The 60,948-nt window shown below is 42.7% G+C and overlaps 1 protein-coding gene and 1 long non-coding RNA gene across 2 annotated transcripts; both read right to left on the bottom strand.

Moving 5' to 3' along the window:
- Positions 1–3,767: 3,767 nt before the first annotated feature.
- LOC115569749 (uncharacterized) lies at positions 3,768–16,362 on the bottom strand. Its single transcript, XR_003981620.1, has 3 exons — positions 16,051–16,362; positions 4,519–4,587; positions 3,768–4,163 (listed from the first exon to the last, which is right to left on the bottom strand). It is a non-coding gene; the product is annotated as an uncharacterized LOC115569749 (long non-coding RNA).
- Positions 16,363–51,216: 34,854 nt separating this feature from the next.
- Positions 51,217–59,245, bottom strand: dselb (dermatan sulfate epimerase like b). The gene has a single exon (XM_030398796.1). It carries the CDS (start codon positions 58,007–58,009, stop codon positions 54,365–54,367), a length of 3,645 nt encoding a protein of 1,214 aa, XP_030254656.1. The 5' UTR covers positions 58,010–59,245; the 3' UTR covers positions 51,217–54,364.
- Between the last annotated feature and the right edge of the window lie 1,703 nt (positions 59,246–60,948).

The raw sequence follows: 60,948 nt of genomic DNA, 5'->3' as shown, positions 1-60,948 counted from the left end.
GATCATATGGAGGCATCAGCGTTAAATTCAAACTGTTTTATGACCAGTTAAAAGCTCCTTGTCGTACATTTAAAAGGTGCTATTTGTAAGAAAATTCGATTTTTGAGTTCCAGCCCCAACTCACAAAGTTGACGCTTTGGGATGGCGGTCGATAGATAGCTGTCATTTGATACCCTCTGCATTTATCGAAAGTATTTTAAAATCACTTCTGTAAATGTCAGCGATCAGCAGTCATTTATAAATGTCCTCAGTTGGTCTTCGTCTTCCGACAGGACCTAAACCAGCCCATCAAGCTCCCTAAAAATGGAGGAGCAGACCGCAGTCACTATTATTGATATCATCCTGGATCGCTGAGCTCATCGTCCTGTCTGGAAGACTAAACCCAGCAGGGGAAAACCATCATCCTCATCATCATCATGATCAACATCATCATCATTATCATCATTTGATCCCTAAATATACCCATAATCAGACAAGAATTGACTGTTCAATCAAGAGCTTTGCAGTGTTGCACCGCTCTATTCATCACCGCACTCTGAAATTACATTACCACGCCGCCACTGCTCCAAACAATCGCGGATGCAGTACATCTTACAATTTCACCCTGCGAGGTGGAGAGGACCCCAGGACATGTGAACTCCTCACAGCGGGCAGCCGCTCATTCATCCTCTGAGTCCCTTTTTTTTTTCTATCTCCTGACACAGATGTATATCCTTATCCTGACAGCATCACACTGAACAGGAGACCACACACCGAACGAGCCAAAATAATGCAATTCTCTGAAGATGTACTGCCTTAATATCACGGCACAGTAGATGCCTGGATCCTCTCCAGATCTCCGGATATCCCTGGCATGAATGTGGAAAAAATACCAATCAGTAGGACAATGTGTGTCTTTGCTGGAGACTAACCTCTGCCTTGGATGAACAAGAATGTGGACATGGTGTATCTGTCAATCTGCGTGAGAGCTCTATCGTGTTCGTGAGAGTGATTGATTTGGAGCACCAGCTGCAGCCCTAGCTCTTCAATGCAAATTCTAATTGGATCCCTCGGGGAATATATATATATATATATATATATATATATACCACTTCTGGATGAGGGGATGAATCTGTAGTGTTGGTCGTCCTTTACAGCTTCTTTCAATCTTGTCATTCTAGACGTTTTTTTTTTTTGGCAATGTGCACCACCGCCCAGGCCTCCGGTCTAACGTCACTGTTCCTGAAATCTCACTGTCATCTGATCGACGTATCAACCGCGACACCCCGATATCAGAGCCCTCATTACTTCAGCACAGATCTTGTCCACCCCTGGCACCTTCCCACTGTGGAGACCTACGCCGTGACCTCTGCCAAAGAGATGAGCAAGCAAGGACTCTCTTACGAATACTTAAGAGAGGGTGTTTCTTCCACCTTTTGACAACATTTCAAGTTAGTTATCAGTCATTCGTGTCGAGAACATCGTGAACCACCGGCCTTTCAAGAGACGGTTTGCCTGAATCTTTAGATGGTTTCCTCTAAGTAGGTTTTCTAAGGATGAAGGGGTCAGTATGACTCATCATGTCTGATGGTCAGTTTATGTCCAATACCCTCTCCACCCACACCGCTCTGATGTTGGAATAATGGTGGGGACTGCGTTCAATAGCATTTTAAACGTCCCCAAACCAACAATCGGATAAAAAAAAACCACCCACTTGCAGCATCAATTTGTGAGATGTGCGGTTGTGAGAAAGAAGCAAGGGTTCAAGCATCTCTTGTTTCTGCTCTTTTTTTAACGTCTTCCATGAACAAACAAGCCGGTCCACTTCAGGAAAATGGCCATATAGGATGAAAACTCAAGAAGGGCAATACAACCCATGTTTACGTTGGTTGTTAGGCAGAGCCCTCTTCCAGGTTTAGTGGTTATTATAGCTGTAGTTGAGTAAAGTACTATATGAGCAATAAGTCAATATAGGGATGGGATCAGGGATGGTAGACGGATTAAATGCACACCAGAGATCCTGAGATGGCGGTCATTTTGACTGACACTCATTGGTGCAGATAATAGGGTCTATGCCCACCCTAGACCCTACAACATCTACACCCTACTATGATATAAGTTTATATCAGTCAACCTTTGAATTGTGCAAGCTTATGTAATTTTATGCATTTTGCAGGCAGTTTTTCCACCCAAGAATTTGATTTTGACTATTTTGTATGCAAAAAGTTAAGGTGAAATAGTGAAATAATGAGTTTCTGCCCATGTTATTCTCTGGCAGGGACAAGATGACAATATTCTGCCAGCAGCATGGATATTTTCCTAGTACCTGTTGTGTTTTCTAGCTAATAAGGCTTATATTTCATTAAAAAGTTTCACTGATAAAACTAAATAAAATGTGAAGTGTCAAACTCCTATAGACTGATGCCAGAGGCACTTATAGATATTCTGACAGCTTGGGGGGGGAAACAACCTTTCAAATGGCTCAATGACAGCCTTGAATTTTGGATAATTTCACATTAATTTACAGGAAAGGCAACAGATTTAATCAAATACTCTTCTCAGCCAAACTTACCCAAAGGTCGGTTGTGTGTTTTACTGTTATGCTGCTTATGTTGGTTTGAGTAACCCAGACAATCGACCTATTCAGTCGTTTTGGTGTGAGGATGGGTTGAAACAAGCATTCTTGTCTCTAGGATGGTATTTGTTCTTGCCCTGCCTTTTGAATTTTAAGATTCTGAACACACACAACTTTTTCCATCAGACTTGGTCAGACAACAGGTCTGCGAGCTTGATGTTCATTAGATTGTTCCTGGGCTGCCTCCGTGGTAACTACTCACAAACTTTTCTCTCAGCTCAGAGCAGCTATCCCGAACAACAGTCGCTCCTTAACTCGGTGTGTCACATCTTTCCTTGCCATTATTTATTCACAGCCATGAAAGATCTCTCTCCTTTTTTAATGACACATGGCTCAGTGACAAGCCAGTGGCGTACAGTGCAGCGAGGGATGTAGATGGCCAGAACTGGGTAATTGCTCGGGTATCGGGGGAAACGAGACCAAATTGGAATGAGTCTTGGAGGCTGGAGCCGCGTTGATTGAGAAGCAGCCGCGGTGGCGAGAAGGGGCAGACTTCCTCCATGGGAGCACAGATAAGGAGGACACAGACAAAAAGAGAGGGGAGACCCAGGCATCCATTAGAGGTGTGTGTGTGTGTGTGTGTGTGTGTGTGTGTGTGTGTGTGTGTGTGGGCTGCACGAGCACACAAGTAAGCAGGGGAGTCGGAAAAAGCACTGGTTTGCTCTGTAATGAGCTGAATGAGTGTAATATTCTTTGGCGGCATAAGTCTGGTTTGGCCTCGGCGTGGGAGGTTTCCTCCACCTCACCTTGGGCCCTGCCATTGTTTCATCAAAGCTTAATGATCCTGCATGCACTGTGACAAGCACAGGGGTATATTAGTGACACTGTGCATTCATACGAGGCATCATTATAATGAATATGCTGCACAGGCCAGGACGATATATTAGAAAGCATTTTGACAGTGGTGTAAATCTAAGTCAAGGAAAGAGCAAGTGATAGTCTCGCGTCAGTTTCAGCAAAGCGGTCAAAAGGTGTTCCCATTGAGGGTTTCCTCCGTTATATAATTAGCACCAGTTCTGTTTTAACTTTAAGTTCTTTGTTGTACCGTGGTAAAAAAACTGAAGATATCGTTCATTACCATCATAATACCTTGGTACTTTTTTTAAGTATTAAGTCCAAGAGTTTCTCTCACCGTGGCCAGCTGCCAACGCTTTGTCTGCTCGGGCACTTTGTGGAAAAGTTTGAGATTTATTCGCTAGCACTGCTGAGTGGCAGCTGTGTAACCATTAAGCTAATTTTTTTTTTTTTCTTCCTTGAGATAAAGCTGAATAAGAGGGTATTTTGCACGGAGGCACATTCTCCCGAAGACCCCAAGATAATTAAAGGGAAGTGGGGGATTGGGGGTGATCTTTGGATCCTGATGCACGGCCATGGAGCTCACCATTCAAGCACCACTTGTGATCTCCGCGGGCCTCCATCGGGGGACAGGAGGGGTCATGACACGGCCAAGCCTGATCAAGGATTCCTCTGTCTTTTGTTCCCCGCGGTTTCCCTCTCTGGTGTGCTCTCTCTCTTGCAGTTGGCAGTCCCCGCTATGTTGTGTACCCACCTTTTAATGACACAAAATTAAAATAATTCCTTGTCAGGGAAAATTGGCAACACAAGTTAGTATGATAATTAATATCTGCGGCATTTTTAATCACAGATTCTCTGTGTTTTAAAATTCTGCACTATTACGACTCTCCAAAGCACACGCAGGGACACACAGATGTCAGGGTCTCTATGATGCATGGTAGCCAGCCGGTTTTCTTTATCAGCGCAGTGTACTGTACTGTTCGGCTCGCTCCCAGCAACATACCTCCCCTGACTCTGAGATAAAACATGGGGTCTGTCACACAGACTTGTGCTGAGGCCCGGCAGGGGAGCCCTAATGATTGCAATAAAAAACAAATGCAAATGATTACCTAGGGGTTCCCTCTTGTGTGGAATCTGTCGCTCAGCCTCTGGCTGTCAGGATGGATCACTGCCATCGTCTGTGGACACGGAGTGTTAGGAAAATAAACACCAACTGGGCCAACGCAGGCAGCGACAATGCAATAACAATAATACTATTATCTGTTACATTGTGGGGTGGCAAGCTAAGACCATTTTTGGTGAAGAATGATGGGTAACGGGCTGAGCAGAATCACACGCTGCCAAACTGAGCGATCAAATTAGCCGCTGTTTTATTTGTAAGTTCTGATGTTGCACCATTTTTACAGCCGAACAAGCAGCCTGAATTTTTTGTTTTGTTTTTTAGCCTGTGTGAATTGATGATACTCTTTATTATGTTTTATATTTATGTTGTCGTTTCAAACCATGTATCTCAGCGGCGTTAAGGTTCAGTGAGCAGCTATGTTTACAAGTGTGAAAATGTATTTTCAAGTGTGGAATGCATTAATCAAGTATTACACTTGGAGAAGAAGAGCCCGACCAATACTTCAGCCTTAGATTATCACAGCCGTTTGTGTTGTCTGATTTACACCTATTTAACAATAGACAATATAGTTTTATAGTTTAACTTGAATATATCCTGCTGCTTTTACATATCTTACTTCATAACTCTGCTGAACTATAGTTTTTTTTTGCATGCAAAACATACAAACAGCCAGAAAATGTTGTATTGTTGTTGATTAAACCAGGTGGTCCAAACCTTGATCCTTGAGGGACCCCTTTTCTGTCATTGAGTAAACTTATGACCTCCTCCTCACAGATATAAATGAACTGCTGAGGCCTATTGTATATTTCTTTTTAAACGTTTCTGTGCGTCCCTTAAAATCCAGAGGACCTTTTCACCCCAGTTAAACTTTGGCGACCCCTTGTGGAAACCAGGACCTTGATGTTGGGAGCAACTGGATTCAACGATCCAACAGCAGCTTTGAAGAAGCAATTAAAATATTTTAGTTTGTAAGAAACATCTTAAATGCAGGATGTTTACTAGTTTTGATGTTGTGGTATAGATGATCTGGCATTTTCGTCACATTTTCTGTGACAAGGCATCTGTTTGATTCTCGTCATCTCAACAAACAAAAAAGAAAGTGTCTTTTTATCCGGCAAACTCAGAATCAGCTACTTTTTTTAGACATGTTTTCCACCCAAATAGAGTAAATATCCACTTACACATTCTGCAAGGACTAAAACCAACTATTATCAAACTCTTCAGACTAATAGCACCAATCACGTATTTCCTTCCTCAAACTGACAATAGACACGTTTTGTTTGTTGCATTACCTCATCCTGAAGTAAATACTGATACACAGTTTAATGGCTTTAGAAAGTCCAATTACGGCACAAAGAAGTGAGTCTGACAAACTGTGCAGCCAAAACAGGAAGAGGAATTGGTTTTGTCTGTTTCGTTGTTGTCACGGTTTAAGTCTGTGGTTCTTTTTAAGTCCTGTTTTATTCAGAAGTAACATCCTCGTCTTCCACTCTTTCTTTGTCAGTTTGTCCTGTTTTGTGTTTCTGGCTTTTTCCTCCCTGGTTCCTCGCGTTACTCCTGGTTTGTATTTAGCTTTTTCCGGCTTGTGCTTTGTTTAGCTTTTGTTTTTTTTTGTACTTGGTATTTTGTTTGTTGCTTTTTATGAATTTGGATTTTCAGCTTTTGTAATTAAGCTGGATTTTTGTTTGGTTACTTGCCTGTGTGTCATGCCTTTGGGTCCCTCTTGTTTAACCCTAACAGTTTTGCTGCATTTTATGAATTTGGATTTGCAGCTTTTGTTATCAAAGCTAACTCTTTCTAAGTTCCAACTCTCTAAGTTTGGCTACTTACTGTCTTGCTTCTGGGTCCCTCTTGTAACAGTTGTATTATTTTGACTGTGAATTTGGAGCAAACTCTTCAGACTAAATTCAAATTATGCCAAACACTGTTTAATACAACCCTTTAGCCTCAAGATTAAGATCGAGATGTTCCTTTATTGATCCCCTTTTGGGAGAAATTTGAAGGTAACACAGCAGTACAGAGGGAAATAAGTAGCAGCACAAGAGCAAGTCTCAAATAATAGAGAAAAAGATACACATATAATATACAGTAGCAGTCCTTGTGTGTACATGACATGTGCAATATATAATAAATGTGCCTGTGTGGGGTTTGATCATGTGGTTGTTGGGTAATCTGTACAGTTCCCAATGACATACATTGCTCTTGACATTTTATATGTTTTCTGGGTATGCACTGCATCTATAACAGAGGATATTTTTAACATTCTTGTCAAGCTGCCAAACATTACAGCAACGTAGCTTTCTTTTGTGTATGTGTTGCATCTCATTCCCAGGTCATGCTCAGAAACAAAACAGTTGCATCCTCGTCCATCCACTTCGTCAACTTGAGGATCATCAGCAGCAGTTATGTTATTTTTCTTTTCTTTTTTTCCAACTGCAGGCAGAGGAGAAAATGGAAATGAGTCCCGTGCCTGCTGTTGAATGGCCGGAGTTCAATTTGAAAAATGTTTTGGCTCTAGTAGGTCATAACTAAAGAGTTGAGTCAACACAAAATAAGAGGCTTCACATAAAAAGGATTTTATGAATTATGTCTCAAAGTGTGTCGGCTTTTTTTGGGGGGGGGGGATTTGGAGGACGAGAGAGGTCAAACTATAACAAGAGCTCGCAGATGCACAGGACAGTATAACACTCTGTAATATAATAAAAAAAAAAAAAAGTCATGGCGCTCTGAAATTAGGCCTCCGGGGCTGCATGTTCCACATGAAATCTCCTTCGTTGGGCCTTGGTGAATGGAGCGGAGATGTGATGCTCGGACTCGGGTGGGTAAAATCTGCCTCCAGCCCGGCGCCAACAGGTGAATTGAGACTTGTGTTTATAGCGAATGTGAGATTAAGTCCAGGGAAGGGCGAGGCGGAGACTTTCTCTGCGGACTGATGGATCCTGCATTGTCTCTGGTGAGCATTCCACGGTGTGAGCCGGGGCTAATCCTAAAAGGCGGGACAGTTTTTGCAGCGAAGGGGGGGGACGCCACCAATACTTAAATAATAACACGCGGAGATTCAGTATACATTTATTCAAGGTCAACAGGAGCCTCCACTGATGTTATGAAATATAAAATAGTAAGATTACAAGCTTGAGATCACATTACGGCGATGAAATTCAAACAGCCGTATTGCTACAGCCTCGGGAAAAAAAAAAAAACACACCTGCTTTTTCTATTTCAGCTATTTTTAAGGGGTGTGTTGTAGTTATTTGGTTGTTTGGGCCCTCCGGGGCTCAAGGTGCCCATCGGTCAAAACAATCTGAGCAACAATTTTATGATTGATTTGTCATGCAGTTATATAAGAGGCCGACACAGAGCAAGCACACGGCGGCGGTGGTGTCCTGGAAGACCTGAGAAGGAGATGGTATTTGGGAGTAATGATGATTAATTTGTTGTTCGGGGTGGAGAAAACAATATCAGGGCTCCTTTTTCGCATTTTGCTCATTTTGTTAACGATCACTTTCATCATTAAGAGCTCGAAAAAAATGACCGAGAAAGACACAGGAAGTGCGTCTTGAAATATTAGAAACTCCTTCTTTATGAACACAGAATGCATAGAGAAGAGATTTAACTTCACCTGCCTCCTTCTTTTTTTTTTGTAATTTGGATAATGTAGGCCTACACGTCGTTATGAATCATTCTCAGTGACTACAATGTCGCCAGCGCAGGGAGCGGAGAATTACAATGGAACCTGGTGTCATTAAGGCCGCTCTCCAACTTTTAGGTGGACTTAACTGTCGGCTGAAATGACTTTTCTAATGAACCAAATTTGAATAATGCATTGGCGGACAGATTTGGAGCGCTGATACGGTGATGATTAGGATATATGACTAAAGACCAGATGTGGCAAACCACCTCTTGTGAGATGCATGACACATTCACATGATTAATGGCGACTTCTGACGTTCGGCGCGAGGTTACTCAAACGGGCGACTCGTCGTCACCGAGACAGCTCCTCTCACAGAGATAAACCGCAGAGTGTTCTGTGAGAGGGAGGATCTTTATCCAGCTCGTAGATCCTGCCGGCCGCTGGGAAGCTGGCAAAGACAAATTAAAGGCCCACGGTGCTCTAGATATTTTTTTTTTTTTTTTTTTTGCTTACTGATAAACAATTGTGTGCGATATCAAAGCATGCAAGATTCCTCATTCAAGAAACATCAGCATACATATGTATGGGGTCGGTTTGATGCCGCGCGACGGATGCATGTGTTGAATCAACAGAGAAATTGCAGATTTGTGTAGCCAAAGTCAAAATACAGCGTTTAGAAGGCGTTTCTTTTTGGGGGGGGGGGGGGGGATCTTTTAGAAGTTGCACCTCGGAGGAAAGGAGGTCGAATCTCCGCTCAGCATCTCAGACGCTCCTCCTGCCTAATCAGTTATGGAGCGGCGAGGTATGAGGAGCACACAAATCAGGCGTCTTTCATTGCTGATAATGTCCTTGAGGAGTGAGCGGCGACTATAGACAGCAGGAGATTAACCCCGCCTCACTCAGCCACCTGCAGTGACACACGCTCCGCACGGGGGCTTCTCAGTTCCCCCCCTAATCTTGAGATGTGGCTCACACTCCCTTCCAGCAACCAATTAAGAAAGGCCATTACACTTGGACCCGGTGTTGGGTTGTATTTTCGGCTTCTGAGACAGAGAGAGAGAGCGCGTGCACACACACACACACACACACACACATACACAAGATGGAGATCAATATGATTTGGCATTCAACGAAGCGCTTGTTTAATAATGGAGGATTTGTTTGTGTTACAGAGACACCTACTGGTTCGGATCTCCTTGGGGTTTTGGCAGCACAGAGGGAGAGGAAGGACTTGTAGGCTGACAACTTTTTTTTCTTTTTCCACGCAGTTCAAGAATTGTGTCCTCAGTTGTCCAGAGTGTGTGCTTTTTTTTCTTCTCCTGTGTGCTAGCGCGGCTCGTTTGTGCCTTTTTCTCCCCGCAAACAAAGGCAGATGTGTGTAGATTGGGATTTCAGATTCTGATTTAATTAGCTTTGACTCTTGGGGCTGCCTCTAAGGTAGTTGCTCCTACATGCTGCAAAACTCATTATGGATGAATTAATGAAGTGGGACGTACACTTGGCATCATCCATGTGGCATGCACTGATGCATTATGTATTATTATTATTATTATTATTTTAGGGCACAGGCAAATCAAGTTTGTTTGTCGGCTGTGCAGCAGGGATGGCTGCGGAGAGGCGTATTGATTCTGAAGCCCGAATCGCGTCATATCGCGCTTAAGTGTTGTGTACATTCGCGCCGCACGCTCTTTCTTTCATGTTCCAGATCGTTTTATGAGATACTTATGTGCCGGATACTTCTGATAATGACTGCTTTTGGATTTGCATAACAATACCAGCTCTTTCACCACTCACGTCCTTCCAGCGGTCGCGTTACGTGAAATAATATTCACTTCAGATTCCTCGTATTCAGCCGAGGAAGGTGCTTTACAGCCCATTTCCATCGCCTTTGAATGGATGTGTTTCAACATGACAGAATGAAAGGACTTGAGATGTCTGAAGGAGGATGTTTTGTGCCATCCTTTATTTATATAAAAAAAAAAACTTTTAGATGACATTTTCAGCTTGTTAAATTAAGAGGTGTCTTTGTTGTTCTGGAGCACTTGAAGGTGCCGCGAGTGATTCTGCAGAAGGATAGTTTCATTCTCTTGCAGCAATATTGCGTTAATATTTTTATGTCAACAGTGAATCAAATGGTGATAAATAGCTTGAAACAAAACCCAAAGAGAGATAACGTGACTCAGCATGATTACTTGAATATGAAGCGTTTTAGCTACTTTCAGCTCGTTGTTTTGGTTTTCAGCCGTTTTATTGTTTTAATTCAGTCTGGGTCAAAAGTTGTAGCTTTACTGTCTTTTTTTGTTGATCAACTTATTATTGGACAGTCTAAAGACTAAAATAGATCTACGGATAATGAGTGTTGGACTGATCCACCATGTTGTCAGAGACATGAATTGCAGTGAATGTTAATCCAATACGCTGGGTGAGTAAGCGCACAACTCTTTGCTAGCATTGTCACTATAACAGCTTTGTGACGTGAATATAGGCTTATATAAATTTATATATAAGCTAAACAAGGACATACCAACAATATAAATCCCTGCTCTGTTGAATTTCTTTCAATAAACCCACTTTTTACTATCTGCTAAACCCAAAAAATGACTAGCTGGTGAACACAATGGAGCATTAAAGAGCAAAATGTTTGCCTTTGCCGTTGATGTAGCTCGTAAGGTGATAATACATCAAAGTTTTGTTCACTGCAGCGTGAAGTTGCTTTCATAAAACTCTCAGTAAACCCACTTTGAACTACCTGCCCAACACCAAGTAGTAGACAAACAAAGTAAGCGATTAGCAGTGGAGCATTTAGCAGCTAAAGGGCGATATGTTTGCCTTCCGAGTTGGTGAAAAGGAAGACGAAGCTTAAAAAAGACTGTCCAGTCAGTCTTCTTCAAGCGTTGTCCTTTGTCCTTGTCTTTTGATGTGCGCCTGTTTACTAGCATGTTTGCTACAACCACTTTATGAGGTGATAATACATCAAATTTGCGTTTACAGCTTCTTCTGCTGCCCAAAGCCCACGCAACGTAAAACATTACAGCTTAAAGTGACTTTTAAATCATCTAAAACTCTGATGAACCCACTTTTCACAACCTGCCCGGCACCAGATTGTCAGACAGACGCGATTAGCGACTAGCTGGTGAACACAGTGGGGCTTTCAGCAACTTTGGGGTTAGCGAAGAAGCAAAACAGAGAGTGAAAATTGGACTTGGCAGGTTGCTCGCACAAATGCAAATGAATGCTAATTCGCCTGCATGTCAGTTGGACGTGTAAATCGGCAACTACGTGCCAACAACAAGGGATAATGTCATGAAATCCATTACTACAACAACAGTGTACGTACAGAGACTAAGTATGTGATGGTGGTCTTTGGAATCGGCTCCGTGCGAGGCCTGCATGGTGAAAAAACGTAACGTGCCGTACCTGTAATGTGTATATGAACGCTGTGCAGATGACATGAACTCCACTGCAGGTGATAAACCTCACCTCGGCGCCATAAATATCCGCGGCTTGTTTATTGCATCTTACGGCACAGCGTGGTCGACAATGCGTCATTAATTTAAGAACCTCTCTAATGAATGTGAAATGAAAGACTCTCAAGCAGGCAATTTCTCTGCACTTGTACGAGGGGGGAGACTGTAGTGGCTGTATTTTCACAGTCCTTACCTGAGGTGCTTGTGAAACTAGTGAGCTCTGGCGTCGCGCTTTGCCAGCCTCTCATCTTTCACCCGTGACAGAAATTACATGATTCAATGGTCCCGCGGAAGGACTGATGGACAGCCGGCCCTAAAATGTTAATAAACACACTGTTTTATATAGAAGCCTTTCATTTTTCACCAACAAATACGGCTTTAACCTTGTCCGTCCGTCCCCCCTCCCCGTCCTTCCTCCTCCTTCTTCTTTCTCTGCAGAGGTTATGGCTACACCTGACATCTGCAATTCAATTCCCCCACCACCACCACCACCTCCACCACCCTTACCCCATCAAGAGTGGGGGGGGGAAAAAAGACAGACAAAATAATTCAAAATGAGATTCAAACACTGTGAGTTCTCGTCCTTGTCACTTCTGATCTCATCGAAAGAAGCATACTAGAGTATGAAAGCAAATAAAAGGGATTGGTAATGGTTTTTTGGGGGCGCTGCGCTCGACCTTCCCACTGTGGTCATCCACAAGGAATCGTTCGAGCGCCCCCCGCCTGAGGCTAAGTCCACGGGGCAAAACTCTCTCATGAAGAGCTCATTTTCAGCACTTTGACAAAAAAAAAAAAAAAAAAAAACGATGCGCGCTCACGTGGCAGGGAGACGGAGGATCCATCGATCGACGCCGGATAACGATTTCGTCTGCAGAAATGCAAAACTGCAATACTGAACTTTTACGGCCTCTCTATTATCTCAAATAATGATATTATACTAAGTTTTTTTTGCAAGGCGGGGCTTGTTCAGATCGATGAATGATGTGCAGCCGGCTCTTCAATATGCTCCACGCCACCGCATCGGATGACAAATTTGTTGTGAATATTGTGATGGGTCTTTTCATACTGTATTGACCTTTCACTATGATGGATGCTCCTAAGTACTGTAATAAGACTTTCGCACCATCTGGGAGATGAGTCAGAGCTTCTTCTTTTATTTTTTTCCCTCTTAAGGTAAAAGCAGTTTTGACGGCGGACAGACGTTCTGTAGCACTTTAGGTTATTGTGAATTATGGATTAATCTCATCAAAGTCCCCCTCAACATATTACAGTACTTCTTTTTTTTTTTTTACTCTGTCAACACAAATTAATAAGACATGAAACAATTATATTTACAGTACATAATGGAATATACTGCTTTTCATTGCTGCCATAACACAGAGAGGGAGAGAGAGAGGAGGAGGAATGATTAGTGAGTATATGTTGCAGTGTATGTATTGCTTTAATTAATGGGCAGTGAAAGCACGACGTCATTAAACTTGCTTTATTCGTCAGATTGAAATGGGGAACAAATGCACAAACCAGGCAACCTATTTGAAGGCAGTGCCATCTAGTGGAACTCATGTGCAAGTACAACAAAAACAGAAGCGTGAACCATCATTTACATCCCAGAAACTATATTTTAATGATCAAACTTGATTTATAGAGCTCATTTAATACAAATCAAAATGCAGCTCATAGAAAAAGACATGAACATTACAGCAATAAAATATGTGTAGTTTAAACTATACATGATAATGCAAGCAAGACAAATTATGACAAAAATACAATTATGAAATACTATTAAGAATGAATTCTTTAAAAATGTAAATAAGAAAAAGAAGAAGACGTGATAAAATGTAGCAGACTACATAGTTCAAATAAATGAATAAATAAATAAATAATACAACTTTTAAATGAACAACCAATTGCTTAATAAAATAAAATAATAATAATCATAATAACAATACACAATAAAATGTTGATAAAAAGCACTGTATAGTTCAAATAAATGAATATTTAAAAAAAACAACAACACATGAATAAATTAAATAAATGAATAATAAAACAGGTAATTAAAACATTATTATGTCATACATGAAAAAAGCTCTGTGTATCACTGCTGAATGTATTGGTGTTGTGATGGGCTGCACCTGCCTGTGTAAAATGTACATATGACTGAAGGCATTAACTAATTAAGAAATAAAGACGTAATTGTCTTGAGTATCATCTTTGTATTTTTCTTATGGGTCTGGTTTATTACATCATATATATTTGAAGGGTTGTACTAATGATAACATTTGAAATACAAAAAAAGTTTAGATTCCCAACATTTTTTGTTGCTGTCAGATTATTTATAACATAATGGAGATGAGTGCTGGTTGGTTGAGCCCCAACAGACTATATAACTGCAACTTTTCCTTTACAAAATGTGGAAAATAGGATCTAAATACATCAATCTTTACATATTCTGTGTATCTGGGGCTTACAGCCACTAGGTGGAGCTCACCCTCTTTTACATTCTTCTGATTTACTTGCACAATAATCTGACTCACTCTTGAATCAGGCTTCATTTTCTCACCGGTGCTTTAATTAAAGGTCCCACGCGCTGTGATTGGACCTCAGGGCTTCGCAGGATATTACACAATGTCACCGATCTCCATGCATAATAAATAATGATGGAGTGTGGGTCGGCCCCACGCTGACAAGTTCGACAAAGCTGACAGGAAATTGAGGCAGATTTCAAACGTAGTCTCTTTGCACATGCTCACACGGAACGGAGACGAGGTCGAATGATGCAAAATAAGTCAAAACAGGGGTGTTACATGTACATCAAGCTTTAACCCGTTATCTCTGATGCTGCTCACACCATCGAACCAGCAAACCTGATGTGTATGTGATTATTTTACATCATTTGTTAATTTCTGATACGACTGTGAGGGGCAAGCTTCACTTACTAAGCATACAAAGAGACAATAAGAACATTTGTAATTACGTTTCTTAGTTGGATCCGACAGTTTCCAGCACGATAGCCCGTCAGTTCATTAAGTATACGCTGTAAGCATGATGCGAAATGATAATAAGTGGAAACCAAACAAAATCACTGGTTTTCTCAGCTAATAAAACACAGCGTTTACAGTAATTTGAGGTAAAATTGAATAGAAAAATGATTTGCTCCGTAAAGTTTAATTGATGTACACATCAGGGCGGTTAACTGTGGGTTATTTTCAGCCGCTTTGAATGATTTCCTTGTCATCCATTTTAATGGGGTTTATAAGAAACGAGTGAAACAAATTGCCGTGAATGATCAGAAGGTTTTAATGATGAATCCCAATCAGCGAGTGGAAGGGTACAGCATGTTGGTCTCACTGAGATGGTTCTGATCTGAGCGAGGGAACAAACATAGTTTGCATAATAAGCTGTATTTTAACACCATCGCAGTGGAGCTTATTATGTCTGACATTTAAAATCTGCCTGAAAATGCAAATGAGGTGACTAAGTGGTTCCATGCCACAATTTCACGTTACCAATCAGAAAGTACATTTGCAAGGCGAAGACAAATGGGACAAACAGCTGAGCAGCTGGAATTAATCTTCAAGGCGTCGGAGGAGGAGAAACACAAACTCTTTCACGTATTTCGCGTCAGATTTTCATACACATTGTTAAACATCTTGTACAAAACGTCCGACTCTAGCTCTAATTTTTGTGTTAAGGATGAAGAATCGTTGAAAAGCGACACGCGAAAGAACATTTTGAACGTTTGATTTAAATGTATTTTCCACACTTCTCAAAATAAATAGATTTTACATGGCTAGCATAGCGTAGCTCAATTTCTTTCGGACTATATAACTAATTAACTTAGCATAGCATAGCTTAGCGTAAATTCTGGAAACAGTGGTTAGCAGCTAGCTTCTGTTCATGTGTGAAAAAAATCTACCTTTACCTCTATTTGATGCACTATTTCTAGTTTGTTAAACATAGAATTTGAATTTAAAAGATGAGAGACTCTAGGAAGTCACTGCCTCCCGCCAAGAAGTAGTCCCCCACATGACGCTACCTAAAGTTTCTGCTCTCGCGCCTGTGTTTTTGTACAGGTGAAACAAACGAAAGTTTTCATCAAAGAATTTTCTGAAGTGCTTGTAGTTGCATTTTTTATCTTTGGACAAAAGCCAGGGAAGCTTTTTTCACACCACCTCCATTCTTTATGTTATGCTAGGTTAGGCTAACCGTCTCCTGCTCCAGCTGCGCAGTAAACGGCTTATGAATAGTATCAATCTTTTCATCTAACTGTCAGGAAGAAAGAAAAAGAAAAAGATGACAAAGTGGAACCAAAACTTCTGGGCTCTGATCCAGAAGCAGGAAAAACGTCACCCAAACTCCCACAGATGTTTGTAATAGCACTCATCACCAAAAATCCAACATGGAAGATAAAATTACTCACCAGTATCCAGTTCACTCCTGTTCACTCCTCTTCCTGAGGAAAGCATGCTTTTGAAAAACAATCTTAAGTAACTGTTACTCAATAGTTGTGTTTTCAAAAGCCAACACTTCCCAGAAGCCCTGACGTCGCAGGTAAACATAATAAGTGAGGACATGGATGAGTCATGAGGTCACAGTTAGTTTAGACTAGTGTGCCAGAGCTGAACTGTGTGTTTAGACAGAAACGATTACAGCTAAATGTTATAAAAATGACTTAGGAAGAGAGGAATGGTCAATATTATGGATATGAATAAAACCATGTTAAATCACAGAAACCTGCCATGTTAAGTTTCCATGGCAGCAGTTTTTGTTTGTAAAAAAACAATCAAAAGTCAGATTAAATTGAATCAAAAGCACACGCCGTTGCCATCACTCTCAGAGTGGAGGGCTCAAATGTAGGATTAATTGCATTTACATTTAACCATTAGCTTCTGTTAGGCGACAGCTAACGTTAGCTTTCAACCACTTCTTAACTAACTTACTGTTTGATAGGGTTAAACAATATGATAGGAAAAGCACCAATGACTTAAATGCACTGGATTTTATTAAAGGAGTCATCACCTGGTTTTTTACATATCCAGTCCCTCTTGGATCGCTTTGGATTAATTCTTAAAACTTATTAGAATTAAAAAAATAAATAAATAAATCAAACATAGAGCTTGTTCTGACACTATTTCATACCGCGACTTTCTCACGCGAGATTACGCGAAAGGTTTTGACCGGTCCGGATGTGCATTGTATTAATATGTAATCTCCTCATCACTAAATGAACGCAGTAGGTCAGAAAGTGAAATCATGGTCACTCTGTGGTAAACGATCGTAGAGTTCAGTGTTAGCAGTAACTAGCTAACATGAAATTCGCGGGTTTGGTAAACATTTCCATGGTAACAGCGAGCTCCACCAATCAGAGACGTCGCTGTTACACTATAGGATTGTGGGTAGTGTAGTACTTATCCATGACATCGCGAATAAAACATGTTTTTCTCAAAACAAGATTGATATCATACGGACTTGTGGCTTCTACAGGATCATATATCATCGTTTGACAATCTGATAGCTCGTGGTAATCTACTTTGGATGGTTACGACATTATGGCCAATAATCAAAATCTATATGCAGAATATGAATGGCATTTTCACTTCCGGAACCTCACTGTTGAGCTCTATGGGGTGCCTGCATGCACACACAGACTCCAAAACATAAACAGCCCCCTGTCATGGTGCACACACTAAATGACGAACCTTACGGAATTCAGGCATTTGTGTACGAGCTGGAGTCGGAACCAGAACAGGAGAGTGAAGAGGCAGAGACGGTGGAAGAGACACGTTTACAGCAGGATGTCTCTAAATGGTGAATTCTTTTTTTTTTCCTTCTTAATTTTTCATTTCGGGTTATGCAAGTAGCCTCCTGTGGTAACGTCACCACAAGAGCAGAGTCAAAATCTCGTGCTTTAGGAATGCGCACCCTTGTGCGCTATTCCTGTTCGGAAAAAGAGCCAAAGCGAAAAAACTGAGCTACTTTGAAACTCCAGTTTTTCAGGCAAGTTTCAACTGAGGTCCAACACCAATATGCATGTTTTAACAAAAGAAATTGCGATTTCCGGGTGATGACTCCTTTAAACGTTAAAGTTAGCTTGGAAGTGGTTGAACGCTAACTTTTGCTAATGGGTTTTCAAATATGTTGTTTTACTTTCAAATGTGGCACGATGTCCCTCAAGAATTGTAATATTCATCATCTTTTCAGTTGCTGATCAATCAAGAAGTAGTGAAATGATAACCTGATTCACAGCAGCACAACGTTATCCCAGCATTTAAGCGTCCCATCCTGCGCGTGACGCCAAAAAAAATGTTCACTGCAGCCAAAAGATGGGTGATACTAAAATAATATATAGAAAAGCATAATTAAAAATAAAAGTAATATACATATTTGGTAGATTTCCTTTACTTGGCTACTAAGTGCTGTATTGGATTCAGATTTGTCTTTAATATGGACACTAAACTCCGGGATCGCGCTTTATTATTTCAGAAACACGGATGAGAGAAATGTGGAACGAGGGATTGCACTGAGTTACAGAAGCCGGTGGAACAGAGGCTCAGACGTGATATCAGCACCTCGACTCTCCAGGAGCTTATTTCCCAGAATGTTGAACTCTTCCTGTAACATAATGATAAACTTCTTCAGATCCTGCGGGATCGCGCTCTCTCATTCTTGTGAAACCGGCCCACTTCATCATTTACTATTTATCTGCATGGCCTGCCATAGGTAGGTTTTTTTTTTTTTTTTGTAATACATTAGTCAGTTAGGCTGAAATTGCCAGTGGTATAAATCAGCTGTGGCTTCTGAAATACAGACTGAGTGTAGTAGGTTGCTGCGTGCGTGTGTGTGTGGTCTCCTTGGAGATAAACGGCGAAGCGCTTGTAATGGATACTTAGCCTCGAATGAGTTATTGGCTGTTTGTTATTCTCTGTTGAGAGCACCAATCTGAGGGCTGCAGAGCAATTAGCTATTTATGCACAGTGCCCGGAAGAAAAGAAGTACGTAGACACCTAAGTGGGACCATCCAAGATTACAAAAGCCCCACATACACCCCTCTACTGCCAAAGAAATCCTCTTGTCTTTGGCTGTAAAGGATCACCAGTGGATTAATTGGTGTAAGAGCTTCATATTACGATAATAACATAGAATATTACCCCTCCACTTAAAGAGCTACCATTAAAACTCTAGCCAGGTTATGTTATGGCGCCATGGGGGGAAATGGCTCGGTCCAACTTCCCATAAAGTATCGAACCGAGTGTCATGATGAATATTCATAAATGGCTTTAATGAAGACCTCACATTGATTAAGCCTTTTCTAATGGGCTGTATCGCAGCGAATGCCTGAATATAATTGGATTACGGTGACTTTGGGAAGTACTTTGAGACAGTGCCCACATTGGAAATGAAGATGTGCAGCCCGCTAACGGCATAATTGACAAGGATGAAGATGGATGGATCCGGGCGACTCCCAAGCTCTTCCTGCCCAAAGCAGAGGAGCCCTACAGCTGCGCCCCACGCGCCGAGGCAGGATTTAATTAAATCAAAGGCCTTTTTTAGAAAAACCTGTACCAGAGTTGATTCAGTGGAGAAGGAGAGGGTTTGTGTCGCGGTTTATCTTGGAACGTTGAAAGAGCTGGCACCATTTTAGGGATGCAATTCAAAAGCAATCTTATAAATCACTAATTAGGGAGCCAGTTTTTCGACATAACTGAAACCCCATCTATTCATCAACTGAAGGATTCAGGGGCTGGAATGCAGTTTGATGTTCATAATAATGTTTTCATTGGTGCATGATCACCTGAAACGCAGAATTGTGCTGTTCTACAGAGGGAGCGGGTCCAGAATCTGCCATGTTGAAGGGACAAAACCAAACACTGGGTCTGGAGAAAGCCTTGTGCATTTATAGCAGCTACCATTGGGCAACAGCGACTGTTCAGTTGGTTGTAATCTGCAGTCGCGCCATTTAATGCCAATAAATCCTGGACACTGGGCCTGTAAGAGAGATCCAGACGTCTCTTTAATTGAGGAGATTCTTTACAGCTGCACTTCAGAAACACTGATGAACAAACACTTTCTGAGACCTGGAACTGAAAACGTGAACAACGCTCGTGTTAGTTTTGTTTGTTGCACGTGACAGTGTGGAACTCAATCTCTTTTCTCTGCCTCGCCTCATCTGCCAACAGCAGAATTTCTTTATTTCCAACTAGTTTATCAATTCTTAAATATTATACATTGCTGCCTCTGCACTCACCTGTTCCCACCTTCCCTCATCAGCACAAATGTGAGCCCGTGGGTGTCCTTTACACTGGGGACGCTGCTCACGTGTCCCCACTACTGTTTCAAACTGGTAGATTTTGTCCCCATCACCTTTTTAAAAGCATCGTTGGCTAAAAATGCTCTGAAAAATATCGGTAAAGGTACGTACCAAATGAAAACGATTGACTGACATGCCCTGGTGATGTCAGATTGGCTTTGTTTAACCGACACTGTTGTCGATGTGGATAACTGTTGCTTCGTCTGTCACCGTTAAGGTTAGGTTTATTTCTGTGTTGTCGACTGTAGTAGCCTAGGATACGCCCTTTTGCAATTTCTCACCGCTGTCGTAATGATCTACTCTGGCTTCATACCTATCCCTCATTACATTGCCCTAGAATCGTGTATGTTGAAGACGTTCCCCTCTTTTCCTCCCGTCAGCCGTCAGATTGTCATCGTTGCGTCTTGCCCTGACATCCCAGCCAGCTGTTACCTGTTCCATGTGTCCTATATCCTGCAGCCTGTTACCTGCCTGCACTTCCCCCACCTTACCTCTGTTTGGGCATGCCAGTAATCCTATGCATGTTTACCTTTAGCTGTTAAGCCCTGAACTGCTGCTGTCAGACTGCTCTTGCCTGGCACTCCCCTCGCTGACAATATTAGGCTGTTGTTGAGTTCTTGTCGTCATGGGTATTGAGTTCCTGCACAAATGAAACGTAGCTTTTAAAATACTTAGAATACATGTATGATAATAAAATATAAAGGTTCAGAATATTTAGGATCCTGTCTTCTGATTGGCTCTCATCCTGCACGTATTTAATCATGGGGTCAGGTTAACGCTCATACAAATCACAGTAAGCAGCAGCAGGCAGCTCGATAACTGCGTCTTAGTGTTCACCCTGACCGAATTCTTCACATTTTGACAACTACAAGGTCTTAAAAAATAATCTGAATTGATTTGTTTTTGTGCTGTCACACAGCTTTGTCTAATTTGTGATACGTTTTCAATCATAAATTTGCTTCTAAAATCCGGAGAATCTGGCTCGAGCGACTTCCTGGCCAACTCTCCGAATGAGATTGAGAGAAAAAGAATTGATCCGTACGCTCTTGATTGAATTCTCTTTCCATTTGAATCATAAACCAGTGCATTCACGACCTCATTTGTATTCCTGGCCGCAGGAGCATTAGCTAATGCCAAAAATCATCCCCGTTCAGATTTCAAAAAAACCTCTTTAGACTAAGCTCATTATGATCTGAGAGCCCCTCCGTGTATTCCCTGAACTTCACATGTATAAAGCACACCAAGGTAGCAAATTATGCAAATCCCCTTTCTTTCTTAATCAAGTCTACAACCCACTGAAACTTGAAAGCCTGCGTTAGTCCTTCAGTGGTGTGTTTACACCGGCCCGTCAAGCAGCATCACAGTCAGCAGAAGACATTGTTGTTGTCGTACACGGACTTCTTTATGCGTCCTTGCGTTGGACTGTGGGGCACCGCTTGTTATTTTGCCGCTGGGAGAGGCTGCAGGAGCACATCTGGAACACGCGGTCGCAGAATCGCTCGCTAATGAAGGAGGTGATGGGCGAGCTGCAGAAGCAAAGCTGACGTCTCCGCGGTCTGATTAGACCGTCGCTTTAATAGGCGTTCTGGCAGGATCGTCAGGAAACGTTTTCCACGTGCTCACGTTTGTGTGGAGACATGTTCGACTCAGACATAGATCGAAGCTTGATACCTTTGCTCTTTGTGTAAGGTAGACATTTTCACTTTTTAAAAACCTTCTTCTGCAGTCGGTCACATCAAACCTCGCCCTGACAGAGATCCCCTCTCCATGTTATCACGGGCGCCTCCCTTCATGAGTGTCTGCTGAGTTACTGTAACTATACACTCAAAGTCTTACCCAAGCTTTGGTAAATTGCAACGTCTTCCATTGAACGGGAGCGTTACGCAATCCTCTGATACCACCGGTGCGTTTCAGGGACGTGCGTAAACATGAATTTTCTCAGGAGAAACAGGTGCTTAAGGGCATTTCATTGAAAAGACTCCTGTGGGAAAGTGCAGAGGTGTGTCAGTCAGCAGTTCTTAATCATCTTATCGTCTGTTATGAAACAAGTCTTCAGTTTTTTTTTACGTTCCGCGTATGAAGCTTGGTCACGTACGGTCAAGTTCATTTCTATGCGTCAAAACACGTTGTTAGTTTAGTCACTGCATACAATATACTGACTCAATGGCTCTATTTGTAAGATAATGAAACCATGACAGCAAATTAACAAAACAAAGTTGCGAAATGTCAAGAAATAAAATGCAACCGTACACCGTCTTAATTCAAGTTTCTCTCTTTAACCAAACTAAGACCGACTTAACTGTCTTAGTAACTCGTCGTGAAACACTCAAGCGTAAAAGTACAAAAGTATCATTAGTGAAATTAACTCAATGTAACCAATCATTAACGTTAAACGTACTTTACAAGTGTACAGTGGTTGAATGTAATTAAGTACATTTACTTTTACTTTGTACATTTTGAGGTATCTATACCTTCCAAGAGTATTTTCATTTTCTGCAACTTTAGACTTCTTCTCCACTACATTTTGGAGGCTAATATTGCATTTTGTACTACATTTATTTGATAACTTAATACTTACCAGTTACTTTGCGGATTACATGCTGCATTAGATTGCATTAATTTGTTGTATCAGCAATCCGATATATGTAAAAAGTAATCCAATAATCAGAAAAATCAGACCTTCAACACAATATTTTGTCTTTTACTCGTGATTGGACTTACCTCTACAACAGTGTAAGTCTGTGTGTATTAAATGTGAGGTATAAATCTGCAAACAAATGTTGTAATATAGAATAGTGCAGTAAAAAGAACATTTCCCTAGAAGCAGAAGAAGAATAAAAAGTTCACGTACTGTATAAAGTAGCAAAAAAATGGAAATACTCAAATAAAGTACAAGCACCTCATAATCCACCGTGTTCATATGGGCATTTTAAATAAATAAATAACAGGTAAATAAAGGTAAGGAGCTGCAGTTACTTCAGTCAGCCAGAAGATGGCAGTCATCACAGCCACAGATCCTAAAGTCTCCTGGAGTCTCACTGCCTTATTGATCGTCTCATATTTATTGATTTGTTTACCCGCAACAGACAGGTACTCTATCAAACTCATATTAGATGCTTCATGAAAACAGATTTTTTGGAAGTGTGAGCTAAGCTGCTCTTGTCCTCGCTATCGACATCTGAGAACATAATCAATCTCCGCACAGAGAAACCTTGAGCGTCATGATGCCACCTGAAAACAAATAACATCTGCCAGAATTTACAACGGTCAAAATCTGTTACTGTCCTGGCAGTCTGAATCATCTGTCCTCCGTTTTGGCTTTCTGTAGAGAATATCCCCCATCATGCACTGTGCTCGTCTCACAAATCCAGCCCTGATCAGCATAATTAAGCGCTCACCCAGTGTGGCTGGAGCGAGCTCAGTCCTGTGTTACAAATCCGCCTCGGGTCACCTCCACGTGTTTTAACTGCGAGATTGCCGAGCGTGACCGAGAAAGGCTAAAGGTGTCCTCACCGCGCTCCTCATTCATCAAAAGTTGCAGCAGCACAGACACGGAGAGAAACATGACAAATGGGTGGGCTCGCTGCTTGTCACCCTCTGCAGGATCCCTTCAGGCCGGAGAGGGGTCATAAACCCTGGAGGTGAGAACATGTAGCCTGGTGGTGTCTTTTAAAGCACGGAGAGGAGGAAACACGCAGCGTGCCCGGAAACTGTGACCTTCTGTCAACTGTGGCTTCTGAGCTATACTTCCTGTGTTACATTCACACACATAATCTCTCCCCTGACTGAGTAATATCAGTGCAGCAGACGATGCCTGAAACACTTTGGTTTGAGTGACACCTGGTGCACTGCAGATTTGCCATAAATCTCTTCACAAAATCCAAGCAAAAGCCTCGAACCAAAGCCAAAAAGCAGCAATTAATTTTTATGTGGAAGTAAAAATGTTAACATGGGTCAGAGTCTCTCTCACGGACGTCAAAATACATGTTTAAAGGTGGCCGTGTTAAAGCGGACCTTTTTCTTCCTTTACTTCAGTGTTTTGTTTAGTTTCTTGTGCATGTAAAAGATCCTGAAAGTCCACACCAGCATAAGCTCATTTTTCCCACAGAAAACACTGCTCCTGAAACGCCTCGTCAGTAGTCCCGCCCTTTAATTCCGTGACTTTGTGACATCACATTACATCAACATGTCACACATTTGCATATTTTATGAAAGTGGCTAGTTTGGCTTGAAGGAATTGATGTAGCACAGCTGATCTGTTGTTGATGTTGTTGTTGGTAGCGGTGCTGGCTCAGGCATGTGTGAGCTGACCAATTAGAGCAGACCTGGTATTCAGGAGGAGGGGCCTTTAAAGAGACAGGAGCTAAAACAGAAAGCAGTAGAAAGCATGTTAACCTATTCGTGTAGTAACCCAAAATTGAATTTGGAACCTGAAAATGAGCATAATGTGTCTCCTTTACACAGCGATGGAATGTAACTAAGTACATTTACTCAAATACTGTACATAAGTACAATTTCAAAGTGTTTGTGTTTTACTTGAGTAATTCCATTTTCTGCTATTACGATTTTTAAGTTGATTATTTCATCGGCATACGGATAGAAACACACCGATTCCTACTCGTATGGGTGACTCTCACTTTTACAAAAGTACTATTTTAATAAGATATCTTGACTTTTACTCACGTATTACTTTCTGGTACTCTACCTAATGCTGCCCTTAAGTCTGTGACATACATATAGAGTCATCTTTAACTTTATGCATGTAGAAACACATCTTGGAAACTTTTGTCAAAACACAGTCCTTGCAAAACCCGTTATTCAGACATATTACCTGAGACAAATACTGTGAAAAAAAGGTGTGTCTGTTTTTCTAAACCACACCACGTCTCCAGAACAGCAAAAACATCTTTCGTGCTCTGCCATTAGAACAAGATAAATAAAGCATAAATGCTCCCTGTCACTTGCTCTTTGTTATTGTCCCTTTCAGAGTCATTTGAAAGCTTTTTGTCACGATGTTTTTTAACGGAGTTGAAGCAGGCTCTGTTTTCACCGCCGCCTCATTATTGTTGGTATTGTGATAACTTCTCTTTTTTGAAGGATGTGAAAGAGAGCAATCAGTGTTGCCTTCGAGAGGAGAGGGGGGCCATGCAATATTAATCCAATCTGCGGAGGTGGTTTGGCTTCCAGGCCGGCCCCTCCCGAGGGGACTTCTCCATTACCTCTCCCAGCTTATCTCCCGTTCCTCGATACTCCATTAAAAATCCGCCTCCGACTCGACCCAAAAGTTACTCTGGTTCTCTGCTTTTGACTCATTCCTTTCTTCCTTTCTCGAAGATCTTCTGTTGTATAATTGATCAATGAGTCGGAAGCTGCTTTAACAATGCATCAAGAATACATTTCATTAGCGTCAGAGGAAAGAATAAAAAATAGAGACACGTCTCCATTATTTTTGAGTCTCTAAGTAACAGTTTCCCAAACTTTGGAGTCTTGCAGCCCTCAGCAAAATCTCCCAGACCCACCCACCATCTCATTTTGTCTTGGACGTGAACACTGACAAGACTGCAAAGTTTGATTGACAGCATGAACTTGTGGAATCCAACAGTCTGATGCAACATGCTTACCTTCAGGGCAAGATTCTGCCGCAATGATGCAATCAGAGCTTTGATTTCTGGCTGAGTGGACATCAGCTTCAGCGGAGATCCGATGCTTGGTCTTTAAAGGCCACAAGCACTTCAAATTCTGTTTCAAAGATATCAGGTAGATGAATGTCTTGTTCGAGTGCTGTGGGTAGCCTTCCTGTAAAAACTTTCAGAGAGCAATCACTAAATAGATCAACAAGGTCGTCCCTCTGCTCGAAGGTACAACCCTCAATTGCATCCTCAGGGTGGTTGACAAAGGGATCCCCGTGGCACTGATCACAGAGGCCAGTGGGGTACTCCCACATCTCTGACATTAACTTTTGCTGCATTGTCAGGAAGCGACTTCTCCTCTTTAGTCACAAACTCTGACACATTTCTGACGGACTCGTAGTTTTGCCGGGGCCATTCTTTTCTCCAACAGGTCAATTTTCTCCACAGTCGCCTCTGTTGTTGTTACGTGGGAGATTGTGACTGCTCTCCCCCTGTAGCGCGGGGTTGAGTCCATTCAACTGGCTGAAAGTAACATCTGTCAAGTAAACCAATTTACAAAGCCAGTCAAAGTCTCAGAGGCGTTCCACGAGTTCGGATCTGGAGTCGATTGGAAAATGTCCTGACCTCGTCACGGCGTCCAAGAGCTGACGTTCTTCCGATCTCTTCGCTTAACGGGTCAAACAGAACATGTTGAATGAGCTGACCTTTCCGACTGCTTCGGCCGGTCTTTAAGTCCATCAGCATTCTTGAAGCAGCTGTAAAAATGATTAGTCACACTCAGGGAAGCACTGCTCTGAGTGAATCTTCACGGACGAGATTAATATCAGTGGTATGTGACGTTTTTTTCAAACATGAAGTCAAGTCGCATTAACTATCATCGTGGTGCAAGCGATATTTATGCCGGCAGGAAGTCCCTGCCACTAAAGCAAAATATAAAACCTTTAAGAGTTTCCCTAAATTAAGGCTTTAGAGAATGTTAAAGATAATAATCATGAAGATAGGCATTCATTACTCACTCACAGTACATCATATCTGTACACTCTCTAGCTCTGCATTACACACTGACTGATGATGAAAATGATAATTAAGCAGTTCTGCAGGAAAATGAAAAAGGATCCAGTCCTTGTGATTATTGCATCTGAAAACCGTCTTATCTGTTGAAATGTGTCAAGTTACTGTCTTTGAATGTGCCCAGAATGTTGAGCCAGACATGAGAAACAGGAAGTGAAGTTACATATTTGAAAGCCGATACCAGTATATTTGTATCAGAGCTGTCGATCAGACTAGCACTGGGTATCTTCCAAAGTCCAAAGATTCATGATGGGACTAAAATGTGAAGTCGTGCTACATGTAACTGTCCGATCAGTTAGAGCTGGTGCCGAACAGATGAGAAGATCAACCCTTGATTTGTTGGAGGAAAAAGAACCATCTACCCTCTCTCATGTTTTTAGATGCTGTCAGTATGCTAACGGTTAGCTGTCACAGCAAAGATAAAGTCATTCTTATCTAAAGAACTCGGCTCACTCCTCCTACAAAACAAACCCAGGGCACATGTAGCTAATGTTCAGTTAGCCTGCTGTAGTTTAGGTCTCAGCTCCATTTCGTAGCAAACGTAACTCACCGTATCAAAATCCTCAATGGTGAAAGCAAACGCTAAAAAGTCAGATTAAGCCCACTCTGCCCTTTTGTAGCACTAAAACTGGGGTTTCAAGATCAAATTGGGATTCTTGTAGTTTTTTTTAGAGTTTATAGTCCATTAACGGTAGCCATGTTGCTAATGCTGTCTTTGCAAAGCCCCAAAGCGGGGCGCCAACAGTAATCAAGGAAACTCTTGGAGGGGGAATTTGATTAGTGTCTGTTTCAGCTTTAAGTAAAAGCAAGATAGACATATGAGCACTTAAGCGTACATTGTTAATTTCAGAAAATACTCTGTCCTGTACATTACTATCTACTATTATAATTCAGGATCATTTGAATTGTCTCATATTGGGTGGGTAGCTTTATTAATACATAATCATTTATTGATTAGAATTTATATTCATAGTTTTTGAATCCGCAGAGAGTAAAGCTGTCAGAATCAATGTGTTGGATACATAATAAATAAGGTGAGTATTTGAAATGTAGTGGATTAGATGTATAAAGTAGCATAAAATGGAAATACTCAAGTAAAGTACCTCCATTTTTAACTTATGTATCATAAAGTACTGAGGTAATATACTAACTTTGATCCTTATAACCCAGAGCACCCCAAAAAACCTTTTCAAGCCATCTATAGATTTAAATAACAAAACATGTCTGCAGGCAACACTAGAAACTGATATTAAAACATGATATCACTCGCAAGAACTTGTTCAATTGCATAAAGTGTCAAAGCTGGACTGAAAATGCCTCTAATACTTTGACAACCAAAAAAAAAAAAAAGTCATCTTCATCCTGGTTAATTAGGCAAATTCATCGCAGACGTGTTTGCTGAGCGATTCCGACGGATGATTAACGGCCATCTGGCCATACATTAACAACCCAATTTCTGTTGTGACACGTTCAAATTAAGACCAACACGACTGGAAAACAAAACTTGAATTTGGGGGATAATTGAATGCACACAAAGGTAGATTCTCTGGGCGTGAAGCTGCGAGAGACGCGGCAGGAGAAAATTAACAGCTCTTGTCCACAAGGCCTCGTTAAAATCGACTGTATCCCAATATCACAGGAACACTCTCCAGTTGCACTATCAACACTTTTAAATATTTAATGCCGTCTGTCACTGGATCTCACTTTTGACTTTGACGTCAACCTCTACACGATGAGCTGCCAAGTGTTTCCATTACATGGCCTCTCAGAGTCCTCGCGCCGACAAGTCTTTCTCAAACACCTCACTTCACATATCAGATGGTGTCGAGCTCGTTGTACAAATAAGAGCCCGACGCGAGTGTCCCCTGGCTAATTTATCCATCTCGCAGAGGTAATCAAAGGCAGAAAATGCTAGGGAGGTACAAAAAAAAAAGCTCTGTAAGGATGCCTAGAGACAGTCTTATGAGCTCTTTGAGGGTGTTTTGCCTTGTTGTCACCTGGACGACCGCCTCTGTGACAAACCTCACGCTGAGCATCAGGGACTCCGGGACCGATCCCAGCGGCAGCAGCTCTGTAAATAGCACGCTTCACTCCCATGTGCCGCATGTTCCTTGTTGTTGGTTCTTCACTTTGAAAAAAAACAAATCAAAAAGGTTGCAAAAACAATCAACAACCCACCAAGCAGATGAAGAAAATAGCAGCTATGTTACACGAAAGCTCACTGGAAGGCATGACACCATTAAAATGCATGGCTCCCTGGAGTTAACCTGTTCGCACTGCTTTCCCTCTTTTTACCCCTTTAAAGCAAAAAAAAATAAAAAATGATGCACATTCAGTTCCGGATTCGTGAACATTTGTTTGGCCTATTTTTCTGCTTGCCATTATTTTTCCAAAGCTTATCATGTTTTATTCATTGGGTCAGATTTTGATTTCAATAATCCCATTGTTTTGCTCCAAAAAGTAATCTACATTGCAAATGAGGAATCCAGTGCGCTCATTTCTTCTTGTCTTTGACAGCCCTGCCAATCCTCCCCTCATACATAGCGGTGCTTAATTCCTGCTCATTTTTTAATTACCACTCCAGCAGTTCAATATCACAGCCTGATTAAAATGTTATAGGACCTGGGTTCAGCAATAATTACAGATTTGCTGGCCGGAATGTGCAGAGTAAATTATTTTATTTGAGGAGCATAATTACATCTAAAAAATGCATCACTGCCAACGATTTAATGGCACCTATCTGTTCTAGAGGGAGGTTTAATGGGTCATTTTAGCAAGGCCTACTGGACATTATATTGACTTGGAATGAGTTAGGATCCTCTAATGATTTCACCAGGAGCGTCGCTTGCGGCTGCTGTTGTCTGAAGGCAGTGGAACAAATCTCTGTCGAATCCTCTGATGCTTTCATGAAATACAGCCTGTGGCCTGTATTTATATTTTGATGAACCCAGAAGTCATAGAAAATACATTTACATATGCGCATGAGAGATTTGTTTATCACATGAAGTCACTTTCAACATGTGCCGGCACACTCTAGCCCAGATGATGTAAGTAAGTGTAAGTGTAAAAAATAAGGAATAGAAAAATGTTGTGCACATGGCATATTGGTTGGCAGGCTATGAGATATAGTCACATCTCAAGTCAGACAATAATGGCTATGAGAAATAAAGCTGAGGTTGGTAAGATTGTAGAAACCACTGAGAGCAAGCTAAATTTAGTACAGTAACCAACTGAAAATAATCCCACTTTCACCGCTTAACTACATCGAGTTCTCTCTAGCTAGCAATGACATGTGTGTTAGCAGCTAGCTCGCAACGTTCAACGAGCTCTCTTATAAGCACCAAGCAAAATAGCTATCAGAAACCTACCTCAGCCCAATAGACTACCTGAAAAAAGACCTAGTCCTAACTGTTGTTGTTGTGTGCTTTGTGCTAATGGTAGCCGCTGAAAGAGTCTGCTGCTGTCTTTGGATTGGGGGCTGTGTGCTTTGTGCCACTTGGTTAGCGATTTAACAACAGTCTGTGGCTGCCAACTACTGCTCCCTAATTGTTTGGCTCAAGGTCTGTGTGCTTTGTGCTACTCTGTTAGCAACTGAACAACAGTCTGTTGCTGCCAATGATGCTCTTTGGTGCTTTGGCTCAGTGGCGGTGTGCTTTGTGTAATGTCAGGCGTTGAACAGGGCTGTTGCCTCTATAGCGGCTCACTCATTCTTTGGATTGGGGGCTGTGTACTTTGTGCTACTTTGTTAGCAACTTAACGACAGTCTGTTGCTGCCAAATACTGCTCCCTAATTGTTTGGCTCAAGGTCTGTGTGCTTTGTGCTACTCTGTTAGCAACTGAACGACAGTCTGTTGCTGCCAATGATGGTCTTTGGTGCTTTGACTCGGTGGCAGTGTGCTTTGTGGTAATGTCAGCTGTTGAACAAGGCCGTTGCCTCTGTAGCGGCTCACTCGTTTTTTGGAACGGGGGCTGTGTGCTTTGTGGAATGAAGTTAGCGAGCTGTTGTTGCCACCAACTTTGGATCAGTTGCATATATGTAGTGTGCAATGTGTCGCCTGCCTTCATGTTAACAACAACTTGAGGACTGAATCAAAAATATCTCGATTGTGCTTCTGGTGATCATAAACTCTATCGGGTAGCATTAAGTATTCTCTCCTCACATATTTCTGCATCTGTCAGTTGAAAATAGAGAGAGCAACTCACTGACTTTAGCAAACACAGTCAACTAATTCATGCAACAACAAAAAAAACTGAGTAGACTGATTAAAATTATGAATTTTTAAATACTAATTTGATCATTCATGTGGTGCGGAACAACTAATTCTGAACTATGATTCATGAGCAGGAGCCGTGCTGTGAAATGAGTGTAGAAAAATCTTCCACAGTTCACGTACAATGTCAGATTTTAAACACACATGTCTAAGCACCGGTGTAAAATGCACTGACACTTCTAATAATGTGAACTGGGGAAAGAGGCGACAGCGTTCATGTTTGGATTCATCACATTATGAAGACATAATCGTCTATATTTCCGTCTGCCAATTCCTTATCTCCGTGGCGCCGCAAAAAAGAAAAAAAAAATGGAGCACAACAAAAGCGGTGGCAACATGAACATACATCATCAAACAGTCAGAGATGAGAGGAGCCGCTTTGATCTCGCTTCTTGGCTCCGCACCTGGAATCACGAAGAGTTGAAGGGTGGAAGAAAAAGAACAAAAAAAAAAAAACAGGACTCTTTCAGATAAACACCACTTACTCTCAGAATCTTTTTAAATGCCTCTAACAAGACCTCTAGCAGCTTTCAATGTATCCCCGGCTCTTCCAACAAGGTCCTCATACGGTATGTAAATATATGGCATTAAATTACCACCGTTCCTTTTAGCAGGATGGCTGTTTTAAAAGACATTTTGAAGTTCAGTCGTCAGTCTGACATCTTGAGGACCAAATAAAAACATGAATCGCTCTGCGTGGTCTCTGTTCCCACGATTGTTTGCCAGTATTCAAACCAGATCTGCAGGTCTCAGGGGCCAACTGCCAGTCGCACCACCTGAATTTCGTTTATGAGCTGCGTGCGCACAACAGTTGGCTCTCCATACACGTTTTGTTGAGACAAGCTTGATTCTGAAGCTGTGGAGGATTAGGTTGCTTCTTAGAAGAAGAGCAAAAACAAAATACAGCAATTGAAACCGGCAGACTCGAGAGGACAAACGGCGAGACCTCACACGCTTAAGGAGTTTGACATTTTGGGGAAATAGCGAGGCTTATATTATTGTTTTGTTTTATTTTGTTTTTCCTGGTGAGAGTCAAATGAGTAAATCGGCACAAATCTCAAATCTATCCAAGACGCTTGAGACAGGAGCCAGTTATCTTAGCTTAGCGTGGCATAAAGACTGAAAGGACGGGGAAATAACTTTGAAAGCCCACTTATCAACATGTCATAGCTCCTTTGTTTCGACCCTTAACATAATCCAAGTTAAAAAAGAATTGCTGTGTTTGAAAGAGTTACTGGATATAACATTTGGCTAATTCTTGGCTGGCGGCTGTGACATTCTCGAGGAACTGCATCCCATTTACTCTCAGACGGAGCTAAAAATGCTGTTTCCCTTCTGTTTTAAGTATTTATGCTAATCTAGTTAGCTAGCTAAGTGGCTGCTGTCCATGATCCTGACAACAAAATTCCATTGCAGAGTTGAAGGGATAACATATTTTCCCTAGCTTCCTCAAGATGGCCAGAAGTAAAAAGCTAACATTACTTCCCCAGACACACTTAGATTACTTTCCTACCTTCCTTACCTATAGACAGACTAATGAGTAGATGAATCTCGTTGTCCGGTGTAATGACATTTTATGTCCCTGTCATCCTCTGTACTCTCATTTAGCTCCTTGTTAGCAACCGCCTTTTTTTAGGCATGTAAACGCTAATGTCGTAGAACAAAACATGAAAATATCTCAAGCTTTAGGACCTTAATTCAGGCTTAGAACTGAAAATCCATTCAGACAACACATCGACTTAAAGACGAGGGAACCGTGAGTGCAAATATGCTAACTTTTTGTGGGGTTTAAGGGCGCATTCTTGTGGGAAAGGATGACGTCAGTTGACCTTCGTTAGGTGGTGTGTGGTTGTAGTTTGGTTGGTTTTAAGACAAGATCATGGCGAGGGTTAAAATAAATTTCTAAGTTATGTCAGTAAGGTGACAATCATCAGTTGTTGATACCACAGCATAGGCCAGTAGAGGTGAAACACCAGATTTTTGGAATAACAGTCGAAACAACGTTACGACACCCTTCCTGAAATAAAGATATAAGAGTGGTGTCGATCTTCTAATCTAACTGTTGGCAAGAAGGTCAATGTGTTTGTTTTTTGTTTTTTTTTAAATGTCAAACTGTAACATCTATATTTATACATGGACAGGAAGGAAACAGAAATCTAAATCCCACCAAATCCATAGAAATCCTAAGTGGCTGACTGACTCACCTGTGTATTAAGCCGTGGAGTCACTCAGCGCAGGTGTCAGCAGTATGATGGCCTTTCTGACAATCTCCTTCAGGGATATTTCAACACACACCCACACACACACACACACACACAACGACCATGTAACAAGATTAGGCAACTGCAGACAGCTGTCACAATAATGTTGGAGAAAGTGCTGCCCTGAAATAGAACTTATTGATTGTTTGTCACCCATTAATGATGGCAAAAGCTCACACAGTGGATACCCTGACAGAAAGATGATAAACCCACTGTACTCTGCAGGGATCAGGCAAAACAAACAGCAGAATATTTATATGAAACATTTTTATAAGAAGTTGTGGGCTGTAAGACTGTGTCTGTATTGAGGTTACAGGCTTGTTTTCTGACTACAAGCCATGATTCCCCCCCACCGTCACAGCAGCGATTTTTATAAGCCAGACGGTTTGTCATCGAGAATGAAGATCAGGTTCCTGAAAAGCTTTTAATATAAAACGCGAGTGATTGGAGGCTATTACGATTCACTATTTATCAGGGTTGTTATGAAAGTTGCTATGATTGTCTTTGATGTTTCACTTTAAAGGCTCTCTGAAGCCCGTCTGGCAATACTAAAAAAAAAATCCAACTCCTGCTGCAGACCTTTGGCCACAATATGCTGCTGGGCGCACCGGGCACATGAATCGAGCTCATCAAGGCAAGATTATTAATTCTGGAACATGGAGCAGAGAAAATTCTAGCATTCTGTCTTGTGGACATATGAGACACGAGCTTAAGTGTTCGCAGTCGTGTGTGTTTGCAAGAATCTGTGTATTTTTGGGTAAATGTTTCGTAGAGGGAAAGTCAATAATGTTTAAAGGTCACATTGATAACATTTTTATGTAGATAAATGATTCACATATTCAGAGCTTGTAGAAAGGCACAGAATAAAAGTGTCTATGATTGTGAATGAATGATTTTAAAATGTTTGTCAGGTCCAAAATTATTCTTTTGTTTATCTCTTTGTAGGAATTCTGACGGTTGGTTCCAGCTTCTAAAAAAAACAATAGCATAATGGTTTTGGTACCATGTGGTGTCCGTGTTTCGTTGGCATCTTGGTGGTTGCCATTTTATGGAAAAACAACATATAAATAAATACTCTACTGCCATAGCTAGCATCAGCAACATTAACATTCTGCGGCTTTCTGATGTAAATGAAATGGAAGGTAGAAGATGGAAGGTAGATTGTTCCTTTGCTCAAATGTCACGCTGTTCCAGGTTGCAGGGTGTATAAACACAGGGAATCTGACAGATTATTATCATTTCAAAGATTCCTGATAAATCAGAAATTGAAAAGACAAGGGAAAGTTAAAATACAGATGGCCAGCAAGCCACATTTCAAAGTAAAACAAAAATGTGTGATAATCGTTAGCCTCCATTAGCCAACAGCTAACATTAGCTTTCAACCACTTCCCAGCTACTGTTTGAGAGTGTTAGATACGCATCGACTGTGAATTAATTCTGAAATATCAACGCACATCTTGGACATGTTTATTTATGGTTGGGAGTGACGTAATCAAACACTCATGTTAGCTAGGAAGTGGCTGAATGCTAACAGTAGCTAATGGCTTATCAAATATTTTGTTTTACCCTCTAGATTTTTTTTCCATCATCTTGCAGTTGCTGATCAACTAAAAAAAAGCAATTAAATTATAAGAATTTGTCAGATTCCCTGCATTTAAACAACTTACAATCTGGAACACATCATCATCCCGGCATTCAAGCTTTCCACCCCGAGCCTCACATCAGGGGCAGGGTTACATTTAGTGGCTGAATGCCTTCAATAACACCTGTAAGTGATTGCAATTATTTTATCGTTACATAAATGCAGTGAGGAACAGGTTTGCCCCCTGTGAAAAGCACAGGGCCGCTGCATTGATTTATTTTTTTTTTGACTGTGACTTGAAGGGAATCACAAAACCTGCAGACGGCTATCAAGAGATTGTAAAGCGTCTCTTTCAGACTCAAGGACGTGGCACAACAAGAGCAACACAAGTGGACAGTGCATGCTGTAGGTGTGAAAGAGGATCTCTTTAGAGCATTGATGTAGTCTTTAAGAAGATCAGCGAGTCAACACATAAGGTTGTGAATTAAAGGTCTGGTTTCTTTGTAAAGGCTGCTGACGTAAAACTAGGTTGTGTGTTGCTTGACATCGATTATTCAATACGTTGCTCGTCCATCACAAATATTGGATTCTGCTTAAGAGAACTTTCTTGTAAACAGCAAATGACCTGCTTTATTTTTTCTTCTTCTCCCCATCAAATATTAACCCAGCACCCTTGCCAATAACCCTGATGAAAGTCTATAATAAATTGGCATGGAAACCAAGGAAAACACGGCTAACCGGGTTGATATTGACATTTCGTCTGCCAAATGTTGGCACTGCAATCAGCCCGCGCTGAGAAACCTTGATGAAAAATGACATCAAATCAAGAAATCTAATTTTCAGTCCTTCAAGCTTCTACATTGGCTGTGAGTGAAGGAGCGTATCATCAGACGAGCGGTGGAGGAAATGTTCAAATGAATTTCTGAATTGTAGACCTCTAGGTTACAACAACTTGGAAAGATTCTAATTTATTATAGCGGGTTATTATTTTACAATTACTTGGATCCCTTTCAAGGCAACGTCATCCCGGCTCGGCTGAAAATGGACAATGTTTTCCACCTTTCTGTTCCCATCAAGTCATCCCTGTGAGAAAATACACTGAATGCCAAGACGAGAATACACATGAATGGCCTTTATCCAACTACCTGATGATCAAAGGTTAGTAAATTAAATTCAGGGAGTTTTCAGTCCAGGGGATTCTCATTTAATATGACCACACACTGTGCAGAGCAAACACCATTGCGAGCAGCAAACCAACACGCGGGCCGGCAATCTTTAAAGAGAATCTGATTGATTTTCTCACGAATAAGCTATTATCTACAATCAGTGGGCTTCAGATGAGAGAGGGCCAGTTAAAAGGACAAATGCACAAAACAAATGATGTGACACGGTGGGTAGTTACAAACTGCCTCAAGCTCCTTTTTTTTTTTGGACAGCCAGACGTGAGCATGTAAAGGAAAGATAAAAAAGGTGACTCACAGACTCAAACTTTTTAAGCCTTCATGTGGCTGAATTGACGCGCTAGCAGACATAAAATTAATGTGCATGAAGCAAAAGAAAATGAGACCAGAGAATGTTTAAGTGGTCAGGCGGCAGTGGCCTCTAGTGGTCGAAGTAATAATGACAGGAGCAAAGGAGGACGCCAGGTGAGGCAGGTCCACATGGGGAGGAGGCCGGGTTTGACAAAAGGGTCAAACAGGACTTTCACCAAGAAGACTGCCGTTCCTGTCCAGTGTGGAACGAAAAGTCAGCTCATCCATCATTTTGTGTGGAAAGTGTTTGAACGCTCATTTATCATCCTCAGAATGATTTTGTTAATCCACTACCTTCTCCTCAGTCACCATGAGGTTTACGTTTTTGTTGTTTAGTGTAATATCTATAACTGTTGGATGGACTGCTGGAAAATGATGCAAAGACGATTGATCTCAACAACTTTGTGATTCCTTGACTCTTATTCTAGCGTCATCTCTGGGTCCGTTTCTACAAAAGTTGGTTTCTGCAAAACTAACGAAGACGCAATGACCTTCAGTGATACTAATTATAGCACACTAACCTAACATGGTGAGGGAAACATTATACCTGCTAAATATAAACACGTTGGAATTGTCACTGTGAGCATGTTAGCATGTTAGCACGCTGACACAAGCAGTTAGCAAATACATATTCAGTGCCACAGCATCACAGAGCTGCTGGCGTGACTGCTGTCTCGTTTCTTTCCTGCTGTTCTGGAGGTTAATTTGAACAAATGGGAGGTATTTTATTTTAGATGAGCATACAGGGCTTCTTACACCTTTGAATTTGAAAGTGACATCCAGGGGTGGCTGAAAAAGAGAGACGGAGATTTGTTTGTGGGTCCCCTCTTTCCCCCAGATACTGAATAATATAACCTGCAATATCCTTTATAAACACAGCAGAGAAAATGCCAAAAGTATGCATATCACACTATAGAACCATACTGTACATTATGTTGTGACTATATGAAGCTTTTCCCCTCTGACATCTGTATAATATTAGTATAATGATAGTCTCTGCAGCTAACAGTGGGGGGGTATTTACCTGCCAGTCAAAGGCGCTGCTGCAGCCTGTCGTAGCCAAGGGAACACAAATGTATGTATTTTATTCCTTGCATCAAAATCTTGCTTCAGATTACAATAATCAATGTTTTCAAGTGTGAAAAGACGTTAAAATTAAATGTAAAAGGAGAGAATTGCGTGATCTTAAGGCTCCCATATTGGAAAAAAGTGCAGCCTTTATCCGGCTACTGATAATTTAAAGAATTATTCTATAAAGTCATGATTTTTTTATTTTTTTTTTCGTTCCTCATTAGAAGATTAATAAAAGAAACCCACTTCTGGCGCTGCGACAATCGGATTAAACTAACATGAAAGGGAGCTAAAGATTTTATAGGCTATCCACTATCCAATCCATTGCTCTTCTCCCTTTTTTTGCAGGAAGTTATAACAAGAGGCCTCAGAGCTAACACGGTTATCTAATACGGTTCAATTGCCTAAAAACTGTTTCACATCAAACGATTGTTTTCATTTTCGCTGCATGAAGTGAGGGGGATCGTTGTCACTCATCCTCGTCCTGGTTAAGAGGTTCCGATGTGGAGGGGGAAATGAAACAGCTGAAAAGTTGCCAGCATCAATGCTGCATTCGGGTTAAACACATGAAATCAAACACTGTTGGGCGTTTTTTGTTTTTTTTCCGGCAGACTTGAACATGTGGTTAATGAACTACGTTATATGGGTATTGAAGTCGGTTAATGCCCCCGAGGAATGGAGAGGCTTTCACTTTTCACTTCAGTCTGAGGCATAATGGATTATTTGGATCGCCTGGACTGCCTGAAGGGTCTGAAAGACGACTGATCTCCACAGTTTGTTTTTTTTATAAATGAGCTTGAAAAACTCCACAACAGTAGGTTGATGGAACAGGGCAATTTGTTTATGGATTATTTTTCTAGCATACTGTGCTCTGTAGTGACTGTCCACCTGACATCCATTCATTGCACACACCTGTTTTCCTCACACACACCTGGCCTCAATTAGTTCATCAGTGGAGACGCTGCGAGGCAAGACGACATGTGCTATCATGACCATAAACTGCGTGCGGCGTGTTGTTTATTCTGTTTTTCTAATCGATGGAAAATGCTTAAAACCCCCAACTTTACCTTGAAGTTCATTTACGATCCGTCCTTCGTCGGTGAAATTCATGTTCTTGGCTCGCACAATAAAGAAAATGCGAGGCAAAGACATGAATGGCGCAGAAGATAGACTATAGATTTTGGTGCGCAGGCAAAAGTCTACCTGTGTGGTGGCAAATACAGGGGCACAGTAATGAGCTTCAGAGCAACAAGGGTTCAACGGTTTTTATGGCCTTGCGAGGTGAAGCTGTCCCTGAGCCTGCTGGTGCGGGACCAACGGACTGTAAACAGAGTGTGACTGCAGCTCCAGCTCCGGGACTCATTATGCTGCACTGGCAGCCGAGGAGCCAGATATGAGAAGGAACTGCACACGGCATCGCTCTGCACACACCACAGCTCCAACCCGACTTTGATAGCTTAGAGTTTGACATTTTTGAGACGTATATGCTCATTTGCAGTGGACTAAGTGGCTGGTGTAGATGTGTCATCTCTTGTTCGTGGCGCACCTCGCACTCTGCAACACCTCGACGTATGGGCGGTGCGGACGCTGCATATGCAACGATTCCCCACACTGGAAAGTCGGTAAATGTCACATCAAACTCTGGGGGTGAGAGCGAGTTTATGTCCTGTAAGCGATTTGAAAAAAGTGAGTCAGCCTCTAATATATTCTGCCTTTATGAATTTCAAATCAATGTGGGTTTATATATAAGTCATTTGTTAGTGGCGGTTGCCAAGAGGGGCTTGTAATTTCCCCTGGCATGACTTCAGACGGAATCCTGATGGCAGCCTTGATGGGTCTTAATGGAAGTTGAGTGAGGAGAATGGACTAAATTTGCATGTTGACAAAGGCTGGGGAGGAAACAAGATAATGGAGGTTATGTAGCCGCGTCCCAAATCGGCAGCACGATCCTTCAAGGTCCACATTTAGACAGGCAAACATGTCACAAAAAGCCCGTCCTGAGCCAGGAAACGCAGCCAGATCCGGTCATCTAAGGTCGGGGTACGCTTCAAACAAATGACGTGTTGTCTGCCCACACGTAAAGCCGCCAAGGTGTTTACAGCTACGAGGTTTGTTGTCATAGAGGGAAACAAGACAAAATATTTGCTCGAAAAATGGTGCACACTCTCTCACGGAAAGTTTTCCACGAGAAGGTATTCAGGGTGTTGCCCTCATTCATCTACATGAACGGTGAATCATTAGAAAGCAATCCTGAGAGATGGAACAGTTCAAAGTCCACTCATGACTTGACCAAACCCCGAGTGACGTGAGGATGATTTTCAGTGTTGGAAAAAGCTAGAGGCTGTCAAAAACATCGCCAAGTTTTCACCCAACTAGGAGATTTTTTTGGCTGACCTGGTGGACCCCGCTCTCCACCACAGTCACCACAGATGTGAAGAAACTATGACGAGGGGTACTGAAGCTGTTTTGGCAGCTGTCGGTGAAGCCTTCAAGGATTTCCTGTTGGTGTTTCTTTTCATTTGTCGACTCATCTGTATGGTTGGTTGAAATATGCCTGAACAGTTGCCACGATATAATCATTTTGGCAGTTGATGTTTCCGCAAACCACCGATACGTCCAAGTTTGTACACGTCACATTGACAGATGTACAAACTGTGCCATGTGATGTTAACATTATATCTTTATTACATTACTTTCACATCCAGAGTTAAAGGTGAGAAGGCTGCCAAACCAGTGACCACAGTTCAAGGCTCCATTTTGTCTTTTGTATGAAACTATTGGGTGTTTTTTAAGAACACGTCGGGACAATTTCCAGCTGTATTTGTGGTGATCAGAACCAGACATTTTTCACAGGAAGTTGGGCCAACTCCAGCTGGGTTTACGGTAACAACAGAACCAGGTGTTTGAAGGCGAACTCCGGACATTTCCAGCTTTGTTTGTGGCAACCGAACCAGGTGTTTTTAAGCCAAATAATGGCGTTGACCACGTGGTTTTTGTGCCTAAACCCAACCCTAATATGAGCACAGTGTTGTTTGAAAAGAAACAGAAAGTTGAACATAAAGGAACGTGAACTTGTAAATTATCTGGGGTTTTGCAGGAACGCACCTGGCTAACACTTATTCTGGCAGTTGGGTTGAACCTTTGAAATAAAACCTGTGACCTCTTTATTATGAAATATAGCCTCACTGTAGATATAAACTTTAAGCAGCTGGACCAAAAAGCAAGTCTTTTTTCCCCCCTGAGATTTAAGAGAGGGTGGAAAAGTTTTCCAACATTTCGCAAGGAATGAGAAGAAAAATTTGAGGGTATTGGATATGTTGTAAATCGCAGGGTTTTGCAGGAAAATAGAAGTTTTTGGACATGTTTACCAGAAACATGTTCAACTATTCATGAACTGTCCGGTATAGTATTATCAGATATGTGACTAAAAGATGTTATACAAGTTACAAGAGGGAATGAAGTTTTCTTTCTACCAAAAGTATGATCTTTTCCAAAACCAAACCAAGTGTTGTTGTGCCTAAACCTAACCAGAGCACTACCATTTGACAGTATTACAATATTACAGTCCAGAAGTGTTAATATGTTAACTGTTTATCAGAATACTTTATTTTTAAAGTCTCCTCAGACATTGCATATTATCTATTAATGCTAACATGACAGCAGAGCCCCTCACTCACAAGTCTGCCAGTAAATGGTCAGTATTTCTTGTATTGCTGTTGGTATTGAGAACATGTTGACTATCTTGTTTTGAACTAAATTTGTTCTACATCTCAGTTTGTACTTATTCCAGATTACCCCACATATTTACACATTTGAAGAACCTTCCTGGTGATTACCTTGAAAACGCCAGACTTGACGAGTTGACCAGGAGCGTCTGAACGCATCATTAGCTTGCGAAACACAAATTCGACCTCTGATTGAAACCCAGTCTGTGAAAAGCCTCCTTGGTTGTTTGTTAGCGAGTGATTTTCTTTTGCTAATCCGTTCAGCTCATCTCTTGACAGCGTCATCTTTTATTTACACCACTTGCCCGGCCCGGCGTCGCAGGTGCAAGAGAGCGACATCAAGGGAGATGAACATCGCTCTCGGCCTCCCAACGCGATTGTCTGCTATCGTTTTAACGCCGACCGACATCCTGCAGATTGCTTAATGTCATTACTCCCACCTCAACCGTGCTTGTGTGAACGGTATCATTTACTACGTCCATATTTGCGATCGCGCTTACAGTAAATGTTTGGTGTTGTGTGCGTGCGCGGAATAACAATCGTAGAAAAAAAAAAAAGACTGCGCCATCGCGAGCCACTGATGAAGTTGTGCCAACAAAATGAAGCCACTTACTCCAACCGCACACACATCTACGCCCACACACACACACACACACACACACCCTCCCATGCTGCAGAGGATATTTTCAATTAATCAGGCTCTCTCATCAATAATGCATCACCCCTGCAGCCAGTCACTCTTCTCCAGCCATTTAATGAGGCAGCCCGGCCAGAGGGACACCATCCACACATTACTCCTATTATAGTCAATGCTCAGGAGCAAAACCACTGTGACCGCGGCCAGCTAATAAAGCGACACCATCATTTGTGCCTCAGAGTCAAATCAAAACCGGTCCAAGAATTTTATTTATTTATTTATTTATGTTGTTTGTTTCGGACATGTCAATTCATAAGCATCACATTTCATCATTGTTCAAATAATACAACACACATGGCCGAAAGGGAAAAGCGGGAGAAGCCAAAGCTTATCAAGTCCTGCCCCCATTACCCACAGTATAAAATCTTCATTCTGATCTTTTCTTGTCTTTTGCAAATTACTTTTTTCTTTTCTTCTCTTTTTTTCTTTTGTTATGACCTTTGACAAAACATATTACAGCAGTAGCATACAGAGCTGAATTCAAGCTCTAGACAGTACATACAGATTACATGTGTGTCTGCACATGTGTCCATATTAGTCCATCATGAGTGAACAACAGTCTCATCTTATGGCCTCATCTTATAGCCAGGCTTGCCACAAAGTCAGAATATCCAATTGAGAGAGAGCAAAAGTCCAGTGTATTTATTATTTGTTGAGATGGTGTTGGGATGGTGTAAGAGCCCTTTAATACATTTTCATGTTATTCATCAGTCTCCTCTGCAGCTTTTATGGCTGCTAGCTTCGCCATGTCCTCCCGATTGGTGGCTACATCAACTCGCATCTGTATCACGAAGTCGCGGATTGTTGAGATGTCAGAGCGTATCCCGACCACAGCACTCCGAGTATTGGCGTTGTCCGCGAATGTTTGCGAAAGGACACAAATGACAATAAGCAAACACCCCGGGAGCCAGTGGACGGCCGTGTCACCGGGAAACCTCAGGTGGCTAATCTGAACTGCAGGACTTCAAGGACCAGAGACGGTTTTTCAGGAGTGATGAATTATTAAAAAACAACTTTGCTGTGATGGAGGAGAACATCCCAGTTTGACAACATTTCCTTTAAAGTTAAATTGCAGCCCTGATTTAAGACCAAGCACCCAAAGAGTCAGGGGGGAGCAGCTGTCGCCAACGAGCTCCAAATAAATGTCCGAGCCTACACATACGCTAATTTCTACGTAAAACATTTTTGAAGGGCTTGTCAGCCGCTAAATTAGTTGCGGAGTAGTACAAGAGCCTTTAATAGTCAAGCGCATCGCACGTCTTTCTGGCATTCAACGCAGAAAGTGATTAAGTGGGAGATGAATTGGTCTGAAACTTCAAAATAAAACTCCGCCATTGAAGCGACATCCATTCGGTGCATTTGATTCCACTGACACGTTTGGTGATGAACAAACATCGCTTTGTTTTTCCCCACTTAATTTACTGTCTTTCATTACTCAGAAGTGCTGTCTTCATTTTAAAGTTGCACAGTGTTTTTTATATATTTTTTTTATTTTGGAAAGGCACCAGCGTTTCCACTCCTAACATTTTTGGCTCGGAGTCACTTTTCTTCCTCAGCAGACGCGTCGTCCTCCCTCAGCGATTCCCTTCTTGTGCTAACTACCCCGTTTTCCATTTACAAACTGCTGTGACATTGTGCAGATTTTAACACACCATCTCCTTTGTACCTCGAAATGAAATCCTCTGATATGAGTTGTGTAGAGCGGTGTGATTAAGGATGATCTGAGGAAAAGTTGTTGGATTTTTACTTCAATAAATGGCCCTTTTTAAATTCAACCTCTGAAGTTATTTTGTAAAAAAAATGGTGTCTATATTCAGAGTGTGAGACTTTATCTGTAAAACACTGCATCTTTAAAGTGTTTTCAGACAAAAAGCTAGTTGAACATTTGCCTCATGAATTTGACCGCTTGTGTTTAATCACCCTAAACAGCCCATTAGCTGTAAGTGAGCTAACACGGGATGTAAGGTAAGCAAGCTAGCAAAGGATTTAGATAGATAGATAGATAGATAGATAGATAGATGCTTGCAACAACAGACCGATAGCACATCTGGAGCGTCCAGTTGTAAACATTAAAGGATTCTTGTAGACTACCTCTGTGTTTGTCGAAGTACTGGGAGCTGCTACGATAGGCTGCTACCAGCACGGTGCCATCTTGACTTTAAGCTCAGATGTAGCCTAAACAAGGCTGTAAGCTAGCTAGCAAAGGATGTAAACTACCTAGCAAAAAATGTTAAACTCAGATTTAAGTTAAGCAAAGCTGTAAGATAGCTAGCAAAGGTTTTAAGCTGGCTAGCAAAGGATGTAAACTAGTAGCCTAAATCCTTTGCAAGGACGTAGGAAAGGAATGAAGGTGGATGGACTGACACTTTTGTCTGTATAAATTAGCTTATGAGTAGAACTACGAGTAGAAAAGTACTTTTAGCTTCTTTTTTTAATGACTAATTCATAATAGCTTTGTGGCACAGCCCCCTGATATACAGACATTTAATTTAAAATAGCAAATTAAGTTAAAATCCAATATGTGAACCAGAGAATCTGATGAAATATCTAAATGAATGTGACACATTGACATAAGGGGTTTGGTGCCTTTTGTCGTTCTTTATTAAATTAAAGCTCGTTTTGCATTGATACTCTTCATCAGTTTTTGTCCACTTTCCATTTCATCCCTTTTTTTTCCCTTCCTCTCTTTTACTCTCAATTGCCATCTAACTTTTTCCTCCTCTTTCCTGTCATGTTTCCCTTCTTCCTGCCTCGTATTCTATGCATGATCAAGCCGCATTTTTGTTGTGGCAGTGTGCGACCCACCGTAACTCAGCCGCCTGGCGTTCAGGCATCAGTGGCTGGTTAACATTAGCAGTGTGTTCCTGCTATGTGTAATCCTGCCTGGGTGCAAGGTAGCGATGCGAGTGCGTCATGGAGCTTCACTGATTTGGGAATTCGTCCAATGTGACAGCGGGGTGGATTCGATAATGAAGCGCAGACGCGGCGCTCTGGAAAACAAGAGCACCGAGCGAATAGACAGACACAACGGGAGGATGTTGTAAAACACGCGCCGTGCGTTTCCTTTCTCTGTTTCAATCAGCGACTGTAACTATCTTCCCTGTCACGACAAAAAGACGGCAGGAAGTCTTCAGGACGGCTAATTCTCTATTACCAGAAACCTCCCAGAGGCAGCAAGATCCCCAATCGGGCCCTTCATGTGTCAAAATACAGTTTTTAGATGATACTGATTCAGTTCATATCCTCGTTGATTTGTTTCTAACCGGGGTATCTGGGTGTTGCAGCTCATCTCGGCCCCGAGGCAGGTTACTCACTCCACAAAGTAAGCATCACTCAAGACTAAAATAGATAAAAGAGCCCTGCACTTCTGGGCATTATATTCCGTGACAGAACACGACTTCAAGGACATTTTAATAGTTGGCATTAACCTACAAATCAGCAGCACTCTGTAACAGTAAGGATGGCACCTTTAACCACCATCTTTAAAAAGGTGGTGACCTCTTTTTGCTCTGCTGTAAAGTCTTAGAAGTCCACTTATGTAGTGTGTGTTTTCCTTCGACTCAAGTGTGCAAAGGAGTCAAATTCCCACCTTAAAAACTGCTCTCCGCAGCTGCCTCCTTTAATTCTTATCATTTTTTAGCATCCCCTCAGTCCTCAGACGTTTTTTTTTTTTTTTCATTTTTTCGTCAGGCAGGGCCAAGAACGGTGATCTCCGAGGAACGCCAACCATATGAGCAGAGAATCTGACCATCTGGCTTCCTCTGCAGCTAAAAATCGCGGGGGATAAGAGGAGAGTGACGAATGTCCCTCCTCTACCGCCGCCTGTCAGTGTCAAGATGTCTCTTTTTAAAAAATAACACTGTTGTCGGATGCCGCACAGAGACGACAGTGCGATCGTGAGGGAAAACGCAAGGCGCGGAAAGTCGCCGCAAGGGAACGGGAAGTAAAATCGTGCTCTGTTTTTGATATAACATCTGTGGAGAGAGTAATGATCGGCTTATCTCCGAGGCTCGCGGTGTGAGAGTTCCTCGCCCGGTCGGGTCCCCGGTGGCTTCTCTTTATTGTCGGAAACTTTTCCGTCTTGCGCTCCATCAAAAGCCCCGTGAGATGAGAGCGCGTAGCCGCGTTTCATTTCTCGAGACTCGACATCAATCTGTTGCTCTGCTGTGATTTTTTTTCCGAGGCGCGCTGTGACCAATGTCACTGCGACTCTCGCTCCTCCTCGAGACATAAATTCCACTAATTAGAGATCAATGACTCATGCTTTATGTAATTAGGGCCGGATGGGACGCCCCCGCATAAACGCTTACATATATTCATCTTCCTCTTTTTCTCCCCCTCTATCTCCTATCAGTCCCATTGTGTGCGGTTTAAAAAAACATGAAGAAGCTTCCCTCGGCAGACATTCCCTGCCTAGACACGGTTTCGGGAGAGCGGTGGCTGCGGCGGCACTCTTGACAGGCGGGTTATGGTTTCTGGGTCCCAGTAATGAAGGACTACTGAGTGTGTCATCCAGGAAAAAAAGGGCCTCTTCCCCCCCCGTCTGTCTGTCTGCCGGCCAGCCAGCTGGATTCAATCCTACACCTCAGAATAAACGCTGCAGCACGGTTTGCTCTAATAGGCAGGAAGAAGCTCATTAAATCACAACTGTGGCTAAAAAACCCCTTTCCATAACAGAACGGGTACACTACGACGGCTAAATCATCCGGTGAGTCTGCTCGATTTCTTCTTTTTTTTTTGCACGGTTAGCAAAACCACAGCGGCTGAGACAGGAGGAGCAGAGCAGCAGCACAGTGGCTCAATTTCCCAGAGTCGGAGAAGCTCCGGCTGCCCTGTGGTACACACAACATCACGGGGGGATTAGCCAAAATGTCAAGAGAGGCAGGTTAAGCCGACAGGATATCGGGTTGATGCGGACGGGGTCTCGCTTCCAAAGTCAAAAAGTCAGAAACTTCTCAAAGCGAGGTCCTCGGTCCGGAGGGGCGAATTCAATTTCGACAGACTTTCATTCGACTTTCGTAAAAAGAAAAAAAACAAAAAACGAAGGAACAGTTTGAGCTCCTTTGGGAGTAAAGAAAACGGCAAACCGAAAATGATGTTTGCAAACAAACAAATGGAGGAAATTGGACCTTGAAACATAGTTAGATCCTCAGAGAGCACAATGCTTCTATTAATCCTGCAGCTTTTACTTTGGGTTTCTCCCATTCTGACGCGTCCGGCCGCCGATTAAACATCCAGTCATGCAGAAGGAAACAGGCAGTAAGGCCTTTTTCAGATTCATAAACATCCCAGCACCACAACACCAGACCGGGCTTCATTAGCACCTCGCCGCCACGCTTTATTGGCGCGCGAGATCCCATTTTCTCTTCAGAAATGACTCGTCACCAGCTGCAAACTGACAAGGCGCCATATTTCCTCGCGAGTCGACTCCCATTAATCGCGATCGGTGTCATCAGCAGGTCGTTCTGAGAAAGGTGGGAGGAGGCTGAGGACCTCACAGGCGCCGTTTACCAAAGTGAAAACACACCTAAATATACTAAATATAAGGGAAGCGGCGTCACCAGCTGCTGCAGCCAAAGTCTGAGCACATCCCCCGCCTCTGTCATCCGAAGGACACTCGTCAGGCCACACGATTCACATTCAAGTTTCTAAACCCTTTAACGACGGCGACGGTGTTTTGATCTCCATCGGCGCGGCTAATTCGCCGGCACAATAGCCTCGTACAGTATCGGCGAATGCTCCTCTCCAGAATACCAGGCCGCTCTCTGACTGATGGCGGCTGCAGCAAAGGTTAATTAATGAGCAGTGGCAGGAAGGAGGAGAGGCTCTCCCGGGACCCGGACTCACCAGCGGCAGGGGGAGATAAAGGTGGAAACGGGCAACAGTATGACTACTCAGCTGAAATTGAGCCCCCCTCCGTCTTTTTCGTTTTTTTTTTCTTTCCATCCGGATAACCTCCGTGTACTTAATAGGCTGAGAAAGCGACTTGATCACTTTCCCCGAGCTGCCGCGCGGAATTAGATTATAATGCAGCTTTTCATCATTCTCTCCATAAAAACCCATATTTCATGCAATGATTACGTATTGGTTATCAAACATCAAAGATAATCTACGAGGCAAACCCCTCGGAGCCTAAATTAGTTCTGCAAATCTGCTTCCTGTGATCGCACATCAAAAGGGTTTCTTCTTTTCTTTTTCTTTTTTTGTCGCGAACCGTACTCGTCTGTCTGTGCAGCCGCCGTCTGCGACGAGGAAACCCACTCCGACATGAGGCTTTATTTTTAGCCTCTTTTCTGAGACGTCGTTAAATCTCGCAGGTCGAGATCATCGCTGCAGAACGAGCCTGATACCTTTGTACAGGAAGGATGCGAGGCAGGGAATGAACTGTGTTCCATCTGCGATTATTTCCTCATAAAGCGTTTTAAATATTGACTCCATCAGTAGTTAAGGACATAATCAATCATGCTTTATACATCAGTTGTAAGACATTCATGAGAGCAACTTCTGGGTTGCCAGGTTTTGAGAAATTGAGTCATCAAGAGTCAAATCAATAATGAATAATGTGTTTCTCACTTTTTTAAATGAGCCAACAAGTCTGCGGTTATAAATGTTAATAAGTCCTTAAAGGAGCGGTTCACCCAAAAACGTAATATTCAGTCGTTATCTATTCAACCTGCATGCCGATGGAAAGTCAGGTGAAGTCCACAAAACATTTCAGGAGCTTTACAGCAAAACAGCGCAGCAGAATTCTCCCAAGCGTCGGTCGTAGCTCGAGACTTGTTTTAAAAAACACTAAAAAACAACAGAAAAAAAACATTAAAAGGTTCCGTTCAGCTTGTCGGGTTTAATCCAAGTTTCCAGAAGCGTCGACATCCAAAATAGAGCTGAAAGGACGTTATTTAAACTCTTTTTTTGAGCCATATTCGTAACAGTAGCTACTAAGCTAAAAGCATTAGCATTGAGCGGGCGCATTAGCTCGACCCGTCCACTGACTACGGAAGCCCTAAACGGCCATGCATTCATATATTTTATTTCCTCCGTTTTCCCCTGATAACAAGTTCATTTCCTCCGTTTTCCCGAGATAGCGGGATAATTTTCTCGAGATCTCGTGATAATTAAACTTTGTTTCCCCGAGATAACACACCTTCGGACACACAGTAAGAGCTTGTACCCTTTATCAGCCAGGTGCACAGTAAATCATTTCATCACGTTCAGCAAAAATCATTTAGGCACACTTCAAACACGCACACGCACGATTCACAGGAACACAGATGTTCTCAGTTCACAGCGAGACGCTTTCAAAATAAAAGTCACACATTTAGTAGGATAATTATAATATAATTAATGAAATAATAACCTGGCTTCAAAGAATATCAGTTAACTAAATGAAAACAAGATGTTCTTATTAACAATTCACATTAAAGGTCATTTACAGTCGTTACACTAACTGACTGACTCATTCACACACACACACACACACACACACACACCTTATTATATCGTTATCTCGGAAAAACAAAGTTTCGTTATCTCGAGAAAATTATCTCGAGAAAATTATCTCGCGAAAACGGAGGAAATTATCTCGTTATCACGGGAAAATGGAGGAAATAAAATGTATGAATGCATGGCCGTTTAGGGCTTCCTTAACTGACAGCGTAAATAACGTCTTTTTAAATCAATTTGGGATCTCTGGGCTTCTGGAGACTTCAGTCGTTCCAGGATTTAGGCATTTTTGTGTTTTTATACGTTTCAAAAACAAGTCCCAGGCTACATTCAGCTGTTTAAGACAGCGCTACTTTGCCTTTTTCCTTTAACAAAGAGCCAATAAATATCCACTCTGCAGTTAGACGTCAATCATAACTAGTCGTGTTTTTCTTACTTCCCAACGAGCATCTAAGAGGTTTTCGTCACAATCATGATGCTGCTCTCAGTCGAGGCTTGTCATATATCACAAGTCACAACCTGTAAACCTGCATTCTCATAAGGCCCTCTCTATACATGGCTTATAATTTGAATTAATTATTTATAGACCGGTCGCAGCACATCACGGTGAGCATTTTGGGAGTTTATGCTGATGCTGCAGGACACATGTAGCTGCAGGGCCTCTGGACTACAGGCTTACAAATAAAACCAGAAGTCTGCAGTTACATAGGCTTATAAAGTCAGTGGTAAAGGGTCAAGGGGTCACTGAAACAATATAAATCTACAACTAGTATTCCCCTTACATTTTAAACAGCATCATAACTTCTTCTTGTACTTTTGTGTTTGTGTTCTTCACTCTATCAGACGGGGTTTTCCTGTCCCGGTCCTGGTGCCGCCCCGTCCCTGCATGTTTTCCATGTCTCCACGCTCCAACACACCCGATTCATATCAGCTCCTCATCAAGCTCTGCTGAAGCCTGCTAACAACCACTTCATTTGAATCAGGTGTGTCGAGGCAGGGAAACGTACAGAGCCGGAGCACGACAGGGAGGCACCAGGAGCAGGACAGAACAGCGCCGTCTGGTACATTTAGGTGGTCCAGCGGGCCGCGATCTAAGGGTCGGGCCCCTCAGAAGGGTCTCAAGATAAATATTTAATCTTTAAACTTTCTGCTCTTTTGACAAAGTGATTTATACTCTATAAACCAATTTACTTTTTCACCCAGTTTCATGCATCATTCATTCCCCTTTTCCCCCCATGTTTTAAACGTTACCTTTTTTCTTTTTATGTTTTCACTTGCACCTCAGGGCTCAACTTATATTCAATGAAAGAGAGTTTATAAAGAGAAATGGGGGTAATATCAGGGTTTATTGAGTAACGTTTATGTGAAGATGGGGGCGGCTGTGGCTCGGGGGGGTGGAGCCAGCGTCTTGTTATCGGACGGTCGCTGGTTCGATTCCCCTAGTCTGCATGTTGAAGTGTCCTCGGGCGAAATGCTGAACCCCGCGACTGCTCCTGACGTGCTGGTCGGCACCTTGCACGGCACCTTGGTCGGCACCTTGCACGGCAGCCACCGCCATCAGTGTGTGAACTACTGTAAGATGACTGTTAGCGGTCATAGCTGATTGCTGAATGTTTTAATTATATGTGAATTAAAAAGGTAAACAAAGGTGGACCGTCTTTATCTGCAGCACCTTCTGTCATCATGGAGAAAGGGTCAGATATTCACAGTGTTTCTCCTCCCTGCTCCCGTGTAGTTCATGAGATATGCGGCTCCAAGTGCATCGCGTCTCTTGTACGACTGTTTTTGAAAATCGTGCACTGGAATGAGCCAGATGCGATTGCGGCGAACTCCATTTATCAGCGCACTTTCCCCCATCAAATCTGAATAATTAGGCCCGTTGCCCGAGCTAGATAACAGCAGTTTAACACGGGGTGTCACAACAGCGTCCGCCGCCGTTACATAATCGCGCGGCACACAATCCACCAGCATCAGAACAAAAGAGCGGTTTGCTGATATATTTATGAATTTATTATTTCCTCTTACATGATCTCTGCCTCCTGCTCCGGAGCCCAGAGAAAGAAGAAAGAAAAAAACAAAAAAAAAAAAACATTATAAAGAAAAATGATTGTAATTCAAGGCCACAGAAGCAAGGAACCATATCCCCACGAGCAAATACAAAACAGAGTTGGTAACAGGATTGCAACACCAAAGTGAAAGCATGTCTGCCAAGTCTACACACATTCAAAGACCACAAAACATCAAACGGGTTTTCCAGGCAGTCAAGGGTTCTCAGTGTTCGTAGAGAAGAAAACAAACAGTGCTGTTTTTTCAAGCTGAGGGATGAAGAATATTACCAGTATATTTGTGGGGTTTTTGTGTGTGTGTGTGTGTGTTACAGATGCAACAGGAAGTCTATAATTGCGTAAAAATCATCCGCATGTCACATGTGATTCATTTACAGTACAGACATGTTGATGCAACGACGGCATCAAAGGGCAACCGAGGAGACATTTTTCACCCGGGCCAAAGAGCAAAACATCACAGAGTCGGAACGGTCTCTCTCTCTCTTTTTTTTCTTTTCCTTTTTCTCTCTTTTTTTTTCCAATTCTTGAGCTTGACTTAATATTCATCCCCCTGTTCGGTTCAGTCCACAGCTCGCTGAACTCTTTCAAGACAAAAGTCCCCCCCCCAAAAAAAGATCATTGGTTATCTGATTGACCACGACAGCAAATGGAAACTTGTGTCAATTTTTTTTTTTTTTTTTTTTTTTTGCCCCGCGTAGTGAAGACAGCACAGCCGTAACAACACCGACTCGAGTTGTGGCATTCTGCAGATTAATATGAGGAGCTGAGGGGGATGCTTTGGAAATTGCTTTGACTAGAAATGTGTCAAGGCTGACAGGTTTTTTTCTTTTTTTTTCAGTTTGATCCCTATTAAACACTTCCCTCTGATCTAATTCAATAAACGCCAAAGGGAGTTATAATAATCATATTCACTGCTGATCCTTTGGGATATGTGTCTTTGGAATCCATAAATACTTCTTCTAACTTTCTTTCTTCGAGACAATATGTTCAGAGGTTTATCTATCTTTAGAGGTTTTTTTTAATTTTTATTTATATATATATATATATATTTCCAAGCTAATCGAGCACGTACAGTAAAGTTTAGCTTTGGAAAAACAAAAATGCACTGAATCCCACATACAATCAAAGGAGTCCCTGTGAAAGTGCTAAGCCACCGAACCCGTCATGACATCGTCGAGCTTCAAATAAAGTCTCTCCGCTCTGCTGATGTAATGAAAATACAATCCCCATCATTCATACGTCTATATTAGAGCAATAAAGCACGACTGTCACCTTTTTTTTTTAACCCGCTTTGCAGGAGTCTACATGTGCAGCATTTTTTTCTATTTTTTTTTAAGTTTTAAAGGGAAACGGCACACAAAGTTCAGATATTAAAGGTCATATTGATAACATTTAAAAAAACATATGAAACATCTACACAGCTTGTTGAAAGGTGTAGAATTAAAACATTATTATGAGTGTGAATCAATAATTTTACAATATTCATCCAGTAGTTGCCAGTTTGTGCAAATGAACGTAAAAATGGCAGCGCATACTGAACTGCACTAATGTTAGCAAGCTAGCATTAGCGTCGCACACGTCAGCCTGCATTGGCAACATTAGCCGTAGCTACCTTTAGCAACATTAGTGGTAGCAACGTGAACATTAGCAGCAATAGCAATGCTAGCATTAGCAACCATAGCTGTAGCAAACTGGCAACCACTTGAGGGGCAGATGATTCAAACAACAGCGGGGGAACTATGGGACCTTATTTTTGGAAAAAACATAAATGAAAGTGGAACTGAGAGAGACAAATAATTTAGAATTGAGTCATGAACTACACATATGATGTTTGTCAATTTAAAAGATACTTTTCTAAGTCAAGAAAGTCGCAGTTTATGATAAAGCTGATTAAATATAAGTCACTAAAACCTGTAGTTTGCTGCTCCTGTATATTAGCATCGCACAAAACTGACAAACTCTCCTTCCACATGACTACAGTTGTCAAAATGACCAGATTTAATGTGATTTTCAGTTTTTTTTAGTACCCTTTCTGTGCAGAGTTGGCAGCAAGGTTGCCGTCACTATTTCAACGACAAAGTTGAGTTATAGAAATGATCTTTATAATTCACAGACATATGTGTAATTTTTTGGCACAATTCAAACTTCGAATTTTTACTTGTCTCTACCCGTTGATTACTGAACAATTTGTGTTCCAAATAGGGTCCCATTTGGCATTAAGCAATAGCAACATTAGCATTGGCAACATTAGCTGTAGTTGGCATTAGCGACATTAGCATTTGCTATGTTTGGGTTAGCAATGTTAGCTCAAACAAACTGGCAACCACTTGAGGGGCAGATGATTCGAACAACAGTGGAGTTTCCTCACAAATGCAATGGAAGGGGGGAAGATGAGACGCCATGTTTAGTGGCTGAATGTTATCAATAACACCTTTAAATTCCTGACAGCCCAATTAGTCCTCTCCCAAAGCTACTATTAATAAATACTCGTACTTCTTAATGAGCTTCATAACATCTGTGTACCAAACATCTCTTGATTCCCCCCTAAAAATAATGCCAGAAATAACAGATATGGATTCTGCACAAACATCTCTCTGACATCACAGATTAGGGATGGGGGGGAGAAGAAGTAAGACGTACAGTAAATAATCTCTGAGACAGCTGAAGGATGCTGCTGCAAAAAACATAAAAATGTATACTGAAATTCAGTGGTGTTCCTCTGCTTGTAAGACAGCAAAGGTCTAAAAGTCTCATTCAATAAAAGAGTGCTACAAGTAAGTGTGAAGGGCTGCTGAGGGAGAAGAATAAAGATCCCTTCCGCCTACATTAATGTACAATATTCCTCCCTCGCGAACATCTGTTGCTGTAGTCTGAACATCACCTTAAATACACCCAAACAGACACAGAAAAATAAAACCCAAACACAGGCAGAAATGCTACCCAGCTCTCCCTCCACTTGTAACATCTTCTGAAACTTAAGGTCAGTGCAAAACAAAAAAAAAGGACAATGTTTCTTTTCAGAACTGGATGAGACGGTAAACAAGACAGCTCAATATCAGCTGACCAGCAGCAGTGACTTAACTTGCAGACCGGGTGTAACCCAGCCTCTTCATCACACTCCCGCAGACATCCTCGATCAGTCTGATGTCCTTTCGAGGCATATTTTGTCTCCACGTGTTAATGTTAGCCGGTGAAATGTCTCCTTCATACATTAGATTGTACAGGTTCGTGGAGGTGGTGAATAAAAGTTGGTTGAGGGCTGCGGGTGACACGGGCACCCCCAGAAACGTGTGGATGTTCCCCGCCGTCTCCTGCGGGGAGTTGACCACATCCTCGAACCTCACTTGGAGGTAGGACTCCTCGGGGAGGCCCTCGCTGACCCTCAGCACTGCAGCGGTGTGAGCCAGCCACAGATGAGCCAGTATCAGGACGGGGTTTGTCTCTGAACGGGAGAGAAGCCTCGGGATTATCTTGAACTCAGGCGCCACAGTTGGGCAGCCATCGCTGACAGCATCCTCCTTGAATATCAAGGAAAGGTGCTGCGGGATGTTCTTAAGGGTGTAAAGGCTGGGCTTGCTGTTATAAACCATGAGATAAATCCACGCTCGAGGGTCTCTCACCATGTAGATTGTCCTGAGGGAGGGTCCCACAACCTCCTGAATGAAAGGCAGTTTGAGCGCCCAGCTTCCGCTGCGCATGTTGAGGACCACTCTGGCGTTAGGGTACTCCGCGACATGACGTCTCATCTCCCTAACATATTCAGCGTCTCTGTCCAGACTGGCTCTCAGTTTGCCCTTCAGCTCAGACGTCGGCTCTCTCCGCCTGGATCTTTTCTTTCTGTCCCTGGAGGGGCCGACTCTCTGGGGCTGTTTGACCCTGCTGCCCTCCACCAGCTGAATATTTTGCAAGTGCAGCTTTGTGTTGTGGACCAGCGAATGCAGCCAGCCCTGAATAATCTTAAACCGTCCTTGCACGGCGTCCGACCTTGACCACTCGCAGGCGTCGACCAGAGAGTCGAACTCGAACTCGGTCTCGGGAATGTCCACGTGCTCGGTGGGGACTCTTATGTAAACAAAGTCCGAGCTGTTGTAGAAAAGGTGCTTGAGTAACTCCGATCCCGACCCGGGAAGGGTTGCTATGAGGACGGTGGGCAGGGGGAGATGGTGCTGCTCGTACAGCCTGATTTGTTTGTTTACTTCGCTTTTGGCACCCGCGCCTTTCCATTTTACCCCGCAGAGAAGCTGATCGCAGCTGTTGGAGACAAACAGCAGCTCCACTATCCACAGGATGAGCACGGAGAGGAGGGCGTAACGCATAAGCCTGCTGAAACACACATAAAACTTTCTCTGCAGGGTCAAAAACCCTATGGCCACGCAGAGAACGACCCCCGCGATCACATTGACCGTGAAGCCAAAGTCGAACAGCTGATTATCGCTGCTGATTTGTTTGGGGATGAGTTGCGTCCCAAGGCCGTATCGAGTGATTTGATATCTGTCCTCAACTTTACCGTGACCCCCAAATCCTAAATACGTCGACCTCGCCCCTATGTCTATATAGTTTGTCGCAATGGAGACGATCTTCTCCGTGTTATTTATGGTGAGAGAGAGTCTGACACCATTTTTGCTAGTGTCTATAAATCTACAGCTGGAGACTTTGACGTACGGCCCGTGTAACACATAAGCTACTCTGCTGACTGTGCCCGTCATCGGAAAAGTGACATTGACATACTGAGTCCACCTCTTTTTAAACTCGGCCGCCTGCTCTGCCTCCTGTATCCTGGTATCGGGGCTGTGACCCTGGCTGTCGAACCAGAACATTTTGTAATGAGCGTCCCACACGTCCATCATGGCGCCGTTGTATCTGTCCATGAATCTGAAAGGGACGTACTTAAAGTCAATGTCGAGATTGTGGAAAAACGCGCTGAGGGACGTCACGGGGGAATCGGCCCACTTCTCCACATGGTCGAGCACCAGCAGAGTCTGAGAGTTGAGCAGAACTAAGGCTCTGAATACGCTCTTCAGTCTCATGGCGGGAGAATAAGCTGCTACCGCTTCACCGCTCACGAACATGGTGTCTCTGTGCGAGGAGGCGACGATCACCTCCCCCCTGGCATCACCCACGCCCTCGTCAGTCCAGCGCAGCCACTTGGCGCACTCCCCCAGCTGACCCTCCCACGGACTGTTACACTGACTCGTTGGAGACGGGCTGAACACCAGAACGTTGTTGAGATAGCTGAACTTTGGGCCATAAAGTGCCTCAGACACAAACACTTGCCCATTAGGGGCAAATGTGAAAGAGTTCTGATCAGGGTGCTCGTGACCCGGGTTGAAGCTGTTCCAGCCGTCCACCCAGGAGTAAGGCTTCTCGTGGACGATGTCGTAGACGGCGCGGCCGCCCAGCTTGCCGGACTTGAAGGAGACAAAAGTGTTACCCTGACCGTTGGGGAGCCCCGCTCCGTAGGTAACCACACCCCAATTAGAGAAAATGTGCATCTTAGCTTTGCCAAAGTCGGCCGGAGGCTGCGGGGTGAGGTGGTGGTTGTACCAGATAAATTCTGTGTGAAGTGTAGCCCAGCGCTGCGCCGACGACTGCCCCATGGGGCCGTCTTTGGGCCGATGCTTCCTGATCTGTTGAGCCAGCCAGTTACCCGTCCCGTTCCTCATCACGAAAGTGTCGAGGAAGACGAGCTGGCTCTCCGGCCCGTAAAACCAGTTGTAGTTGGAGTCTGCGATGCCGACGGTCCTCTGAAAGCCCGGCAGCAGGGTGGCGTAATAAAAGCTGAAGTGCTCCCGCAGCCAGTTGTTCTGCGCGTTGTCGATGTTGAAGTGGCGCTGAGCTAAGAAGACGTACTGCGTGATGGACTTGGCCGTGTAGCTCCCGTAGGCGACCCCCTCGTCCAGAGAGCCGTCCACGACGTGATTGAGGAGGAACATTGTTTTCTCCATGTAGTTCACCGCCACCTGTTTCCAGATCATCGACTCCGGGTGGTTGTGTGACCCGACCACTAACGCGCCGGTCAGGACGGCAAAAATGTTGGTAGTTTGGTGATTTTGGAGATACTGTTTCCCCCACCCTCTGTACTTTGAGAGCTCGTACAGCTCCTCAGTCTCAGAGTGGATTTTCTTGAGGTAAACATCCCTCCGCTGCTCATCCAGGTAGGTGTAAATAAAGTCGTAAGCCGTGGCGAAGCCAGTGAGGGAGTGCGCGGTGGGGACCTCGTCGTTAGGCGCACTGGTCACTTTCCAGTCCGGGTATTCAGCCATCCTATCCATAAACCTGATGAGAAACTGCAGGGCGGCAGAGTCCTCCGGGCACAACAGGCAGTAGAGAGCCAGGGGAGGCAGGTTGTTCCCATAAATCTCGTTCCACTTGCTTGTAAACTCCGCATGTTTCGCAGGGGGCATGTAAAAGGGGACGCTGGACAGCATGGTGAGCGCCGCTGCCCGGATGACTTTAAATATGTGACTGTGGGTGGTGGAGGACCTTTGCCTCAAGTGCAACACATCGACTTGGTTAAAATATAGGTTGGGATGGGAGGCGGCGGACTGGAGCTTCCACTGCTCGGTCGCTCTGGCTTGCGTGAGCTTGACCTGGAGCAGATCGTCCGTGAAAATGTCTCTGTCCGTGGCGTTGAAGACCCCCGAGAAGGCTGTCCCCACTGCGAGGAGCGGCAGGAGAAACACACACCGTGCCACCCAGCCTGCTGCCATGTTGCCGGGCATTTTATTTATTTCTTTTTTTTAGCGGATTTTGAAAATGGGAAACTGAGGGTTTTCCTCCTTGGAAATGTTTCTGTAATGTCCCATAACTTTTTAGTGAAAGTCCAGGTGAAATATATCAGTTTCTGTCCAAAACAACATTATATCTTAGAAGACACATGATGCAATATCGAAGTCCGGTGCGTGATAGTCAGGAAAAAGGGGGTAAAAAAAAAAAAAAAAAGTGCAACAAACACAATCCATATCCACTCGTGACAGTCTGGAGATTGAATACACGTTAATGTCTCATGATCGGAAGGTTTCTCTGCCCTGTTTTCATTTTAAATCCAAGAGAGAAAACAAAAAAAAATAAATCCTCATGCCCGCATGTTTTCCAGAAGACTGGCATCTCTCTCCTCCTCCTCCTCCTCCTCTTCCACACACACACCTCTAACCTGTGCGCCAGTAACTCATATTGATCTCCTCCTCCAAAACATTTCCCTCTCGGACAAACATCAGTCAGCCCCAGTCCGTGTCCGGTCCAATCACAGCCACCCAAAGGCTCCGTGTGCAGCCCGGGCGAGCCGCAACATCCACGGACGTGAACCTCGGCGAACCTCGCATCTCCGCGGAAAACATCGCTTGCGGAGACCCCCCTCCAAAAAAAAAAAAAAAAAAAAAAAACTGTCTGCTGCTTTAAAACTGCAAATCCCGATCAGGAAATCGATCCGCTCGCGTTGTTAAATCCACCTTTATCCTTCTGCTTCTTCTTCTTCTCCCCGTTTATCTTCCACGATTAAGTCGGCCGAAGTCCGGAAAGAGGGGAAAGTTGTCGTCACTCCTCAAGTATTCAAAGAATGAAACATTATTCTCGGAGAAGGCAGTAAATCAGCCTCCCCCCCTCCTCCTCTTGCTCACCCCAGATGAGGAGCGAGAAAATCCAGATGTGGCCGCGCGGAGTCTCGTCCGGATATGAACGCGTCCTCCGCTTCGGCTGACACGCACATCTCACACAAGTACAGCTGAGTCTGTGTGTGTGTTGTGTGTGTGTGATCTGCGGGCTCCGTCTCCGTTATGTCCTCCCGACTCCTCAGCACAGGCAGTTTGATTGTTTTCCTGCACTGGATGGAAAAAAAAAAAAGATCTTTCCACTGTACAAACTGTAGAGGGAGCCGTGACTTCAGCAGCAGCAGCAGCAGCATGTGGAGGAGTGGGAAGGCTCAGTGTTCAATTTCCCATGAAGCCACTCTCTCTCTATGTCTCTCTCTCTCTCACTCTCTCTCTCTCTGCCTAGTATTAAGATTGAGGCTGAAAAAGAAAGCAACACAAATCAAACAAGTGGTGACACTGACAGGAAGTACGAGTGTCTTTGTTTTCAAGGAAAAAAAAAGAAAATCACAGTCACATCGCCTCATTTTTTGCTTTACAACCTGTGCAGACGTCCTCTGTCCTCACACCCTCGGTTCCAGTGAGGAAAATCGAGACAAGCATCTGTAACATTCATGTAATCATTTGTAATATCCATAAGTTGTTGTTTGGCAGCATGATATTATCGGCAAAGGGTTTAAACCACAAAAAGCTTTTTATGAAACTCAGTGTCGGTCCGTCCGAAGAGTTCTAGCAGGGTCAGCGGGAGTAACAATATGGCAATAAGTGGCAATAATAATAATAATCACAATAAGTGGCCTTCAGATGAATATAATAGTGCTGCTTTTAACACAAGGAGGTTGTGAGCTACGAGCTGGATGTGGTTCTGCCCGTCCTCGCATGAGAAAGCAGCTTATCACAAACGTTTTTGTTTTGGGGGGAAAATAAATGAAATTAAAGGAATAGTTGAACTGTTCGGGAAATAGAAGAATTGCTTTCTTGTGTTGTGCAGCCAGCAGCTGCATAGCTTAGCATAGCATAAATACCAGATGCAGGAAGCAGCTAGCTTGGTTCCATCTAAGGAACAACGTATAACATTTCTTTATCTTGCAATTTTATGTTTCTTCATTTTTAATCTAGATGATTTCTCATGGTTAGGGTTGGGAAAATATCATGTTTTGGTTTAAAATACCTGTTTAGGTCGCTACAAATATCCTATGTTTTGTTTAAATCACAGAGTTTGTCTCCACAAACACCACTGAAGATGACCCGACTTAAATAAAACTTATCAGGTTTTTGTGTTGAATTTTGTCGCTCTGCAGAAGCCAGGCTAACAGGGGGAAATGCTAAAATAATCTAAGCTAAGCTATCCAGCTGCTGGTTGTAGCTTTATACTGAGTGGTCGGCTGTTGATCTTTTCATCTCACTCAGACTGGAAAACAAATCGGCTCTAATCCCTGAATGTTACTTTTACTATTACTTTTGTTTTAATTTAAAGGACTAGTTCACCATTAAACATTGAAAGCTTGCTAATCAGCAGCTGAAGAAGTGCTGGCGTGAAAAAAAATGTGTGAGATCCAAGCTTGCTGTTCCCCCCATATTTCCAGTCTTAATGCTAAGCTAACTGTAGCCAGAGAGATGTAACACTGAAATCTTGCCATAGGACATCTTGACTCTAAAATAAAATTACCCTCATAATAATCTACTGTAAAGGTGATTGTGATTAGCCTTTATGTTCACACTTTGGCATTTATAGGCCTCCATTATTCACGGTGATGCAATATGAACTAATTCACAAAATAACAAGCGCTACAGGATAGATCTCATTAAGATATGAATCTCTTTTTTTTTTTCACCTCAGATGTCTCTTTACACCGTTTTATGCCAAGTCTCTGTCGCAATTCATTGTAACACATTTCCTGAGGCAACTGCGACGGCATCCAATAACCTTAAAAGCATCTCCCCCTCGGAGAAATGTGTGACATTTGCCTGTCCTAATGTGTGGCACTGCGCGCTCATTGATCACCTCGCTCTGTGTATATTAGGTTTCTGTGCAGCATCTTCATTTAATGATGGATCTGTTTCTCCGTACCCGG

This window comes from Sparus aurata, chromosome 19 (assembly GCF_900880675.1).
Source record: "Sparus aurata chromosome 19, fSpaAur1.1, whole genome shotgun sequence".
Lineage (NCBI taxonomy): Eukaryota > Metazoa > Chordata > Actinopteri > Spariformes > Sparidae > Sparus > Sparus aurata.
The sequence above is the reverse complement of the archived record's forward strand: the minus strand, read 5'-3'. Positions and strand labels throughout refer to the sequence as shown.

Coding starts and splice junctions, on each gene's coding strand:
- dselb (XM_030398796.1), bottom strand. CDS start 58,009: ATGCCCGGCAACATGGCAGCAGGCTGGGTGGCACGGTGTGTGTTTCTC.